General features: G+C 40.3%; 1 protein-coding gene across 2 annotated transcripts; it reads right to left on the bottom strand.

Moving 5' to 3' along the window:
- Nucleotides 1-2672: 2672 nt before the first annotated feature.
- On the bottom strand, nucleotides 2673-54029 carry cdin1 (CDAN1 interacting nuclease 1). 2 transcript variants are annotated; one of them, XM_026308926.1, is made up of 11 exons: nucleotides 53617-54029; nucleotides 44107-44152; nucleotides 43069-43133; nucleotides 42207-42267; nucleotides 39093-39165; nucleotides 31983-32062; nucleotides 31594-31643; nucleotides 29989-30056; nucleotides 28405-28470; nucleotides 28066-28171; nucleotides 2673-3517 (listed from the first exon to the last, which is right to left on the bottom strand). In XM_026308926.1, the coding sequence occupies exons 1-11, from the start codon at nucleotides 53715-53717 to the stop codon at nucleotides 3361-3363; spliced, it is 873 nt and encodes a 290-aa protein (XP_026164711.1). In that variant the 5' UTR covers nucleotides 53718-54029; the 3' UTR covers nucleotides 2673-3360. The 2 variants fall into 2 exon arrangements, with proteins under 2 accessions (XP_026164711.1, XP_026164720.1); XM_026308935.1 differs by lacking the exon at nucleotides 44107-44152.
- Nucleotides 54030-63263: the final 9234 nt, after the last annotated feature.

Raw genomic sequence — 63263 nt, 5'->3', positions numbered from 1 at the left:
CCCTAAAAATAAAAAACGAAATCTCTTCGTATCTACTGTGGCTCGGTGCAGAGAGGCTGCTTTTTTCCCCCAGTGCTGTTATTCAAGCCCTCTAAAATCCTTTTTTAATTTCAAACTGGCTGCTCTGACTCTTCCAGGGGAACTTTTATTTATTTCCACCCTGTGATGTCTTGCTGGCTGAGGGAGGCTGAGAGAATCTCTACTAAAAGCACTACGCTGCCTGGGGCAGAAACAGGCCAGAGCTCTCTCCACATAAATAACACAGGAGCGTGGAGGAAGTCTGTTTGGTGGTCTGCTGGAGGGATAGAACCTACCCTTCAGTCTCTCTCCGCTTCTGTCCTCCTTTCTCATTCTCTGAGTCTCAGTGGTCTATCTAGCAGCTTGGCTGAAGACACATAAAACAGCTGGATCTGGAAGAGATTGGGCCAAGATGTACATCTGAGTGGATAGTGGACTTCCAATAGCCTGCGGGCTCAGGCCAGACAGACTGGATGCTGTGAATTGCATCAAACTAATCTGACACATGGGGAATCATTGATTTAAGAATTGTAACATTATTACAATACAGTATAAAATGTTAACTAAATCATTTAGCATGTTGCTTCTTAGCAATATGGAAACAGGAAAACATGATGAAAAACATGCTTCCAGATTTTTCTCCTTCACAATAAATTTATTATTAATAATCCACATATATTACTACTAAGTTAAGAATTACTTCAATGAGAAATGCTGTATGTTGAGTCTTGTTCTTCTTGGATGCCTCCTGGGAATCAAATTTCTCCAGAACCCTGGTGTTCCTGGCCCCAGGAAGTGACCTCTCCAAACTGGCCTTATTTGGAGAGCACTCGAGTGCCCCATTGTTGTGGCAAGAACAATGAATCTAAAATGAGATGGGAGACAAGGGCAGGCAAAGCACAAAATAAAGATGTCTGGCTCATAAAAATCATCAGATGGAAGTTTTTTTTTTCTATATTTGCACTCACATCATGGAAATATTGTCAGCTGACTGCGATGTCAGCCCTTGACTTTGAAGTAAGTAAAAAAAAAAAACAACAAAAAACCTGTATTTAGTTTGCATTGTATGCAGAACCTAATTTATAGGAGCTGACCCTGGCTCCTCTTTTGTGCGACAGCCATCTTGGAAAACAATGGCAGGAAGGCTTGAAACTTGAGAGGAACTGAATCTGCTGTTTTCCATTTTTTTCTGCTCTTATTGAACAGAGAATTTTCCCTCCCTGAGTAAAATAGCTCTGTTTTTGTGTCCAACAGGAGCCATAAACTGATGTTTAAGCATTCCATGGCCAGGCAATAGGGCTGAGTTTAACTAGACACTTGGGGACAGTTGTTTTGTACCACATGGAGTGTGGGTGGGGGGGTGACAGAGGAAGCCATGGCCGCCTGGTGACCTCACAGTGACCCACTAGCCTACACATGGAGGGATCAAGGCCTGGATGGGAGCTGGCTGAAGGTTAGAGGTTTAAGGGTAACAAATCAAGCAACACTTTAGTGGTATTTAACCCCCACATACCATATCTCTCTAACAGCGTGAGCAGTGCATGGCTGTGCAGGACAAACCTTCGAAAGAGTTATTTTTAATCTATATGAAGGAGTTATCTTCAGTAATAGCAGATGATCAGGTCAGGTTTCAGGATGATTAGTGTTAATTTCTATCTTAGTCTATGTTTCAATTGATGTCTGCTTTTATTAAGTGCTTCTTATTATAAAAATACATGCACAGTGATGGTGGCAGGTTCTTCACCCTTTCACTTTCTTTCCTCTTATCATTTTGTCTGCTACAAAGAAGAGGACAGGACAGGGACCCCCCTATAGGCAGTGCATATCTGCCTCTAAAAGCATCACTCAACTTTATGTTCACTTCTGGTTCCCCTAGCCCGACTGTGTTTCTTCCGTTAGTATCTGCTCATAAAAGCCACTTGGGTTGTAAAGATGCACAAGACAACTGCTGGATAGTCACATACCTTTTTACATGGAAGTCAGCTGTTTCTGCATATCAGTAGGTGGTCACATAGTTTATGTTAAAGAAATCTATGACAAGAATGTAACTTAATAAAATGCTTTTTAAATGATAAAACATGGGCTAGAGTGCAGAAAAGACTTTTTTTTTTCTTTTTACTCTGTGTACTTTACAGTGAACTCATACAGGTTATACAGACCTTATTAATTTGCATTTAATTTGACTGTGATTGTAGCTCTCAGATGACTTAATCCGTTGTGTGCGAAATACTGTAACTTCAGGCTATTTGGCTTGCTAGTTGACAAATCTTAGTTCATATAGCTTAGGATAAATATTCAGTAGATATTGTAGGCTTATAAAAACTGTGAACTCTGATCAGTGCCAAAATGATTAGTCACTCAGTTCACAGAAAATGAACTGGCAAGAATTTCGATAAATTAATCTCTTTGATTAGAATCTTTTTATAAGTGAGGCTTTATTTCATTTATTTGTATTATATCATCGGAAACTGTATATCATGGAGTTTTGCATGAAAACAGGCCTAGAAGAACAACCAAAACACCTGGTATAAAATGTTTATACTTACTAAGTTATAGTTCAAGATCATTAACAGTTCTAGCAGATACAGCGTTGATGATAATTACATGATGAAATTTGGTTTTGGTGTGAACTCTTACTTGAACCTACAAAAAAAAAAAAAAAAACAAAGGAAAAAAAAAGCAGTCGTCAATAGATTTTGTAATGTGAAGTGAAAGGGTCACAATGAGGCCAGCTTTAATCAGAAATTATCCTGTTTACCCCCCTGGAGTGTGACTGTGAGGGCAATGAGTGACGCAGGTGAGAGACAGGCGTCCACCCAGCCCCCGGACCGCACCTCGCTTATCTGCCTATGGAACGGAGGAGGAAAGAGTGACAAAGGCCAGGGCTTTGGGTGTGATAAGGAAGGGCCTTATGTCCTGCTTTGGCCCTGGCTCTCACCCTGGCTGCGTATTGCAAGAGGCCATCCAGGGGCCAGGGGCTGCCCACCACCAATGGTGTTTTTGCACACAGGTATGAATCTGACCCTGTGCTGCCAGATATAAGGAGGGCTGGTGTGTATTTACATGTGGTATCTGTGGGGCAGTGAAAGAGAGGAAGAAAGGGAGAGACAGGCAGCAACAGAGGGTCAGGTGGAGTTCAAGGCAGATTTTTTTTTTTGCCGGTAGTGTCACACTGCAGGAAAGCAAAATTGCTTCCGGATCTAGGTCTCCACCTCGGCATAGTTCAGTGTTTCTACCCTTTCCACCTTCTCGTCTTCTTCCTCTTTCTTTCCTTCCATTCATCCTCCAATCACTTTTTTTGTTTTGTTGCTCCACTTCTTGTCATTTCTTAGCCTTTTGTCCTTATTCTGGGTCTTGTGGCAGTCGGCCCAGCTGGGCGGCATGGCACAGGGTGACAATGTCTGCAGGGAAGCAGTCCTTGAGCAGGATGCCTCTGTCTCTCTGGCAGTCTAGCTCTCCTATGAAACCGTACCAGTAGATCACAAGGCCTGGACCAAACCTGCAATGCAAAAAACGAAACAAGGCATCTTAAGTTAGCACATCACTTTTGTCACCTCAGAAAATTCTGAAGTAGCTCTCAATCAATGATACGGTTGCTTTTTAAATTCATCTTTGCAAAATGCTAAGGGCTGTTGAAGTTGGATTTGGAAAGCATAACAAAAAAGCAGGAGTGAGTTAGTAAGGAGATAGAAAGATAGGACACCAGTGAGATTGATCTATGATAGATAAGGTCCCTTAGGTACTTTCCTTTGATCACCATCCAGGAAACTTGCTGAATCAAACAAAAAGGCCGCCAGTGAGATTAAGATCTTTTTGACAGGGTGATACACACTCGATCACATTACAATGGCAGTGAAATAACAATAATCTGTGAAATAACAAAGCTCTACACCAAGGCCTCCGGATCCTGTCATCGGAAGCTTTTGGCACAGAGAAGAGAACACAGAGTTCAACACAAAGTCTGAGACTTTAAACAATCTGGTGGTTAATGTTAGCCAGTCCAACAGTGTCCAGGTGTTTCATTCACATTCACAAAGCCAAAGCTTCTCTGTCTTACTTGGCAAGCACTAGTTTCTAGGAGCTATAAATAATGTCTTCCCAAGCAACTCAAAAGTCGATTTCAGACAATTTAAATATAAGTTATTATTGTTTTTCTGCTTCTATCTTTTCTCCCCCTTTCTGCCGCTATTGTGCCATATAGACACTGCAGCTACTGTGCATGTGAAGGTCTGCTGAAAGGTGCAGAAACAATTAAAGTTCTTTACTGGGAATGTGCAATGTTATTTCACTATTCCTGCTCACAAAGGTAATAAATCATCTTTCAAGTTATTTATTATGCCCAAAGAGCCACCAGTGGCCCCTCTCTGCCTCATATAGATCACACCTCTTCTTTGAACATTAGCTGCCATGCATAAAGACATGTCACAGTTGAACTCTGAATGGAGAGCGCCTCAGCCGTCGTATGTAAGACCAGATTTGGGGAGCTAACAGTGGTCTGGTCTCAGACACTCAATCCTTAGACAGTTACTGTTGCGGGGCCTTGGAAGACCTAGACAGGAAGCAAGTGGGACTGTCATGGAGAGGGGCAGACATTCATCTTTAACATGCATAAAACCTTGAACCTGTGACCAGTTCATATTAAAACACTGACTTGAAAGCCCTTATAGTGTTATTTTAATAATACTTTAGTCTTTTGTGTGGTTATTAATTATGCAAATTTTATAAATACCTAAGTAGTCGACTTATACAAGGCATTTCTTTAACTGTCACTGCAAGAATCAGCTGTTGTGACATTACCAGTACATATGCACTGACTGTGTTGAGTGGGCCTTGAGGCAGTGCATGTTCTGCATACAGTACTTGTTTGAAGACAGACACATGCACGAAAAAATATGTGACTACACACGCACACACCCTTCCCTGTAAGAGGCCCTTGCAGAAGTACATGCTTCTGCACCCCATCCCTGTATTCTACATTTCACAGCGTGTGAGTTATGGTGCTGTATCTATGAGCAAACAGGCCAAAGCTAACAGCCCTGGAGAAAGCCCACTGATGCACACTGCAAGTTCACCACAATGTCACACACATAGCTCAGCTACTCAAGCCCCTAAACTCTCATTGTTTCCATGGTCCACTGCTGCACACAGACGCCAACTCTTAATATGGAAATGTTATGGAAACAAAACCTAAACATTTACATTAGATGCTCTTCTTTTATTCAGCCGCCGTCCTGTATGAATTTCCTGTGCTCTGAGCGGGGAGGTGAGGCTGAAAAGGGGAGAAAAGAGAGACCGGTTTTCTCAGAGTGGAGAGAGGCAACCTTCTGAAAAGGTTAAAACTGTACATCAACAGATAAGGCAGCGGTGTACGATACATCATGTCCCGGGTCTGTCAGGGGAGGCCGAGCACAAATTGAAACAAGCAAAATTATAAACACAGGGGAGCCATGTCACCAAGGCCTTTCCATACCGTAAAGAAAATAAATGGACTTTGAATCCTACTCAGAATTAATACAAGTCAATGCTACAGAGACCTTGAGGTAAAAATCTTAGGGAATAGAAACAATAACACGGAGGGGGAAGGGAACGGTCACAGGGCCGAGACCGAGTCTCATGGCTACAGTATGAGGAGCTTAAGAAAAAGTTCCAAGCCTCACCCAGACAGTGTAGAAACCAATTATAAATATACAATGTGCAGTGTGATTCCTCCTTTACTTTGTGTATTATAATGCTTCAGGAAATGAATGAAAATTCAGGTTGAATTTGTACACAAATTATGGTTTATTATGTGGGCTGGCTCAACTTAACCTGGCGTGTGCTTATTACACACACCACCTCATAAGCCAGAGTCAACCTATCTTCCAATAAACACCTAAGTATGCATGTTGGTGAAATTGTTTGTGAAATGTAGCTAATTTAAGCGAGGGGGCCTTTTGACGAGCCTGGGCGTGGATTGCGGCTGCCAGCTATGCTTTCGTTAGTGTTAATGAGCGGGTGGTGCTCGCACTCAAAGCAGGTGCCAAGCAGCTTACTACGGCAGCTTAATGAGAGCAAGGCACTCAGGAACAAAAACCCTTGAATGCAGAAGCAGGAGTGTTATTAGTGTCAGCGAGCCATGCAACCAAGTGTCACTCAGAGCTAAGAACAGAATGAAATCTCTGACACTTGAATGTCCAATCCGTAAATACAGACTGCACTAGTAAAAATTTGAACAGCGAAATCTGAAAGTACCAGAAATACAATGAAGTACAAACCATAACCTAAAATGTGCAAACTTGCTTTTTTGATGATAAGATAACTTCCCTTTTCCTTTTCTGAGAAGTCTAAGGTCCTTGCAGGTCAGACCCTGCAGCAACCTTAAGGTTAATTTCATCTGCCACATTTGGTGAGAAAAGGCTATACTAAAAAACTGTGGGGAGAGCATTTATGCCCAACCACATTACAACGACATGATGAATTATCAATAAAATCAAGACGAATTTACACTCAAGTTTAAAACACCCACACTTCATTTTACATACCACACAGGCCCATTTTAAACAAACGCCCCAGCAATGATTTAGACTGGGTAAGCCTCTATCTGAGGGTGAACTCTATGTCTCTGAGGTTTCCCCACAAAGAGCTCTTTGTTTTCAGCATCCATACATCAGGTCATAAGGTAGGGCCCTAAAGCACTGCCAAACATTAGCTTTAGTCGGTCTTTCCTCTGCTGCCTGAAATTCAGGTATGGAACCAGTTCAACTTCTTTTAAGACTGAAAACATTGAGAGTGACTGAGGTGAAAGGTATAGAGGAATAAAGTCTTTGTCTGAGAAAGAAGAAAGTGGACATAACAAAAGGCAGAGAAAATGTGTGTATTGTTGACAAAAGGCCTGTAGTTTAGAGGTCGGTCTCCACTCTCTAAAGTTGCCTATGAGTTTATTTACAGGGTCAGATAATGGATGTGTGATGTGCTTGCATGCGTGGCATCTAAAAAAGGGGTGGGAGTGGGGATTGTTGTAGTGACCCAGGGCTTGCTAAGTGATATTCCCCTGCAGCCGTTCACTGTATATCCAGCTTGTGTATTTTAATGGCCTTGCAGTAGTTGTTTGTAGCAAGTCAGCCAGCCTGATGATGAAGATGGCTCTCATACCACAAGCTTCTGTGCACTAAAATAGGATATTTAGAGGCTGACTCTGCCTGGTGGGCTGTCCTTGAGCACGGAGGTAAATAATCCTTGCTACAAACTATACATCCCACTGTCCATAAATAAGAGAAGCTGAATGGAAGTTAACCTCTAACAGACAAGTTATTAACATGACAGGAACTAAGAATAGAACACATTTTTTTTTTTTTTTTTCTTGCCACCTCCTCGTTTTTCTTTCTGGGCAAGTAAAAGTTCAAATCTGCTCAGATATTTAAAATTATGAGTCACTCAAACCCACATGAGCCTTGTAATTAAGGCGGTATAGGGAGCAATAAAAAAATAAAGCACCTTCCGCCAGGTGTAATTCTCCATGATGTTTTTATGTTTTCTGTCAACGAGGTATGGAAATGGAACATGACTCTGATGTGTTTCATCTTTGTCACTGTTGGAGGCAGAGAGAGTGTTTTATGTGTATGTTTGTGCAGTGCAGTGTTAGGATTAACAGAGAAGTGTGGAGGTGTAATACATAAGCATGAGGGGTGTGGGAGGTCAGATTGAGTCAGTGTGTTGTGAGCTGTATTTTTCACTAGCAGCTAATTTATGCTCACTGATGCAAGATATCAATATCACAACAGAGACCGGAGGATTCCAGTGCTGGTAACCATAGCAACCGCTGTAACTTCTGGTGCAGGACATGCCCTCAGCTCTCAACCCGATCCACCTATAGCTCAGGAACACCGTGATAAACCATGCCACCTCCAATACGTGCACAAGGAAGTGGAAGCCGTGCGGATATCAAAGATCCAAAATAACATGTTTATATTATTTTTAACAAAAGTCAGGGCTATGTGATACTGACTAAATCAAATACAATAAATAATTTTCTGTATTCCAGTGCATCTTTAACGTAACAATAGGTGGTATTTATAATTTTGGGGGGTGCTTTCAGAAGACACATTATGACAAGGAAAAAGATTAGTTTGGATTTGACAAAATATAAAATTATCACTGTGTCATTTTTAAAAAATGGTATATAAATGTGGTAGATAACTATTTTTTTTTTTTTTTTTTTTTTACATGCAATGACAAACGACACATAAACATACACAACTGTGATGCCTGTGAGCTTTGTGGTACACACTGCACAAGAAGCATTTGAAAATACCAATTGCTCTTAGTTATGCACTGAAGTTATTTTCAATTTCCCAAATAACAAAATGCACAAGTTAATTTATTTTTAACCTTTAACTTCTAACAGACTCATTCGACATCACTGTACTATGGGACTCTGCAGTCTTTATCTCCCACTAATGAATTATCACTCACTCTGACCTATCACCTCAACCACCTTCTCACATTAACCTAAATCTTATCATCTTACACACACACACTAAGAGATTCTGTATCAGTCATCTCACTGATAACTTTGCTAACACATTATGTGTGTGAATGACACACATAATGTGAATGAGCTAATGAGAATTAACCTTATTTTCATTTTTGTAGTACAATAGCAAAAAAAAAAAACAGGCACAAGCACTACTCCACAACAGCATTTGGTCCTGGTTAGGATCCGTTTGTACAATATCATGCTTCCCAAACATCCTGCAAACCAAAGGGAGGAGTCTTAATCAGTGTTTGGAACTTGTTAAGTCCCTTAACTGAGCATGTCGCCTACCACATTAGCAACACATATCTGAGGGACAAGTGTGCGTTGTGTGCTGGTCCCCTCTCAGATCTATGCCGTCATGGTCCAACGCGCTTTGACACACTCCGGTCTGCGTTGGATGTGAAGCGAAACCAAACAAGGTGTGGTCTGGCTTTGGATTTGTCTGTTTAGTGTTCAGAAGTTGGTCCAAACAGCACCGAGGACAAAGAATATGATAAAACAACCTACTGACGACAGCTCTATGATGACACCAGAACAATCCAGATTAAAGTTAGGTCGGCGTTATGGAACAACTTATACTTCAGACAGAAACGTTCTGTATATTTATCCATATATTTCTCACTCATTTACAAAGAGTAAATCTTTTACATTCAGCCTCTGTAACATGAATGCAATAATAAGAGCAATCTGTGTTACTGTCTGGCTGTGTAAGGGTTAACATTCAAATGGTCAGGGCTCACCTGATCTTTTCTCAGATATTGACTCCACACGGTCTATAATGTCGCTCTATATCATACAAATGGCTTGATGGGTTCAGTTATGACACATTGAGTGGGTATTCATTAACACTTGATGCTGATATTATTAAATTCTATTATGGCAATGGCTGCAAATTGTGTCTCCTGTGCAAGTACTGAAAATCATGAGCTGGCAATAACCGTGTCTGTGAGTCTGAATGTCTGTAAATACATTTTAAATGCACACGCTGAACAGACTGGGATGACCTTCATCAAATCCAATATGTGAAGTAAAAAATAACAGAAGCAAAAAATGTCTGAGGCTTTCACTGTTTTTAGAGGGGGCTTATTAGTCTCCAATGCCAAACAGTGGCCACAGTGCTAATTTGGAGATCTGTCCAGAGAGTCCCTCTAGTCTTTGATGAGCTTCCAAGTCTGTAAGTTCTGCTCGGAGACAGGAAGCTCCCCATGGTGGCAGGCAGGCAGGCTGGGGGCTGGGAGGCTGTGCAGACAGACAGGACCACAGCGTCAGGGGGATACATGTTCCTTTAACCTGTTATTGTGAACTCCCAGCAGCCCTGGCCGATAATTGCCACCTGTCTCTGGGGAAACACAGTCAAGGCAGACAGAAGGACGGCCATTTTGTGTCTGCCACTGCTCTTCGCCCTGTGCAGCCCTGGTCCTAATCCTGCCCTTAACCCTGGCAGCTAATGTGTTTTCAATTTAGGATGATCTCCCACTACAGGCACGGCCCTAATCAACAACAGTTTGTACTGTAACCCTATCTGCTCTCGCTAGGTCAGCGTCAGCCTGATCGGGCGCCTGCAAACCTGATGTGTCCAGCACAGGAACAGTGCTACATGTGTATATGTATGGATGATGTCATGTTTATATGTGAGGTCACAGGATGTGTGCCTGATACTTTACTGTTTGTCTTCCACATATGCTATTGAAATAAACATATAAACATCCCTATACATGCAATGCATGAGAAGGGAACACACACACACACAACCGTCAAGTTGCACATGATGTCACAAATCGCTTATTTACCTTAGTCAAAAAATAAACACAAACATATAATGATCAATGTATACTACGACAATGAATTCCAGTCTTCAATGAAAAAGTAAAAGATCATTTTCTTATGGCTATGTTTAATTTTATGAGACATTTTTACAAAGTGTCAAACCCATAATATCAGGTTCAGGAATAAGTCTAATATCTTAAATTCTGGTGTCACTTCAGAGTACTGAATAAAAATGTAACCATGAAAAAAGCAGGTGTTGTTATGTAGGGCCTCTTGGCCTCTGCATCCATGAGTAGAACCCTGCCCCAAAATTAGTGCATGACCTCTGATTTCTCCCTGGGAAAAAAAGAGGCCTGGCATTCATCCAAGTCAGCACCTTTGGAAGTGCAGTGGTGTTACCACTACTAAATCAACATGTCAGCGCCCGGCCCAGTGAACTTCTTCAGCCAGACTCCAATGCTCACAGCTACCCCACACACCTAATGAACTGGTGTGAATGTCTATCTGTCTGCTAAAAGGAAAACGGGAAAGGGAAAACTGAAGAGAAAGAGTAAAAAAAAAGGGAAAAAAAAAAAACAACTTTTTTTTTAGCTGTTGATTAGAACATCTGCAGTCCACCGGTATGACTGTCGTCATCGGACATAGGAACACTGTGGTTAGAGACAACTGCTGTGACAAACCAAAGGATGTTAGGTTCAGGTATCCTTGCCATCAACCTTGGCCTCTGAGTCCAAAATGGAACTGTCCCAGTTTGGGGGTGAGTTTGGAGATGGACACAGGCGAAGGCTCACAGAAATCCATGTGCTTACTTGGCAGTTTGTTTACATTCCTGAAGGTAATTTTAGCCCCTGGTGGAAGCAGAGCGGGGGGCCGACATGTCGTTGGGGCTTGTCAGTGGTCGATGGGCCAGCCAGTGTAGTGGCGGCACCTGGACATGTGGGTGGTGCATAAAAACACACATAAACACATAGTGACATAGACCTCCAGCAGACAAAGCCCTGGAACCTGTATTTGTGCTACTTATTTTTTTTGCCAATATAAACACTTTGCATTGTTTAAATACTATAAATGGCTACTTTGTGGGAAAACTGGACAACTGTACAGAGAAGAAGAGACCTGTTTGAAATTCACATAAAGGTGGGCGTAGTCTCACTAATAGGTCTACCACAGAGCACTGTTAGCTTTGGACAACACAGGATATCCCCCCGTGTTTTCACTGATGATCTGGGGTGCAAATCTAATTTCATTGTAGTTTTTAAAAATTTACAATGCAAACAAAACAATAATCCTAGCTCAAGAATTTCTGAGGGCTTCTGTGTGCGTGTTGGGATTTGTCTTTTTTATTACTCCCAGCCCAGGGTGTCCCTTCAAAGGGCAGGAAAGCAAAATATCCATGTGTGTTGTCAGTGTGAGTGTGTGAGTAAGAGTAAGAGAGAAGGACAGCAAGAGAGAGAGAGAGAGAGAGAGAGAGAGAGAGTGAGAGAGAGAGAGAGAGAGAGAGATACAGAGAAAGAGGGAGGTAGAGCGAGTCAGAGCTTATCGAAACTAATTAGGCGAGGGATCACGATGGAAGTTAAATACTGGGCTACATGTAATGAAAGAAGTAGAGTGGGGGACATCTAAGGGTCAAGCCCACACCAAACAGTGGTCCTCGGGCAATCTGGTATTGATTTTCACTCGTTTGGGGATGAAGGTGGATGGGGGTGGAGGGAGCCGTGGAGAGAGACAGAGAGACGAGAAGAGGCAGTAGGGCAGAGTCTAAGGGTCTCATGAGTTGTCAACTTGACAGTTCAACCCCTTTTGGAGGAGAACAAACAAACACAGGGATCTCCTGGGCTGACAGCGTTTATCTGTCATAGGGATGACACTGCAATCCCCACAAATTGCCCATAGTGGAGAGCAGAGGGGGGAAGAAAAGAAGCGGGGTTGGTTGAGGCTTGATCCTTAAGCCTAAGAAGATAGCTAGGAGTGTGTTCTGTTTGAGATGTGGCAAGCCTGATATATGAATGTCTGTACCTTGAAAATTTAGACAACATTTCCACTGACAGTTCAATATGACAACAACAGTATGTATGATGTTTTCTTATTCCTGGTTTTCTTATTCCTGTGGTAAGTGACAGAAGGAGTACATATGCAAAAGAGGATTAAACAAAAGTGGAGCCAGTAGTTACAGGCAGTCCGTCCCCAAGTGAAAAAAAGTTTGGGTGTCTCTGATAAAGCAGTATGGGTGAATGTCCACAACCACAGACACACAGATGTCAACGCTCCTCTCCTGTCACTCAATCTGTGAAGGCCGTCACCCCGAGCACCTTCCCTCTCATGTCCTTAAAGACTTGAAGACCCCTTTCACTTTTCCCCTCAGACTTCCTCATCGCTTTGTCACATTGCCAAAGGGGGACTCCATTAGCCTGGTAATGCACAGAACCCCAGACTCTCACTTATACTTAACACACACACGCACTCAGAGGGAGGCTGATTCGCACAGCTATGGCTGTCCACATCAAATTAGAGTGGCCCCTATTGTCCCTATTAAAGCCTGGGAATGCTCCATCATGGCGAATGCTACGGGGTCCCTCACTTGTCAGGAGTTGTCAGACAGATAGGGGGCCTGGATACACACAGCTGACAGGTAATCTTAATGTCTTCAATTAGCCCAATTAGGTCTGTCATAAACAATTCGATAAGTGCTCGACCAACACAAACAGAAAAACGCATGCACAAGCGCACATGGACGTACACACTCACACACCAAGGTCTGTGGGGTATTAATGAGAAGGGTAATGGGTCTATCAGCGGCGGGTGGACTTGTCTTTTGTTTCAAGGAGGGGTGTGTCCCCATTCCTTGCTCTCAGCTGTGCACTCCTGGCTGCTACCTGGTCAGTTCAAATTGTACCATCTCCTTTCATTAGCGCATCGTTGGCTGAGAATCTGAAAGGCCGTGACAAAATTCATTTGAGACGAGTGGGAGCAGATTGCCTGAAGCAGGTGCTATAAGGAAGATAAAACAAAAGCAGCACCTTTGTGTAGCTGGTTGTGTGTGTGTGTGTGTATGGACGTGTGTATTTTCTGTCTGTGTAAGTGTGAGAGGTTTTTCCTGGTCTTCACATTCTGTTCTATTCCTTGCTATGGTAAATGGGTAATGACACAAAAGTGCTTCTGGGAAAAAAAAAAAAAGAAAGAGAAAGAAAGAAAAGGAACCACAGAGGAATCAGCTCAGTGCACACTTGGAGCATTTACAAAGCTGTGGTGAAGTCTAAATATTGTTTCTAGCGTGACTAAATAGGCCAACACCTTTCTGTGCAGAAAATGTGTGATAGCAAACATTGTTTGATTTAGGATCTCCTTTATAATATCTTATCGCAGAGCAACGGTGACACCCACACTACATCCCCAGCTATTGTCCTCTAACCGTTTCTTTAAATTCATCTGCATGCATTATCAACTTCTTTTTCTCCAGGTACACAGCACACGTTTCAGGAACTGTGAAGCACAAGCTAATATTTAAAACAGAGATTCCACAGTTTGCAAACAGAAGAGCAAAGCAAAGTTAGCATCAATATTTGCACAAGAACTTTACATCAATGTTTCCTTGATCTCATGTACAGAGCTGTGAAATGCCCTAGATCAAGCATCAACGCTGACACATCCAATACAGCACTTACACAATAGTCTCTGGACATTCAGGCCAATGTTGCACAAAGGCAAAAAATAAATAAATAAATAAATAAAATAATACAATCAACATGGAAGAATCCAGTTAAAAGCAAAGCAATATGCTGAATGGTAAAACTCCAAGGCACATTTCAATTCAAGGAGTCAAACTGGGATAGGAAGACAAACTGCTGTCAGGAAGATTTGCAATGGACCTGTAACGCTACTTCTGATCTTTACCTCAAGTGATGCTGAAATGTCATCTGAGGGAAAAAAAAAAAAAAAAAAGGAAGAAAGAAAGAAAGAAAAGCCGTCACCGGGAAAGTTGTAATAGGAAATTGCTCTTGGCAACTATTTGTTCAAGCACCAGATTTTTTTCGTCTTTATGCCAACCAAGTGAACCCCCATTGGAAAACAGGGCAGGTCCCCTTAATGAGTAATCTATTTCAAAGCAGTCGTGTCTGGGCATGACAGTTTACTGAGAGGCTTGAAGAACTGGTAATTACCAGTGTTACGGGGCAATTAATGCATATTACACTGCGGCACTCATGGCGGTGACTGTCAGCTCCCCAATAAAAATGAGCACTCTTCAGCTAAAGGGTGACATTAATTGGGCCCTTAATGACTATGCAGAGGAACCAAGCCAAATAGGAACAAAACAGGGGACTCGCTCTGACTCCAGCAGAGGGCTGGAAATTGGACTAAAAATGAGATTAATTGCTGTTTAGAAAAAAAGAAGGAAAAAAATGTGGTGAGGGGATGGGGGAGAAAGAGGCTAGAATTATAGGGTGCAGAGAGCAAGGACTGCTCATACAGATGACAATTCAATTAATTATTTTTTACTGTATTTTCCATACCTTAAGGTGTACAGACAGACTTCAGACACATTTCAAGGGCTTTGTCTTCATATGTTGCTTATTGTACAAACACCTACACGTACGTTTCTCAAAGCACCCACACACAGCATCATAGTGCTAATGTCCACTGTAATGACTACATTGAAAATCTTCATGCAAGGAAAATGAAGCTTTCCCACACAACACAAAGGAGGAATATATATATATCTATATATATACATATATAGATATATATATGTATAGCTGCGATGAATGTGAAGGGAATAAAGTGGTTAGGTCTTTAAAAATTTGCAATATAGAATAATCATCTTAAGAAGCACATATTAGGAGTTTCTGGGTTACATACTTTCCTATGAAGCCTAAGGCCTTAAGTATTTCTTCTTAAACCAGTCCATAAAAACATTAAGCAATGCTTTCATTAAAAGTAAATCTGCCAAATTGCAGGCCTTTTACCCTCAGAAATGTTTGTTTAGAGGGAGATCAAGGATGCGGCGAAGCCATGAAGTAATTCTGATTAATGTTGCTAAAGCTAGGCACATACTGAACACCACCTGAATATGCAAGCCACAAATCATAAAAATATCAGCATGCAAAACATGCCGTCATTTGCATACATTTTTGATTTTGGATTTCCTTGCTATTTAAATATGCAGTTAGAAATAGTCCAGTGCTGCCTCTTGCGCTGTCACGCTGCACATTCACACTGTCATTGGTCCTGATAGAACTCTTCCGCTTCAAAGGGAGCTTTGCAATGGAGAAGAGAATGAGCAAATATTTGAATTGCAAAAACACATCATCTTCAGAGGGGAGGAAATTCAAGACAACTTTTTGGAGTTAAAGACACCCCCAACCCCCAGCAAGCTAACCCTCTGCACACAGCATAAAAAAGTCAACATATTCATAGTGTAAGCACTCTCCTCACTAATTTACCATATCCAAATTTGTCTAATGGGATATGACACCTTTTAGAGGGGATTGCAGGGAAAAAAAAAACTTTAATTTGAGGAGAGAACCATAAAATGTTTAAGCTGCCCCTGTATTTAGCTAAAATCCATCACACAAATCCAGGTTCTTAGACAACCTGACAAGGGTTTGATTATAGACCGAAGTGTAATTAGCTACTTAAGTTATCCTCTGGAAGGTTACAGTGAAAAGCACCACCTTCCTTGCTAGGTTTTTCAGCATAACTAAAAAGACCTTTAGATTCTACAGGAGTACTTTTCCCCTCAGGATTCAGCAGAGCCAGTTTACAGCCATTTACATGCATTCACTCCAGGAGAATCTCTGACAGCTTCCAACTTTTGCAGAACCTAGTGAATACAGGCAATAAATAATCTTCATGACAAATCAATAATATGACTCATAGCATATTTCAAAGTATGAACTCCACAATTTGATGCCAGGATAAATAGAACATTTAAGCCAAAAGTTTCAAGTCTAGCCACCAAGGCCATGAACAACATTAACAGCAATAAATACCCATCTTCAGCCATCTGAAAAAACACCCCTGCAAACTGGGAAAACACTCATCTTCTGTGTTTATGATTGTAAATTTATTTACCACAGGCTCAAAACTGCCTTGAATTTTAAATCGGGGAAAATCTGAACATCTCAAACACATAGTCAGAAAATGTCTAGGACACATGGAGAATTACTGTAAGTGGCAAAATAAACTTTGGAAATACAAGCAATCAGCTACTGGTGGAAAAACAATTCACAGCTTTATTTTTTTATATGCACATCAAAGCTTTAAATGTAAGACAAAAAGTCTGTGAATTCCATACATTAATCAGAGGGTCATTTTAATTGTAAATTATATCGCAGCGTCATTATTAAATGTGTTACTCCTCTTTGTCTCTTAACAGACAGAATTCCCCATAGCGTCTAAACACACCGTCCGCATCACACCCCCCACCAGTCCAACCCTCCTGGGCCTCTGCTCGTTGTGAGCCGCCCACCTACGTGTAGACACCTTGGAGACAGGCCTGAGCAGAAATCAAACCAGAATGATGGATAGCCTTACTGCACAATGACCTCTGTCACTGGGTTTTGCCCTAAATCAATGCTGGTGATAAGGGCCCTGTGCCAGCGCTCACCTTGGTATGTTCACCAGCAGACCTTATCTATGACAGGAGGAAGTATGAGTAATAACTAAAGACAAGTCACAACAAAACCACTAAATCTACCTTGTCAAACATAATTTACAATGTATATCCTTCTGCCCTCTACCTCTGCTGCTATTAAAAGAGTAATTATAAGAAGCAAAGAACTCTGGGACTGTGTGGCTGAAAGATATATCTGTTATAGGTTGGTGAGAGAGTTTTGCACAGATCTGATCCAAGTGGGTTTCACAATTTTTAAAAGACTGACAAACCCTACTCTTTATTTTCTTCACACACATGTTCAAAATAAATGAATAAAAAAAATGGCTTCTTTTTTTTTTTTTTTTAATTGCAGCACTCCTAGGTCTGTGTGGAGCTTTACTTTCAGTGATGCATAAAAGGAGAGGTTGGAGGTTGGAGTTGAGAGGAAGGCTGACAGGAAGTAAAAGCAAAGACTTTATGACGATTATAGCACTGAGTAGCACTCTAAGACCTTTCAGTAGTTTTTCACTTGACTGTGTGTGTGATAAAGCGCGTGTGTGACGTAGAGAGAGAGACACAGAGAGCGCAGCGAGAGAGCGAGCATGCTTCCAGGCAGTCACATCAAAATGGAGAGAGAGAACAAACATGACATCAAATGTTGCAATTAGCTGACCTCTTTCTCCTCATAGTTTGAAAAACCCTGCCTTTAAAACCCTGATTAAAATATGCTTGCTTTTTCATTCAAAATGACATTTGACAAGGTTAGTAATATTTCAACTAACTGCAAAAACATTCTTGTGGTTGTAATCCTTTTTTTCCATCGCTTTGCAGGCGCGCAGGTAACCCCGGAGTGAGTTTCCCATGAACTCAGCGCTTACAGTTTGAAAACAAAACGGCTGGGGGAGAAAAGGGAAAAAAAAAAAAAAAAAGGAGGAGTAGTTCAAAGTTTCACTCAAGAGTGTTTTGTTTCGCCCGGGCAGCTGAAGCTAAATGTTTTGGGATCATTATTCAGAGAATTTATTCCCTTTCTAATTCAAACCACAACGAATATTCAAACCAGAGCCAGTAGTCCTTTCTCTAACCGCAAGCTCCCTCCTTAGCATGGACTCATGGGGGCTGAGGACTGTCAGCAACTTTGGGATAAGAGTTCCACAAACTGTTAAACCCCCTCATCACCAAATTAGGAGAGTTGTAGTCTGTAGTCCCATGGTCTGGCCAGTGCAATCCAAAAACGTAAAGTAAGGTTGATTTATGGTGCATGACATTATATATTCATATAGTAACATTCATTGTAACATTGTTTTGGAATCAATGTTTAGCCCAAGTTTTGACTTTTTTTTTTTTTTTTCTTAAAAAGGGTTACAAAAAAGTTAGCAAACTAAAAAAATATGTAAATGGTGTCTGAGACAGTCTTTGTCAGTGGGCAGGCCTGACCAAACAAGTTGAAGATAAGCAAAGAATAATGGGAAGGGATCGGAAATAGCAAGACCAAAACTCTGTGCAAAGTTAACAGTTTTCACATCCATTCCAGTCACAGGAGAAGAGAATGTGAAGTGCTGGGCCGGACAGTAAGCCAGTCCAGCCTCAGCTGCAGCTGCGCACAAATTGAAGTGGCACTTTCTATCAGAGGCCTTTCGCCAGACAGCTCAATTCTGCCCTTTCACTTTTGTAACCTCCATGACACACACAGAGCCATTACAAAAAAATAAGAGTGGTCATTTAAAATACACAGCCGTCATTGAAGAGACAGATTCTGGGTTTAACATGGGGAAGATTCATGGTGCGAATGTGCCAGCTGATAGAGACATCGCTCAAAATGAGAAATAGATTTCGCCGACATCTCTGCTGCGGCTACTCAAAGGGGCGGCTCAAAGCCCCAAACTCTGCACACAGTTTATATTTCACTTGTTCAGAAATGTATGCCTCTGTTATCTCACATCAGTCCGAAGGAAAAGGATTGGGTATCGTCCGCTTCAGTTTCCCACCTATGATGAAACATTACATCGACAGCGGACGGGGTTGGAATTTGGATCATATCATTAACTTGTTAACTCCTTATGCCCTTGTCAGAAAGATTTGGTTTATGGTGCTCATTTAAAATATATAACAAAGATTAAAAAAAAAACATATTAGCATTATTATTGTTATTGAGTACACATTTATTCTAAGAAGCTTTATAGGGTTCAGGCCAAAAGCATTTTTCCTGATCATTTATAAACCTGACAGAACTTGTGGAGATAAATCTGTTGACCTGATAGATATTGTACATTAACCCCGAAATTTGTTGAACAAAATCAAAAGGTCAGCACATGGACACAGGCTCCTCATGTGTCTTTGATTACACACTCCCACTAAGGGATAGGCAGGCAGAGATGTTTAAGCTATCAGGCAATCATACCGCAGAGAGACGTGAAACTCAAACCAGAGACGGGAGAAGGAGAGGGCTGCCTAGGAACAAAGATGGAGAAAGAGGCTTCTGATGAATCTCTTTAACAAATGCCAGGCCAGTCAGTAAAGACTCAGATGTGCTTGTATCTTTTTCAGTGTTTCTGGCAACAACACAATGACGTGAATTAATACTGAAATATAAAACAAAGTTCTAAAAAACAAATACCTCTTCATCTGGTATTTAAAATTCAGTTACTTACGGTACATCAATCAAAATGACTGCCATGAGGTACAATCAGATATAGGTCTTACATACCGAAACAAACAATTCAAACCATACATCAACATTATTTTAGGAGATGAATGAGGCCATATGTAGAATGTAAAATTTAGAAATCCTTTCTAAACTAAAACAGCACTGCTGCTTTTGACATCATTTATTGTGGATTTGAAAGCTTTGCTGTAGGTATAAATCACCAGAAGCTTTTAATCAGGATCTTTCTGGGGTTAATAGATAAAGAGGTCAAACTGAGCCAAGCAAGCACAATTTTAGGCACATGTACAGTACTCTAAGTGTGCATCTATCTGTTATATGGGATTACGTTTCTGTAGTACCATATTTGGTCGCTTATCATTTATTTTGGAATTACACAAAGTAAAAATAAAATGAGACGCTGAAATAAATGGGAAGGGGAAAAAAAAACAAAAAAAAAAAACAAGGTTATGTGAGGGACAGTGGGCCTATAAAAAGAAGCCTACTGTCTAGGTTATCTATAAGGAACCACTTATCACAAGCAACCAGCTCCACACACAGACTGATGGGCCTCCACAGACCATGAGTACCAGCACATTATCTGGTACACACAGAGCTGCTCTTTAAACACAAAGGCAGAAATATGAAGCATTGTTTCCTAGGCTGTCATTTGGTAAAAATATTCTATGCTATTTATTTTTGGTCTGAAACAGAAAGAGTGTTTACTGTTTTTTTGTGCCCAGAAATACACAAGGCGTCGCTGACAAACATATAAATTACAGCTAAGATAAATTGTCCACCATAAACCATTTATTTGTAGCATTTAAAAGACAGCTGATGTAAACCCAAGGAGCTCTTTAAAGATTTGATTAAAACTACTATTATTATTAAAAATGGGCACAGGTAACCTACACCATACATAGAGAAGTACTTCAAATAAGACAATTCAACCTACAAAAAATTTCTTTTTAAATCTCCAATAAATTAAAATTCTCCCCAAAAAGCTGTTAAACACTTGCCATGTCATGAAATTGCACAACCAGAACTAAAATATGCATTCCTCTTCAATCTACGTGAACCATGGAGAAATAAATGCCCTCTTGCTGTATACCTTATATCTGTCCTTCAAACACAATGTCAGCACCATGTTGAATGATAGAAAAACAAACGACCAGATTGTTTCCATTCAGTTGGAAATTCGGGAAGTGAACATTTTTTTTTTTAGTGCTTTTCTTGGTCTCATTTATTTCCTGTGACAGACCACAGGACTCATGGTCCAGTGCTCTCCTTAGGCCCTGGGAGGACACTGGAGGATGATGACTCCTGGCCTGCTTCATCCTCTTCACCAGAGAAGTTAAGAGGCAGTTAAGCCCTTTAGTTGGACAGCATTAAGATGCTTTTAAGCAGCTGTAAAGGTGCATGAAATGAAATACTTCAAATCCTCAGGAACCCTAGGTCCTAGAAAGTATTAAACATTTGTACTGTAGCTTTCTGTCTGCTGAGCTTAAATATGTGTGTGTGCATATATGGGGAGAACATGCCTATAAAAGTCATCTTATACTGTTTGTAGCCTAACCTGTGACTTATTCAAAAAAATATTCTCTAGAATACAAAATCCACAACCTTTGTATAAAAAAAAATTCCATCAGTAATAAGTGAGCACACCGGCCTTTGAGCAAACATTATATATTGTGTGCAAAGTATTTCTAGACTATCTCTATGTTAAGAAAATAGAAAATATTATTGTAAGTTTAACATCACATTAAATGTAATGCAAAAATGTTACTTATCCAATTTCACCTTTTAGATTAAGTTCTACAAACAGCTTTTCTAAGCCTTGCTCACTACTCTCTGTCCTTTTCACACAACGCTACTGACTTCTGTCTGGAAGGTCACAGTAGAGGGAAAAAAGGGGGGGGGGGGGGGGGGGGGGGCGAGACTGAGAAACTGGAGGGGGGGGCTGCATCTCTGCAAGTCTGATGACATACATCGTGAAAGCTGACAAAAAAATGTACGTTCATCTTTAAAAAGTTCCATAGCAAAAGAGGAATTCATGCAGCAGACATGCTTTCACCTCATTTTACTTGAGGCTTTCTTCTCCATCTCACGGTGTCACAGGCAAGCAGAAAGACAGGAGGAGGGATATATATCGCTAGGGTGCCGCTTTCTGTCCCGCTCCTCGTTTATACACACAGCGGCCGTGTCAAAGCTACTCTTACACTCAATGGTAAATGACAAATTTGGATAATACACACATACAACCCTACAAAAATAAATAGGAGATATGGAGGCTTAACCAGAGCTAAATCCTGAGGCTGCTGGAGACCTGAGAGTGCGGATTACACCCCAGACACCTTAAACAATGCCCCCAAATGTGCATCCTTAAAAGCATGAAATCCTTGAAGCATCAGAGCCGCCTTGTCATTTGCCATTAATATTCCAAGTTGCTTGTGTTTCGGAGGCCAGCATTGCACTTCTGTGTGCTGATCTGCCCTAAAACATACACTTGCAAAGCCCTAAAGGAAACACTATTGTGGGGAGTTATTTTTCTAACTGGAATATTCTACTTGAGGATGTGATGAAAAAGGAAACAATAAAAAAGGCCACGTTCCTGCACTGCATGAAGTATCCATGACTATAAATAGGAGGAAGACTATGTCAGAGGCACTTACATATTACCAGGAAAACTTATAGTTGTCCTTCAAAAAAACAGAGGAAATTAAGCTCTCAATAGACTTTTCCAACATATAGCCTACTTAAAACCACACAACCTTAAAACACTGAAAAACAACCTCATTAACATCACAAGAAACTAAAACTGCAGAGAAGCAGCTGTTCATGTACTGATCCTATCACCCTTTACACACATACAATGAAATAGAGATTTTTTTTTTTTTTAAAAATCCCCTATCACAATGGATTTTTCTTTGTTGTGCACATCTCTGACAGGAAGATGAAGTAAAGTATGGCAGGGCACAGGTCTCGGAGGTGTCGCATTGTCACCCCAGAAGCACCAGTACCTGTCCTCAGGGACGGCCCTGTACTGTCCAGCCTCATTGGATCAGCAGCAGCCACGGCCTGTGGGCACCCTCTCTCAGGTGACATCCCCTATCTGCTCTGGCTCTATGATGGCCCTGCTGCTTCTTCACAGGCTTATATTACTCTTATGGTACCATTGCGTTCAATGGACCCACATGTCTAGTTATTTGCAATTGAAAAACACATATGTGCAAGTATTTCTTAATGACCATATGCCTTCATTTCTGTCACATACACACACACACACACAAACTGGCACACACACACACACACATACACTAGATCTAAGGATTGAGGCATAATCAGATTAATTCAATAACGGTTCTGTACAACAAATCGTATCATTACACTCTTCTAATTAAGAATTCCCAGCATTACTTCTTTGGAAAGTTCAACAAAAAAATGATGGACATATCCATTAAAATAGGATGGCAATGTACAATATCTTGAATCACAAAATTAATTTGATGTCACAAATGGGATTGACGGTTCTGATACTATAACAGAATCGCTTGCAATTTCAGCTGTAAAATCTACAGCCTACAATTCCAGATATAATTAGAAAAAGTTCACAAAGAACTCAAAATGTCTAATTGCAGCTGTGTCAACTAACATAAAACCTCACATAAATCAGATTTCTGTCTATTCATTAGCCAACATGTCAGACAGAAGATTAGCGATGCTGTAGGAATAATCTGGTGAGTCTTCAGAATTATGACTTCCTTATTAATTGTAGTTTTGCTTCCATTATGTGCATAAAAAAAGCGTTACAACAAAGGACAGGCACTCATCTCATTTGCGCAAAACAAATCTGAATAGGCCTCAATATGTGCTTTTGGAGCATGAGAATCTTTTGCTGATAATTATGAAAGGACATAAATTATCAACTTTATAACAGGCCGTGACATTCAAAATTGCTAAAACAAAAGAGCCAGATGTGGAGTAATCGATGTGTGTGCAGTCTCTATTCTCAACAAATTTCAAAGTGGTCAAGCCAGATGATGTATAATAGCAAACCAAAAAGTCTCAACCCCCATTTCATATGAGGAAGAAATGAGGCATACTGTCCCATTATATTGCTATTAATCATTTTATGTGAATGCCTGACAGCTTTTTATCAGATCTAACCTTTTCAAGTCTCCATTAAGAGTGCTAACATTTTCAACTCTGTCACATTTGCAGTTTACAAATCTCACAGCTAATTTACTTTAGGGGGGGGTCTGCTGGCATTCATTCCTATTGCCATTGTGTTGGGGAAGGTGGGATAGGGGGTGGAAAATGGGGAACGGTAAAAAGAATGGCCTCTGTATCTACTTATTTTACTCACATTTACCCTTTTAATTTGCTAAACTACAATGCAAAGGAGCTGTATTGTTGAAAAACTGTTTTGTAATCAACAGTATATTCTGATTTACTCTATTGATTCTCTGATGTTACACAGCTGCTACATGCAGGGCACTTAAGGGCCACAGAGCTCCTTCAATACAAATAACTTAATAATTGGCTTTCTGAGAACAGAGGTACTGTCAAACACTGGACAAGTGGTATACAGTTAGCAGGAATCCTTCTTCTCATTTTGGAGTTTTGCTTTATCAATGTGTTTTGCTGTGTGAGGTGGTTGGGTTAATATTTTCACAGATTTTTATAGTAATTGTCTTTAAGATGTGATACACAGTCTGCTAACTACAAGGACCGGTCATTACTCTGCAGATCCATCTATTTATTCATCCATCAAGTATTAAAACTTCTCTCGTCTTTTTTTCCTTAATTTTAGCCATAACAACAGAGTCCAAAACAACACCTAGTTGCCGACAAGAGTGACCACTACTGCAGCAGGCGGCAAATTTAATAAACAATGAAATATCTAAATCTATATTTCTGCAGAATTCTGGCACATCCATCATAATAATTCAAATACACACATAAGCAAGGCAGCATGGAATTGTCACAATCTGCATTTTTGATAAAGTGCTGAGTGTTAAACAAATTTAGACAAATACAGGGGCCAGAAGTTTTGCTGCTGCTAAAAGAGTTATGAGAGGAACTTTGCCAACCATAATTGATTTAAGTACACCCTAATCAAGAAGGGGCAGTTAAGGTGGTACCACACAGGGGTCCATATTTCATTACATGCTGTGTTTAACCTTAGCCACTTCTCCTAAAACACACAAGAGGCTCATTATGTGTTTAATATTCACCAGCAGGTGAATAATTTTTATGCAACTCTGATAGTTGTGCGAGATGGATAACTCAATTATCTGAACATCCGTCAGAGCAGAGGGCTCACTGGCTCTGGAACGCCACCAGCTAAGATTGATGGCTGGAAGACACCAATAGCTGCTGCTTCGCCATCTCATCCAGGCACTGGGCCTGAACACGCCGTTTGATTCTGTAGAAGACCGTTTTTCTCTCCGTTTTCTCTTTTTCTCTTTTTTCTTGGGAGCATTGTAGGTGAAGCGTCATTACCCCTCACTCCACTGAAGAGGGGTTCATTATGGGGTTAGTGTGTTGGCAAGACTATTGTTTGGATGATAAATGCAGTTGGTGAGGGCTTTGGAGAGAAAATTAGTTATGTTTTTTTTTTTTTTTTTTTCCTTCTACAAAAACATGTCTCCATAGCTCACTATGCAATGCTTGAGGGCAAAGCAAGAACAATTAACACAAGCAATGGGTGAAGCAGCTCAGTTAAAGCAAAGAGGGAATTCATGAAAAATAAGCAAATCACTGGAAATGTCAGTCAGGGGCACTGAAGTAATTACAAATACAGCTATGCAACTCCAAGGGCAGTCAAAAAGAAAACTCAAAGCTTTAGTGTCAACCACTGAAACCTGAGTTTGAGGAATAGACAAACATCCTAAACATCAGCCCTTCAGGGCCCATCTCATAAACTGAAACCAACTAATGGGAAGTGAAAGCAGGATGATGTCACCCCATCACTCTCTTGTCCCCTATTTCTCCACTGGTTTATGTTTTTGTGACAACAAAGCAGTGACCCCGAATTCCATGCCTTCAACTGCTTTCATTTTCATTCAACACACAAAAATAAGCCATGTGCACACATACTTGAACTTCGGATGATAATGCATAAGGCCTAACAATAAGAGAAAGATGAGGCACATTTGGAAATGTCAGCAGTAAATGTCAATTAAAAATTACAAGGGTGCTGGAAAAGGTAGGGTCTGAAGGGACTGACATTTTCTCTTTTTTGACACGACAATGTTTATCTGACCGGGCTGCTGGCTGACATGATGGGATCTACTTTGTCAGTTCCTTAATACACTCAGACAAGCTCGCCCCAGTGAATATCAATGAAAGACAACCCCTGGGCAGCAAATACATAAGACTCTGACTAACCTTAATCGGCCAATCAAGCCGTTAGTATTCTGTTTTGACCTAGTGTAAACTAATGCTGTGAGTATCAAAGACGAACACCAAAGTCAGATTAATGCCAGTTTCTTCAACCAAAAAAAGTTTTACAGTGAAATATTTATGGAGACATCTAATCTCCATGTGCTAATCAAATGAGCTCTCTTCACATGATTTTAAGTTTGGCTGACACAGCAATCATTCAAATACTTTCTCAGTACACATGGTTTGGGAATGGTTTGGAGCTTAAATAAAGCCTTTTTTTCCCCCCATTCACCAACTTTCTCATAGGTATTTAATGAGGCTTAACAAAGATGGTAACCATCAAAGATAGGCCTTTTAAAATTCACACCTCAGTGACTTTTACTTTCTGGTACCAGCAATAGCATAAAAAAAAGAAATAAGGAAAAATTCCAAATATAACTGTTACTCTAAAAAAAAAAAAAAAAAAAAAAAAAGAAATAAAACAGACCACTGATTATGACCTTGACCTCATCTCTCACATCCAGGGTCATCTTCCCTGAAAACCAGATGAATGTCCTGCTGGCACCTCCTGAGGGGTAACATAGGACCATAGTCCCTTTCTCCATTTCCGCGTATGTGTGTGTGAGTGTACATATGCGCACGCACGCATGCACGCACACACACACACACACACACACATATATATATACACGCATTAGTTTGTAACCTCTCCCCTTTACCTTCCATTCCCCTAGGTTTTGTGTTTTGTTTGCATATGCCACAGGAAACTCTTCCACATTGTATTCATTACTATCCTGATATTTTTGATTTTTGTTTAAATATGGTAAATTAGATTGTTGACCTGTTCTTTTTGTCTGACTCCCTTTTTTCTTAATGGGCCAGTTTGTGACAAGTGCAGGCTAAAACTGCAAGAGAACTGACGTAATGACCTATTTTGACTGGAAATACATTATCTAAAGGATCTGGTATAGATTACTCTTTTGCTAGCTTATCTCTGATAGGCAGACAACAGAAGGATTGTTTCAGGTTGTGAAACAATGCATGAAAAAAAAAAAAACAAATTCATTCATTGTAAATAGTTTCTCTTTCTGTGTTCATGATAGATCCAGATATCTGATCCTGAACTGGTCCTGTGCATGCAGCAGGAAAACCAAAACAAAGAAGCAGAGAAGGGGAAAGCCTGGCTGTGCCTGGGGTCTGGAACCTACTGGCACTCTAGCACTGTGTCACAACATGTCAGCTGGCCGTCACGGCTGAGGGGGGCCAGGGCCATAGCGAGGCGAATGGAGGCTGTATGGGCGACTTTTCAACTTGGTGACTGGATCCTTGTGCCAAGGGAGGCAGGATGTAAAGACCATGTGTGAATGAGCCTACTCTTGTGTGGGCCGCAGCAAAAAAAGTCACTCCAGCTTATTACTTCAGTTGGTAACTAAGCCGATATAATGCTGAGTATTGTGCTAAATGATCTGAATAATGGGCTGATGACACTGTATAAAAGGTGCTCACAGACACAAGACTTATTTTTGCTGGCATTTAAGAGGCAAACACTGACCTACTCAATTTCCTATATTACTAAACTACAAATTAGCATATGAATTACAATATAAAAAGGGGCATAACCTTATAACCTCCATTATAATAAAAAAAAAAAGTCAGTATGTTGTTGATCATATTTATTTCTAACATTGACACACACACCTCTGTTCCACCAGGGTCAGACCACAGGGGCCTGTTCCTGTCCAGAGGTTCTCATGACAACAGATGCAATAGATTAATCACCCACTTCCCAGCTTCCTTCCAAAACAATGCATGGTACTCTGGAAAACAATCAAGCTCACAGGCAGTGAACACTCCACTGTAAAGGGCTGCAGTGACAGGTGTGGATGTGGAAATAGTGTGATGTACAGATGTACAGTACCATATGGAAATCTGGGGTTAGTGTGGTCTACGCTAGGGAGGAAGTGGTTAGTGGTGTTAGACAGAGATATGAGCTGCCTTTATAATGCTGAGAAAACCTGTTTGTGCTCAAAAAAGAGAAGTAGGGAAAATAGTAGCTGCCATATTATACAATAAATGGAGATAAAGAAACTGAGATGGAAGACAAATAAAACAAACAGATGAGAATACAAAGATACGGCTTGCCTGTTCCAGTAGCTCCAGAACTGTTCATTGAGATAGGTTCGATGGCTGTGGTCATCTCCGAATGAAGCTTTGCTCTCAATCCAGTGTACAATGTGTCCCTCCACAGCTTTTCACAGAGAGAAACACACAGCAACACTCAGAGAACCAGTGAAAAGAAAGCAACACAAGCAAGATCCAGGAGGGACAAGTGACATTTTTCCCTGTCATTCACAGAAATCAAAGAAGCTCTGGCATTAAAATGACAATGTTTTGACAATTGCACAAGCCTTTTTGCGAAAAAGGCACCTAAGGTTAACAGTCAGTTATTTTAGATAAATACTGACGTTCGTAAATACTAACCAACAGGAACTTCCAAGATGATATCAGGTGTTTTGTCATAGCCCATAGCTCTCAGCTGGTTTTCATCTGCAGAAGATAAAGAGCAGATTTTTAACATCTGACGACATCTAACATCAGGAATATGTTTTATATAAGTCCTAATCAGTCTGATGTGTGTACTGTTTAACAGGTTAATGACAGAACTGCATTCTCCAAGGTGCAAGCAACATAATTACTGTGTTAGCAAAACAGACAAATAGCAGGAGAAGACAGCACACACAGTTAACAATTACATTTGCCACATATTCAATGTCATTGCACAAAAATCTGTAAAGCCCAGTTACAGAGCTGCTCTCCAGTTTGCAGTTTGGCAGCACTTTATAAAATATACAGCAAGAGGACAAGGTTGGCATTATACTCTGTATGCTTGACCCCTGCCTGCAAAGGCTGCAGCCATTGTCCTTGACTTCTGGTGCGCTTCGGCCGTTATCCCTACTACACCTGATTTCTCCATTAAATCTCAGGCTGACCAGGTCATTCAGTTCCAGGGGTCTGCCTCTTTGTCTCCAGCCAAGCTCAACTAATGAGGCATGGAAGGGAATTGAGAAGAGATGGAGGGTGTCGGGGTAAGTGGTGGTGTGGAGGTAGTATCAGCCAAGGATGGAGAAAGACAGTAGAGTGAGGTCAGTGAGGCTGCCAGGGCCCTGCAGAGGGACATCCTGGGTGGGGTAATGTGGTTGTAGAAGTGTGCGTGGTAGGATGGGGACCTCTATTCACTCTTAGTAGGCTGTTGACAACGTCATGTGGCTCTGATCGCCTCTTTACCTCACCTTTGATTAAAATTAATGGGCCATCTCTGCTGTTGGGTATCTTACCTCCAATCTATTTATTAGACAGGGCGAGAGTGCTCAGTGGCCCTCATGCCCCCTGAACTCTGACAGTTTTAGAACAGTGTATAGCCCTGAAAGGTCAGCACTCCAGGTGCAAATAAATGATATGGTTTTAATGAGAGAGGGAATGACTTTTATCCTTCATCACTCATCTGACCTAGGGGATGGTGATAAGATGGGGATGATGGGGGGGGGGGGGGGGGGGGTTGGGGTCATAATTTCATACCTGGACACTATGCCTTGATTTCATAATGTCGAAATAAGCCAGTGGCGTAAGGAAAATTTTTAAGGATTTTAAAACTACTTTTTCACAAATTGTAATATCTATTGCAGCTCAGGTTCTTAATGGCATTACCACAGTACTTATATTCATTTAAGAAGAATCAACTATATTTTATTGATTTTAGAAAAGAAAAATACTTAACAGCAACCTGAGACAAAACACTGCATTTACTGAAACCTTAACCTTATTGAGTACATGGACTAGATACATTCAAAACTTTTATTCTTTAAATATTCACTCTAGGCTGATGCATTAGTGTCCAAGGATATTTGATAACAGCTCTAGGTTCAAATTAATATAAGATAACATCAAGCAAATCAGTCATGTCCAGGTCTTCTTTTACTAAGCTTACAAAAAAAAAAAAAAAAAAAAAAAGCTACACTGTCATGACCAAAAGTGACTTTAAAAATGTGATCAGGTCAAGAGGCTTACCTAGAAAGGAAAGGCTCCTCTCCTTTAGTTTGTCACGGAGAAGTACCTCATGCTCTTGGCCAATAGCACTGAGAATACAGTCAAGGATTCCAACATTCAGTACAACAACAACAGTATTATGTGTCTGCCGAAAGACCAAGATATCCAGATATGAAGAGATATACACTGTAGCAACAACATGCACAGACATTACGTGATGTAAGCTCAACTGTGTGTGGTTAAAGTTAAGGATCTACTTTTCCCCACTACTACCTTACTATGTAAAGTGAAACCCACTTCTCTCTTTTACGACATATAGCACAATCTGAGATTTCAGGTCAACCTTCATCCGCTTTCACAACAAATCTCCAAAGTGCATTACCTAAATGAAGGAGACAAAACAAATGCCAATTTGGCAAAAAGCATTGAGTGCCTGTAGTAGCTGCTCCACTCTTTCCTCTAAAATCTTTGAAGAAAAATGCTTTTAAAATAAATGTCACTTTATATCATGATGCATGGTGGCTGATGCCACAGAAAGGCTGGTTCTATCACATGCATAACATGTTCACTCCAAGAGACAAAAGTTGTTAGTGTACAGTGCCAGCCACAACAAACACTAATCACTGAAAATGGGTTCTAATTATTACATGTATTTCCTGATTAACACACACTTATGTATTAAAAGTTATCCCTTTCATGTGTGGTGGGAGTTCTTTGAAGGCACATAAGTAGTAGGGCGGTTATCATGAACTCTTTTTGGAAGAGTAACTGACTAAGTTGACACCGATGAGAGCACTGACAAAGAAAGGTAAAAGGGGGATGTGGTAGGAAGGCAAGGCGGGATAGGGTTGACTGGCTATGAACAGAGCAACCCAGCCTCACCACACACGAAAGCCTAGGCAGACACAATAACATACAGACGTACACATGTACACTCATTCAAATAAGTCTCCACCCCCAGGAAATAGTTGGTCTGCTACCCAGCTGTTTGCCCCTGAATAGCCTACACTCCAATTCTGAGCTTTATAGCCAAGGCCCTTACTAGACAAGCAGGGGGTATTTGCATTTAGGCAAAGAAAGGGAAAGGAAACACTAGAGCATAATTGACTTGCAAAGAAATAAAATAAAACCACTGTGAAATCGAAATTAACAGTTTGAATTGGACCTAGAAGGCTTTGTGGTGCTGAATAGTATGTAAATTATCAGAACCAAATACGGTCCAATTAAAAAGGGTTTTAAAAATTTGCAATTTGCAAGAATAGATATTTTTTTACTTGACATAATATAACCAATTATCTCGGTTTCTTACAAAAACAAACAAACAAAAGAACACATCAGCCACCAGGCTGATGAATGCATTTTTTTTCTTTTTTTTTTTTGTATCATTGAACATTGGGTCTGATCCGTTGCGTGCACATGGAGATGCATTTAGATCAGCTTATCCTCTCCTCCTTCTCTTCCCTCCATCGCCTTCCAGCCCCTGTATCGCTGATAGTGGGATGGCAGGCGGGATGAAACACTTCCCCTGTGAAGCAGAACTTTTATGTCAGGTGAAGCCAGACACATCTCATCCCCTTCAATAGCTCCTCGTCAATTTCAGGCTTAAAATTTTATGGGATAGGATACTGTTTGATGCAGTCTACCAGCGGTCCATAACAGCAGTCATTTATTGTGCACTGAAAAGAGGGGGAAGAAATATTATGGTGTGTGAAAAGGGTGGGTGGAAGGGAGGTGAGGGAAGGAAGCCCATACAGTGCTGGAAAAGGAGAAAACACAGGAGATGCTGGCATCACTTCTGGCTGTCACGTGACCTCATGAGCAAACACGAGTGGTTGATGCTTTCTGTCAGCCAAGTGCTACATTTAAAAACTCAGACCATAAACTATAGATCTGCTTCATGGATAAGTGTTATGAAAATTATATGAATTTCAATTGAAGAAATGAACACATACAATATATGACATGACAAATTATTTAAATGACTTCCTCGAATATTTCAGTTTAAATGTACTTACTTGGTAAATGTTATTGGCCAAAATTTGGTCTGGAATTAATGATGGCTCCTTAAGCATGCTGTTTAGAACCGTTTTAGAGGCTGAGAACAAGAAAGGTGAGAAAGTGGGAGAAACAAAAACAAAGATCACATAAGATGTAATATGCAAATGATCAAATCAAATATTGTTGAATGTCTTCTTAGAAGTTGAGAAAAAAAAAAATCAATTTGCTGCAAAGGCAAACACCAAAAATATAGAGACAGAAGACAGGCTTGACATCCGGTACTGTAATTTAACATGCCACTGTCAGTGTAGTATTTCCCTACTAGTCCATCTACAGTAGATGGCTGCTTGGTGTACAGATTTTCTATAGATAAATGTCTCAGTCCAGAGCACATGAGCCCCATGTAGTTTATCTATGTTATGAACGCAGACTATTCTGCATCTCTCATCCCCATTCTTGCTCTACTAACATTATAAATCAGAAAGGAAAGCCTGCTGGATTGATTCCCTAGTACTGCAACAGCAAAAAAAAAAAAAAAAAAAAAAAAAATCCTTAAATCATTTCTTAAAAAGATTTGGATTAAATGGATTGTATCATTGTGTGACGAAATGGTTGAGGCACGCCATTTTAGTGATATATATACACATGGTCTTGACAGACTTGCAGCATAACAGACAATACAAGGAATGTTTCTATTCACATTTCAGGCATGAATGGTGCCTGTACCAATATTGCACAGAGATTCCCAAGCTAATCTAGAAAATGCTGCACAGTATATAACTGTTAAACACAAGACAGCTTATCTGAAGATTTATAAAAATGGGTAAAAGGGGAGTTCAAATAAAATAAACAAAAAGGGATCCATTGAAAAAGACTTAGGTCTCCATTTACAAATGCTGACTGGATCATTAGGTGTTTGTTAAATGAATTTCATTAATAGAAAGGCATTTAGGAGAACAATTTAAAACCCTTAAGAGCTTTGTTTTTTACCCTGTCTTTCCTTTTGCATTTCTTTTATAGGCAATACTCCTTTAGAAAACTATCACAGAAAGGACAAACTGTGCTGTGATCCCTCATCTACCTCATGATGAAATAAAGAGGGAGGAGGGTGGAAAAAGAACAAAGCCCATTCAGCAATCCCTCCTCTCTTTATGTTTCTTCCTCTTTGTCTCCATCTTTCTCTGCCATTGCTTTTCTGCTACCTCCTCTCTTTTTCAGTCTCTCCCAGCCACGGTACTCCCCCAGCCCACCCCATAACCTCACACTACCTCTTAGAGCTGCAAGGCACAGGGCTGTGCTTTATTTCTTTGCTCATTTTTCTCAGAGATTGGTACCTTCACACGCAGATCCATACCATGCTCCTGTGCAGTGCGGGCGGCAGTGAAGAAAGAGGGTTATATTTTCCCCTTGAGTTAGGACACCTCATGACAAATGATAATGGATAATCAATAAAGTGGGAAATATGAGGCAGCAAACTTTATGAAGCCAGGAGACATATTACTCCCCAACAACACTGGTTTCCCTTAACAAAGTCACTACTCGACTGTGCCTAATAATCTGAAGGAAAATCAAAGGACCCGCAACCACATCAGCAATATTGGCAACTTATTCCACTTTAATGGCATTTTGATTGATTTTTTCCCTCTTCCTAATGGTCGTTTTATAGATTTGACGCTGCTTCTGCAAAACAGTAGTGTGTAATAAACCTCCCTGAAGGCAAACGGTAGCCATTAAAGCTCTTGTCTTACTAGGGTTCATAATTGGAGGTTGACCACCACCACATTTTGGTTTCTCACATAACACACAAATGCACACTTCCATGACTAGACTTCTTGTTCTCTCTCCTTGTCTCTCCAGCCCTTTGATATTTTTGGTAGATGGCCATAATTGACAGGATCCCTTCCTCCTCCGCCTCTTGAGCGATGGGGTTAAAAATAGCCATAAAGAGGTGACCTTGGCGCTGACATTGTGGAATTTCAGCCAAGCATCGACCTGATGAAAATGGAAGGCCAGGCCGCTAATAAATCAGGATGCTTTTAAAATGAGTTTACCCTAATGCTCATTTATCACGAGCTGTAATGCCATTTGCAGGCCCTGGATTCGCTGCTGTGCACAAACACAGCAGTAAATAACAACAGGGCCCTTGCATCTCTCGCATCATTGCAGCCTCCAACATCACCAACATCAGCATACATTTATTAAAGACGCCCCCGCCTTACACAGCAGCACTCTTCTGTGACACCCTGAGCTCCTCTCTGCCACACGTGCCACCCTCTTTAAATACACACACCACAGGCACACACAGACGCACACATAAAACACATGCAGGAGAATAAAAAGCATAATCTGAAGAACACCAGACACAGAGAACAAAGCCCTGCAGCACGACTTTGCACCCTGTAAACATTCCCGAAATTTACTGTAATTGTCCCATGTTCGTATAAATTCTGACTAAGGCACCATATCACACTGTCAACATCTGAACAAAAAGAAAAGAGAGGGGAAGAATAATAGATGTGAAACACTACGCCTCCATTGGGATTTGCTAAAGAAAACAACCGGTGTAAACAAATCACAAGCCTGTTTTCATATGCAACTCCAATACAAGATAAACTATATGAAGCACAGTAACAGCAACATAACCTTGGCTTGATTTCTCATTGCTTACTTGTGTCATTTGTAACTACTCTTCCTTTCTCCACTAGGGTGAAAAAGTCATTATCTCATACCCAAAAAAATGCTGAGAAACCTCATTAGATAGCAACATTTGTTGAGGGAGGACCGTAATAAACAGTAACGGATGACAATTGTTATTGCCCATGACACTGATGAGCTCCTCTGCAAGTTTGTTTATTAATTAAAAATCCCACTTTTTTTCCATGGGTGGGGGGACCTACCCATTTCCTCTATATGCCCCCCCACACATCCACGCTCCCCATGCACCAAGCCATTGAGCTGTGGAGGGGCACTCGTTCATCAAACTTCATGGAGCAAGGGAGAGACAGGTCCTGATAATGTGCGCCGCTAAAGCTGATTTTCCATGATGAATCTCGGAGCATATAAATTGGCTAATATCTGAAAACATTTACAGATACTAGAGGAATTGACTACTTGTGGGACATGATGGATGAGGCTCTTCGACGCTGGCCGACAGCTCTGCAAATCTCTGCGGCTGCCTAAAGCCCTCATTTGATTTTCCAATTTACTCCTTTTAAATTTATCCTCCCATACTGAAAAAAAAGAAGATGGGAAGAAGAGAGAGAGAGAAAGAGAGAGACAGAGAGAGAGAGAGAGAGAGAATGAGAGAAGGAAAAAAAAAATCAGTTTTTTAAAGCTATCTGCTGTGGTGTGTAGGTGCTAGTTGATGATATGAGGTGGTATCTCCTGTGCAGGAGGAGCCCAGTCCCTGAAGAGGTTACTGGGGCAGAACTGATCTGCTTCCACCTGATTCTCCCTGATAGCTGTGAGATGAGACTCTACACACTTGTGTGTGTGTGCATGTCTGTGTAAGTGTGTAGAAGTAGTAATAGTAGATCTGGGGAGGCTCTGCTATGGAGAGAGGCTTCCTAGGTCAGGCCATTAGACTGTGGCAGAGGCTGACTGGAGCTTCTCTGCTGAAAAGGAGTAATTAGTATACTTGTCAAGTGAAGTGCCACGCTGCTGCTTACCTCCCTTGCACCCACCCCCTTGCATGCATACACACACATGCACTGAGACACTCATGGTACCATTGCTTCCTTATCCCTTCTCTTTATGAAGTGCCCTTGCTCTCATTATTTGAGAAAAAAAAAAAGAAAAAAAAAAGGCATATACAGATCAGCTCCACCACAGCAGAGAGGTGACGGCGAGACAAGAGAGAAGCACTTGAAGACAAGAGAGAAGGAATCATAACAGTCGCAGTGGATACAAAGTTGAGATTTTACTGGAAAGAACGTAATGCAATATCAGTTATCAACACATCTGATCTGTAGCTATTATGAATTCTGTCAAGGAACCAAAGGATCACAGTCGACACTAACATTCTCACAGTGTTAACATCAAACACAGGACATTTATAACCTTGCGTACAAGGCTTCTGTAAAGGAATGTGACAATAAATCTTAAAGGCTGTCGAATCACATAGTTACAAAACATGGAGCAGCAATCTAATCTGGAGCTGGGCCTTGGGAAAATGGAAAAGGTCAAATAGCTAGCAAAATTGCCTCCTCAAAAAAGTATGTTTAAATCTAGAGACACATCAACTCCTGTCAAAAGGAGGAGAATCGAGAGAAAGATGAAGAGATAGCAGGAAAGGGAAAAGAAAGAGCAGGAGCTCCCCCAATGTGCCTGCTAGTGACTCCAATGTGCCTGCTAGTGACTTCTAAGAAGTAGTTTCTACTGACAGAGCACTACAGCGATAATATGGCTGTCAACAATGTAATTTTATCATTTGCAGAACTTATCAGGGGGAGACTGATGTGTGTACAGATGATAAATAAGCCAGTTTCTGCCCAATGCCAGACATCAACCCTGTCAACTTAAATGCTTTCATTTCTTACAGTACAGTTATATAGTTAAAATGACAATGAATATACCAAAAATCACTGCATCAACAAAACAGTAAAAAAACAAATACTCTTATAAAAAGGCTTAATCTATAATGAAAATAAATTTCTTCGGTGCTCTGCTTTTTTGCCTTCGGTTTCATTATCAATTTATTATTTATAATATATTATTTTCAAACAATGCTTTCCATGTGCTTATAAGCTAAAGTCTGACATTCATGTCCCCTACTTAGGACACAAATGTTGTTGTGCCTTGTTTATGTCAGTTGTTCTTGTTTTATGTCAGTCCATAAAAACAAATAACCCTGAAAGGAATTCAGGCATATACATTAAAGCTGTCTCAACTGGTCCAGACTGTTGTATATTCCCTAAAAATCATATATAGTGCAGCTTCCAGTGAGCTGCAAATAGTGGATATTAGCAGTGTAAAAGTGCACATGTGACCTTTTCTCCCCATACTGCCCAGTCTGTTTTCATGAGACAGGGAGCATTATGGATGTTGATATCATATTCAATACGTGATAAAACTGCTTTGAATGTATTGATTTATTTACAAAAGCCACCAGATAGTCTTTCATCCTGGTTGACTGATGCTCTCTCCAATACTTCTACTGCAAGCGGAGGGGGAAGCAGCTTGTTGGTGGTGGTGTCACATTGAGGTGTGGTGGTGGTGTGTGTAGCTGGTGGGAAGGAAGGAGAGAAGGGGAAGGAGGGGAGGAGAGTAAAGGAGGCAACAACAAGCGAGTGAAACAAAACAAGGAAGGGACAGAAAACAATTTAAAACTCTGTATTGATCCAGCACTAGTGATTGTACATATATTCCACAGTCCCAAAGGCCCCATTCCTGTGTCTCTTAAATGCAAAGGGAAAGAGAAGGGGAATAAAAAAACGGTGGTGCTAGGCAAAGCCAAGCCACTCACCCAGTTGGGGGTAATGTCCCTTATATAGAAGTCTATTGATCTTTGCAGTGCGCCTGCCTGCCCTCCCTCTGGAGTCCTACAAAAACACTCAAATACACACACATGCACACTGAAGCTCAGTCTGGGGCTGCTGGAGGGGGCATGACTGATATCCCTGCCAATAGTACTGAACCAACCTGTTAGCTAATTGCCAGCAAAGACAATTATCCTTGCATTGTTTCATAATGGAAACACATTACTAAGTCTAATATACACACAGGGAGATTGGACGATTTGACTGTACAGCCCAAGCGGACAGCAATTCATTTGTAAAGGCCAAGCAGGTCATGAGGAGACTGCGAGGAAGCTCTGTCAAAACACCCTAACAGCCGCCGACTATTCCAACAATGGAAAGGTACAGTATAAGGACGTCATCATTCCACAGTGTGTCATATTTATCTGGCAGGTAAAATATTTTGCAAAATAAAATAGTAGATATTCAGCATTTGTGCTTAGTTAGGCAGATTTTGATATAAGATTATCCTGTAAGAGATCTAATCTTTATGAAGTAATTTTCTATAAAAAGAACCATCATGTTTTGCGGTAGCCCGCAAACACTGAAATGCATGCATTCATTAAACAATGATCATTCAGGAAGTTTCGTCCGCTACAAATCTATTCTGCCCACTAATAAAGCATGTTTTCACTGTATGGAAATGGAGGGATACAGTGTGCTATTATCTGAGACAGAGTGCTTCTCCTGGATGAATGCCTTGTTCTACAGGCTGCTCAGACTAGTATTTTGACAGGCAGTGGATAACGGCGGGTCCAAAGCAATCACATCTTTGACTTTGACAAATGGCTGTGCTGTGGCGAAGTTGAAAATAACACACATCCACTTTAATCTCCTTCTTGATTAAATTGGAAGCACGTCTTTTTGACATCATGCGAGTCATTCTCAAAGCAGTGAATACTGCACACACATACACGCACACACACACACACGCACACACAAACACCTCAGGATAGGTCCATTCAAATAATATGGGAATATTTGTGTGTGTGACAGTGGGAATCCCAAAATAACTAATAAACTAATAAATAAATAAATAAGAAAGGGAATTCTGTGGGAGATGATTTAAGAAATTTCTAGTCATGTACATAGAATGCACAGAATTTCTGGACAATCTCGTTCATATGTTTAACAAAAATATTTGCTGGAATTTTGTTCTTTTATGGTGTGTCCATCAGTGCTACCCAGTATAATTTGCTTTTTCTGACACACTTTTCCTAAGCGGACCACAGTGTGGTATGGAGGAACAGAAGGGGCTGAGAGAGGAAGAAGGTAGGGGGTAGATAGATGTGTTGGGGGATGAAGATGGGTAAGGAAGGAAATCAGGGGCGTTATAAATAACACTGATGAGGTGAGCTAGCATTGATCCACACTGCAGTTGGGAGGTGGGTGGTCTTCCCAGTGCTTAATTGCCAGTCATGTGCCCTCGGATGCAGCTACTACTAAATGCAGTCTGTCTCTCATTAGGCTTGGACAGGCTGAAAATACAGCAGCGAGAGGTGGAATTGGGACTCAAACAGAAAGAGATTCAAAAGACAAAGTGCTACAATTAAGACTGATGGGGGGGAATGATAGAAAGGAGAGAGTGGGAAATGGAAACATGTTACTCACGCATTCCACCCTCAATGTCCTGGAGGAACCTGTCCAGGATGATACGAGCCATCAGTGCAGGAGACAGATCCACCTTTACATAGAGTGAACAACAAAAAAAGAAAATTAGCTTTAATGAAAAACAAGCTATGACGTCAATGGGGAGTTTAGAAAGCTTCAAAATACAGTTTTTCCAGAATTGTTATTCCTCTCTGGAGAATTGCTTCATTTACAAACCTTCTGACTAAACCCCACATATCAAGTTGGAAGGGTGGATATAATTCCTAAGAATTACAGCATTGAAATTACCCAGCCAGCATACCATCAGATGATGTAACAGAGATAATGGCTGTAAATGATATTATTCCCTTTATCATTGCATTCTTAAACCCTGACCCAACTTTCGACAGTCCCACTCCAAATTGGTCTTTGAAAGCCTTGCTCTGCAATAACCTTTTCACCGTGAACAAAAGATCCCCTATTTTACAGCCAAGCTACCTGACTGACTTGCCTTCACCTCTGTCAAACGGGCAGCCACAGTCTCTCATCTCAAATGAAAAAGCAGCACACACTATACCCAGGCTAGAGACAATGTAGAGCTTTAATCATAGAACAATCACCAAGGCAAAACGGCGGGAACCAACAGGACACACCACAGGGAATGTGGGAATACAGCCCTTAATAGGAAGAGTAGAACCTATGGCTGCAGCGTTTGAACACAAACACACCTTGAGAGGTGTGCGGCGTTTCTGGTTTGAGTGTAGGGAGAAATGTTGACAGGTAAGGAATCACTAATGACTGATACTCAGGGCGTCTATCCATTGTTTCATAAAACTATTTCCAGTGCCTTCCCCATCATTAAAAACAATATTATTAATAACACATAATTTAAAAAAAAAAAAAAACAGCTATTCTCTAGGCCTTCACAATGTCACAATGTGATGATTTAAATCAACATAAAATGTATAGATGCATGTATGAGCCTTGATAAAAAAAAGAAAAAACAGGAGTATGCAGCCAAATTATTTTCTCAACCACAGCGTGTGACTTCGGCGTAAACAATCTATATGCTGCAAATAAGAAGTCCTATTAAGTCATTCACTACAGGACTTCGCAACCTCTTCAACATGGAGGGAATTAAAACATTGCTTGAAGACTATGCCATTGCTACCAAGCTCATTATGAAACACAACATACTTGTAGCCAAAGATCATTTTTTTTCTCCTGTTAGCATAATTGGGGACCAAAAGTGAATTTGCCTTCAGCCAGTAGTGGAAATGATGTGTTTCATCTTTTCTCTGATGCTTGGTGATGCTGGGAGCATAGAGGCTTCTGTCTAAAAATGTCTTTTTACCAGCAGTAGTATTTGTTAATATCTCCATAATATTGCACTAAGAAGGCATCTTGTAAAAAAGGCCAAACATGTCTGTAATAATTAAGGGAAGTGCACAGAGTTTATGTCTTCATTAAACTCTGATAGTATTTCAGACTTAGCATTTGTACCCCGCAGCTAGTTTTCCTTTTACTTCTTAAACTTCCTCATTTTCTCTGCCTTTCTTCTCTCCCCTCCTTTCCTCTTTGTTCTTATTGGTCTACCCTCTGTTCACACCTTTGGATAACGAGAGAGAATCAGATTCCTGGTAACCTGCATCAGGGCTGACACATGAAAAATGGCAACATTACCAGCGCTGGCCCAGGCTGAATAAGGATCACCTGATTAGTTCAGGTACTTGCATCTCCCTAATTTTCATATTAATCATGAGTCCATCTCTAGTCTCAAGTCAGGGAACTTCATGACTTTAAAATGTGACTAAGATTCACAGAGCCTTGAAATCCTACTGAAATAATTATTATTCAGTAAAACTCTGGTTTTATTAGCCCCCAGAGCTAAGGGGTGAAACATACACTACAGCATAACTGCACCTGTTCTAAAGCCAGAATGTTTAAGTAACCTTTAGAGAAAGTTCCATATAAAGCATGGAAAAAATACAGTTGTCGAGTTAAGAACATTCATGAACTTCATCTGGGGACAAAAAAAAAAACGGAATCCATGAATATTTCTCATCAATGTTAATCATTTCCCTCTGTTAGAGATATATTGTCTCATAAAGGGATGAAACTACATCAATTAGCAGTCTGGGAGACCACGAGTGCTTGGTTTAAATGTTAAGTAGCATATTAAATTGACAGTTAAATGGTTCATAGACAGTTATCTCTGAGTTGAATTTAATCCTTTGGAGAAAAAAAAAAAAGATGTGTCAATTAAATGGAGAATGAATAATGGCAGTTAGCTTTGACGTGCCACTGATGCATGTGAACTACTCTTATTTTAGATGAGGAAACACTCAAATCTCATCACCCAAGTAAAGCACCAATAAAAATTTAAATGTGCATTTTAATGTTTTAAAAGGTTACATAGACCATTTTAGGAACCAAAATATGAGGAAACTACAAGAGTAACAATGTATTCAAATGACAAATAAATGCAAGTATTTGGCTTTGTAAACCACACACAAGTGTATTATACTGTAAAACTGTTTAATAATCAAAAACATACCATATTAATTCAATTTTAATTTGGCTGCTTTTGGTACATTTTGCTCGCCAAATAGGGATATAGGAACTCTTGACTGATTCCATGGTGCTGTTATGGAAAAAAAAATACTGAGAAGACAAATTATGTATGAAACAGTAGTGACCCTTGAGTACATATATTTTATTCCACACATTTTCACTAATGTGAAATGCAGAAAATTTGTCATGTGACTAATTTAAGTGCTTGTCAGGCTATTTTATAGGAAGCATTCAAAGATCCACTATTTGAGTTAGATGCAACTACACACACACACACACACACACACACACAGAACCCCAATTTGGAAAATTACATAATAAACAAAAAAAAAAAAAAAAAACATACTCACATCTGCTTAATTGATGTGAGAGCTAATTACATTAAATAATTGATAATGGAGCTGACCATTTTACCAATTTTGATAATGACTAACAGGCAAGGGAGAAAATTAAAAAGTGCAGCCAACTTAGTAATCATCAAGTACCAAGTAAGCATCATCTTAGAAAATTTCTTCAAATAGTAAAAGAGAGAGGAGAAAAAAATTTTTTTTATCCCATTACCTCATTGGCCAACACCAGGAGGACAGGAGCAGTTGGATGTGCCTTGGCTTCACTCAGATACCTTCATTATAACAAAGAACAGCAGTGAAAAAAATGGCCCACAAAGGCAGACAGAAGGGTAGAGGGGACTAGACCAGGCCAGCCAAGACATGCTAATGTCCCTGATGACTTTGCCCTAGGTGGCATATGGCAGGCTTGGTGCGGTTAAAACAGCACTGCTTGAAGGGCTTCAAATTTCCTTGAAGCCAGACAAGCATATGATAGTTAGTTAACCCCTGCCGCCCAAAAAGCCTTTTTTCCCTCGCCAACTAAAGTGCAGTTCCCCTCAGATCTTACCCAGATCATCTCTGAGGTTTGTTGTTGTAAATGGATTAGAAGTGCATTATCCAGTCTTGTTTTCCTCAGAACAATGACCTAATAAGTTAGATAAAGGCTAATTGCAATATGCAAAGAGGCTTTCCCACCACAGCCTGTTTCTTTTTTTTTTTAATTTATTCATATTCATTGAATTACACATAATCATCCCATCATAAGCCTGTGTAAGGCAAATGTCCAATGCGTGGTTATTTATTTATTTTCTGCTTTCAGTCTGAAATGGACAACAGAGCCTTAGCTAAGCAGGTGCAAGTGAGGGTCTGGAATGAATCCTGAAGGTGATGATTTGTTTGGAGAAGATTATATTTGTCATGGTGGCCCACCTGCTCTCGAGTGACTTTGTGAAATCCGTTTCACAGAAAGACAATAGAGAAGGTAACGAAAACACACATAAGTGGAAAACAGATAATAAACAGTGATAAAGATGAGAGGAAGTAAACAGAGAGTGCCAGACAGAAGAGAAAAGAGCAGCAAAGGCTTATAGTACCTTTGGTAGTAGCTTTCAATGACATCTGGTGCATGGTGTCTTGACATTGTTCTTTTAGTTCGTTTCTGTTAAGAAAAAGAACATGTAAATAATAAGAAGAAGAATAATAGCAGCAGCAGCAACAACAGATTATTTCAATTCTATTTATTTGTGCTGCATTTTTCCAGCACACCAGAATAAAACACATCCTTGTTCCACCTCGGCTCTTCTTTCATGCTCTATTGTATGTGAACAAGTGTAAGAGATCTTGGGTCACAGTAATTTATTTTCAATAAGTTTGCTGGGGGTCAAAGTGTGTCAAGCAACCTTGTTCAAACCCCCTCATCTCTCTCTCCCCCTCTCACTCAAACCTTGTATTCATTTCGCCTTTTTCAATCAAACAATGACCCTATTCCATATTGCACACCCTGACATTTCCATGCATTTCTGCTGAGAAGGAGGTAGACAGGGGATAAAAGAGGAAGAGCATTGGTTAAAAAACAACTTATTTAAAAACTACTACACAAAAAAAAAAAAAAAAAAAATGTAATTCCACAGAGACAGGCAGTGTGACTGACACCTGTCAGGGGGATGATAAATGACTCCATTTTCTGCCTGTGCTGCCTTCTGCCACTGGCGGCAGTGGCCATTTATCATCATCCGCTGTCAGCCGTGGAAAGCAGCAGTGACAGTGCGAGTCAGCAAACATTTAGCACACGCAGCCACACTACACGGGGAAATTATTATTGTCAGAATAATAATGGTTTAGCATAATTTATTACAGGTCCACCAAATAAGCAGGGGCTAGATGTTATTAGACAGATGGATGGGAAGGCTTGGCAGACATCCACTGAGGCTCAGGCAGGCAAAGGCCCTCAACGTGAACGTGAGGAGGAGGAGGTGTGGGTGGAGGTGGGGGGGGGGAATAAACGGGGGTATGGTGGGGGGGCATTCTCCAAACCAATCAGAGAGCTGGCAGTTCAATTACAAAGAAATAAAGGGACATTCATCATTCAATTAGGCACCTGTCAGGGCTCACAAAGGAAGAAAACTTCTAACCTGGTACTCCAGGGAGAAGATGCTCAGAAGAGTGGACTGCGAGTGACTGGAACAAATAAAAGAAGGACAAAGTTAATTACCAGAGTGCATTGCACAGAGACAAAGGGAGAGGGGGAGCTTCAAAGCTGGGGCCAGCTGCCCTGTAATCTAAAAGAACATGAAAACAAGTGTGGCAAAGTTGTTCCAGATGAACACCTCTGACAAAGGATTCCTGCCACGATGGCGTGGGGGTGTGAGAATGGGGAAGGATGTGTGTGGTATGAGAAATGAGAAAAATATAGCCTGTTTTTTCTTTTTTTTTTTTTTTTTTACACTTTGACTAATTCACATGTACCATCTTCTTCCATCCCCTTTCTCACCAGTAAGAATGCTGAAAACTATATTGTTCTTAATTAACAAACAGTTTCTGTCTCCATAAAACAACACTCATAAAACTGTAGAGAATATACAGCATTCCTGCAAATGAATGATAGGTTTCAAGTCTCATCACTGAGGGAAACATGGCATTTAATGACAATTACACTCCTTGGTTCTTATGTCTCTTCACAGTGGGGGGGATTGTGAGTGTCTGTATTTGTTTGTGTTAGTGCTGTGGCAATACATGGATAGAAGAAAGTTTTCCTGCTTCACTGTCAGAGATGGCATATGGGCTGTTCTTGAGCCCTCCCACTGCAACTGATGGGCTTTGAAAATGGAAACTTTCACTCCAGGAAGCTGGGACTCCCAGGAGTCGGTCAATTCCACGGGTTGCCATAAGCTACATTCATCTCCAGCTCCAGTCAATGTCAAACACCTGGCAGAGAGGCAAACCTGGAAAACAGGCAGCTCCGACAAGGACTCACAGCCCCTTCAATATCCCTCCCCAACCCCCACAGCATCCTTTGAGTTGAAGATGCTAAAAGTGGTGACAGATATTAGTCTAATTGGATAGTATATACCTCTGCCATGCATAGCAGCAAAAAAAATATACAAATGCAGTAGAGGCATCCGCACACATACAAGCTACTCTGTGATGGCCTCCAGTGGCTCTGTCTCAATCTACTGCTCTCAGTACATTTGATTGTTAAATTTAATGGACTTTTTGTTACAAGTCACCCGAGAATGGTATGTAAATACTCACGAGAAGCTGGAGCTTCCAATCTGCAGTCCACATAGGCCATCAACATCAATCATTAGAAACCATGAAATAACCATGTGATGTGTAAACAAAGCCAAAGGAATCTCAAACATCGATTTCTGTCTGGAGTCTCAGCCTGTGACGATATCTTAATAAAAGCATTGCAACCACTTGAATAGTTTAGCAGTTAATAATGACTTCTCCCACCAAAGACGTCATCTTGGGTTCGGCAAATGCCAAATTTTAATGCTATAGAGAATAGCTGAATAGAGAACAACTAATTCTCAACTATTCTCTGGGGTTCTGAAACCACACTGGGTCTTGCCAAACACAAAGTTATAGTCACAACAGAGAAGGACCAAATGTTTGAAGCAGAGGAGAAAAAGGGGAAAACACTGCCACCTCAGCATTAATTTACAACAATGTTTGGGGATGAAGGGGCCACTGCAATTAAGTGGGCCATTAAATGGTCAACTGTCAACATGTGGACACTTAAGGGAGGGGGGAAAAAAATTCCTCCACACTTCAACCTTGCACCTGAGCATTTCAACAACATTAGAGCCTTATTGTTGGCATGGGACCATCATGATCCCCCTGTTGGAACAGGCATCTGTTAGGTTTTAAATGGATTACTCTCTATAATGAGCATGATTACTGCCTAATTGCAAAATCTATACCCTGTTAACTTTAAAGGAACACAAACTGCTCTTAATATCTAGAAAAACATATCTGTTTCAAGAACAGTAAGAACTTTGGCAACTTTTGTTTTTCTTTCTTGCCTCAATCAGTTTTTGCAAACATCAGAACTGGACAAATGTGGGCAAACCACAGAAAATAACTAAATCACCAAAGCAAAGTTCAAAAACTGTGAGATTTGAATAAAAAAAAAAAAAAAAAAGGCAGTGCAAAGAGATGACAGCAGATGCTTGGATCCGAACCAAGAGTTGTCTGCGTTTTATAGAGTCTGTCAAGTTTTACGCTGGGTTCATATTGTATAATGCTCTTTTTTCCATTTAACGGACATTAACAGTAAGTTATTGCGAGCCTTACATTAATGTATATCCAACCTGTGCTCTCCTGGGCACAGTATGGTCACTTCATGCTAAAATGTGGAGCAAAGTGTAGCCATACAATGGGGATCTGATCCGCCTGCTGAACAGTAGCATTACATTTTCATCCCACTCCTTTACTCACAGCATCAGCACATGAGAAATTCAATTCTACATAAATGACTATAAAAATAAACTGATGCAAAAACTATACTAAACCCAGATTCATGAAAAAGAAAAGTTATTATATTTTGCTCAAAAATAACTTTACTTCTCAGTGTAAAACCAAAAACTATCCCTTAGCTGTGAAGTTGTGACAATGGGAACCCCATGTTTCTCTGTACATAAACAAAGCTTAATCCTTCTTTCATGCACTGGTGAAAGGTCAAGGTACCTGTCTGAGATCATCAGTTATATGGTTATGTTTCATGAATTAGAGTGAGGCTTTATTTATTACAGCAAACACAGAACACATTTGAAAACCTGATTTCAAAAAAAGAATTGTTTTTGACACTGCAGTGCATCCTTACATTGACCTTTATGTGGGAAGAAAGCAATAAAAATCAATCCCTCTTGGATATAATTTAGAACATGTGAAAAACAGAAGGTTGGGAGACAGAAGAGTGGTTAGGGAATCATTCACTCTCAACCTAATTACCCTTCCTTACAACATAAGACAGAGCATTAATATGCACTGGCACCCAAAATAGTAAAGTAGCAGATTAAATTAAAAACAATTAGGGACTTTCACTTTGTCACTTTGCTGGTATGCCTGTCTGGTCAGTGCTTTAGGCTCTATTAAACTAGGCTATCCACTGGTTATGAATCTGACAAATTCAAGTTTGAGTGCTGAATTGCCTTATCTCTTCGTGCATTCAGACTGTATCAGTGTCTAAGGCATAAAAAACAAAACAAAACAAAAAAACAACATTGCAGCAAAAAAGCCTGAAAATTCCCATCAACCTAATCAATAGCAGACAGGGGGAATTCATGCAATCAATTATATCCAGAATCTTCCTATTTACAAATAATTAATTATAAACAATAGCTGTAATTTAGGTAATGAAAGCCACCTGGCTAATGGCATTGGTATCATATGCTGCGACAGTACTTACCATTTGGTGGATCTGCATGCAGAGAGTGTTGCATGGTGTGACTCTTCAGGGCATGGAACTGGCTAATTGAGGCATAGCACATATTTTTACTAATGGCAATAAAGCTATTGTGAGAACGGAGTGACATGGATGAAATGATTCACTCTTACAAAGTGTAAGAAAACACAACTTATTGTTCTCAACTCATTTTATTGTTATATACACCTGTGTTACAATAAGAATTAGCCAATACCTTCCTTGCATAGGTAGGATTTATATCTAATCCAAGCACAGGGGCTGACAATAATATACTAATCATTTCATTTTCAATAGATCAATGTTTTATAACGTGAAACACAGCTCAATATGGGTTAAAGACTCTGGATATGCAAATGTTGCTAATTACACATGCTGATACGCAAAATGCTAACATCTGTTTCTCAGCTAAACCTACCGTCATCAGCAGCAAAACAAATGTGTAGAACAAAAATCTTTACGCGTTAATGTATAAAATGTGATGTATTTTGACAAGAGATAGAAACAAACACAAATCACAGTATGTCACGTAGCTTCAAACAAATACTTGCACAATGAGCACACGTGTTTACAGTTCAAATTAGTTTTACATTGTTTCCTGCAAACCCATAAATCCAGCATTCTATTCCAACCAATACAACATGGATGTATTTGATGTAGTAGTAATATATCATTATCATTACTAATTTATCATAATCATGATAAATCAACACTTCCACTATATTCCCAAGCTCTTTTTTTTTTTCCAAGCTTGACATTCCACTACATGTACATCCCCACCCCCCCCCCCCACACACACACACTCTGTCTCTCTCCAGAAGACCATAGAAATCCTCCAAGCCTGCGGGGGAACTGTGGATAGAAATGACTTTAGCAGAAGCACAACAGGGCATCTCACTGCCTACTATTGTCCTAATAGATGAAAAATATGACCCCCTACCCAGTCCCCTTGACTTTATTACAATCTTTAAAATTTCTGTCTGCTGAGCTGCCCTTAGATTTCAGGAATGTTATATAAAGGTGGCAAAAAGTAGGAAAGATCCCACAGTCACCACCCTAATTGTGATTCGTCCTGAAAGCCTGGGATCTTCATAAGTCTGTCTGTGACAAAACGCGTTATAAGTATTATGGTGTGTTGCCATTGTTGTAGTGTAATTAGTGTCATTGCTGTTTCTGCAAACTCTCATGGAAAATTGAAAATGAGATCCATGTTATCCGTCAAGTGGCGAGCATCCACTGGTCTGGCAAAGAAACACATTACACTGACCAATTGCCTACTCCCTGAAGCATGGCTGGGAAACTTGTACCATTCTGGGCAATTTGTTTCATTCTTCTTTTGCAATTGATCCCAGTATGGAAACAGAACCTGGGGCAAGAGACTCTACCATAGCTGGCCAGCTGAACTGTGATACTGTATGCTGTAGGTTCTTGTGTGTGTGTGTGTGTGTATGACTTTGGGGATTGAGGAGTGACACTGATGCCTCACCATGTACAGCACACAATATGTTCATGTTTTTCACAAGAGCTCTTATTCCTGTGTTGATAATTTGCCTCTACTAATATCAGCATCTTATTCTACTCTACAATCCAATAACAAGAGTTTTTAACCTTCAAGCTTGTGTCCCTTATAAATACTATAAACCACACCTTGAACAATGAGCTGCTTACTTCAGTGTTTTTTGGCCCAATGAGCTGAAAAGGCTTTACAATCTATAGTGCTTGGACAACGTCCCTACTATATGAAAAGGAAGTAGTCATTCCTGTGCTTCCTAATCAAGTAATTGATTGCATCTATTATTCATGAACTCCTTAGCCTGACATGAAGTTGTAAACTCAGCACAGCTTCCCCTCATTCTACTTCTCCCATTCCTGCTTAGACTTCATTCGTCCCTTCACCCTTCCAGTGTTCATCTGGCCACATAAAGCTGTGGAATTAGTTTGCCAGCCTCTCAGCCTTCAGTGGTTGTACCCCTAAGCCCAAGCTGCCAGTTTGTGTTTTGTTCAATATGGGCAGCCAGAAGTGTGGGGCTGTGTGCTGGAGGCCATTGGGGTTACCCCACAGGCTCTGCACTACATCAGTCTCTGGGTAATGTTATTGCCACTTCCAGGCTACAAAATAGCTGTGGAGTTCTACCTTCACATGAGCTGCAACAGTGCAACTCAATTCAATTCCACAGAGACAACAGTGGAAATCACAGTTAAATCTAGAAATAACCCAACTGGCATATTTAGCTGTGGGACGTGTTAAACTTTTAAAAACCATAATCCAGGTGAGCTTTAGTAGAAGGTTCTTGAACTGAAAATAAGTGTGAATATTAAGGTGAAAAAAATGGGCCTCAGTAACAGTGGTTAGATAACTTGAAGAAGGGTGATTATAATTTGATAAAAGCTAACCTAACTTAAGAAAAGTATTTGACTAACTAACTTTACCAAGATTCCAAACATCAGATAATAAGTGACTGTGGCATCTTAGTCACAACCGTAATAGTACGACTCCTAAAAAGTAAAGAGGTTCTTAGACATGAACAAATAACTGCAAATGCAATGTTAAAACCTAAAAACTATACTGAACTATTCTCTATACTGTCACAGTGTAAAAACAGACATAAATGAGTAATAGAACAAATTTTTAAAAATCTTGTGTCACGTTCCTAGGCTATAAGGTCAAACTAAATGACTTAACAGAGCCTACCAATTTAATGCATTGTATCTGTTAACAAATCCTTAGGCTTAACCAGCATGGTAAAAAAGAACAGAACAACTACTACAGCCACAATAAATAATCAATGAGAAGTGAGTATATCCCTCTGCTCCATCCTAAGCTGAGATATTACCATCAAAAACAAAGTGTTTGTAGCCAAGAAATCACCATATCAATGGCACATGCCACAACAACCCTGCCCCACGCTTTCCTTCCAAAGATCATGCTAGATAAACCCCAAATAACAGAGAAATTAACAAATGCTTGACATTTGCTCAACATCCATTATTCTGACACTTCTTCAGAATTTCAAAAGGCTGAACGCATGCTTAATCAACATTCATATTCCCAGAGCGAGCCCCAGCACCATATTGCAGCCCGCCTCAGTGCTGATGAAAACAGCACATTAGGGCCCAATTCAAAAAACATTCATGGACTCTTCACTGGGGAGCTGTGCATATGTGTGTGAGTAAAAGACAGTGAGAGGCACCGATTGTGTTTAGAGGGGAGGGATGTTTCACACTTTACTTTTTAAGCATTTGCCAAAACATCAACATCTGCCTATTTCTGCACATGCTCCTACTTTCATGACTGTGAAAGCCATATGAGGACTGAGCTGAATGGCTTCTTAAAGAGGGGGGCTAATCATTACATCCAAATTCATTCATAATATAGCACAGAAGGACACAGAGGACTCACATTCCCTCCCTCTTTTCTCGCTCTCCTTACAGACTCTCTCTGGGGACAAAGGGTGGAAGGACTGGAGTCCCCTCTAGGCCCAGGGGAAGCCAGGCAAGGCCTCAGAGAGCAGCCCATCATTTCCAATTCTAATATGTGGCAAGAGAAGGACCTGATGGGACTTATGTCACATTTTTTCCTACACTGGCCTGCGATAAGCCCCCCCCCCCCCTTTCTGCCTAGCCACAGTCCAGATACTAGACAGGACACCACGGCTGGCTAAGAGGAGGGCAAGGAAGAGAGGGCAAGAATGGGGGTTGATATTTGCATGTCCCTCCATTGTGAGTGGGGGTAAAAAGTGACAGCACCGTGTCCAATTCTTTTCCCCCCAGAGCAGCTCGGGCCCGGCAAGAGAGGCCAAGCTGACAGATGACTCCCAACATCTGTGTTATGCAGCCGTTACAGATGAGGGACTCCACATCACAATCTCTCTCTTTCTATCTGTCTATAGGACCCTCCCTCTCTCCTCCCACAACCCATACTCACACTACAACAGAAAGACTGACAGACGTTCTGTGGAAATTACCTTGAAATGGTCTATAATAATCATTTTGTTTAAATTTCAGACCTTCCTCCCATGGTGTCCCCAATCTAAAGCAATGATTATGAAATGGATAATAATGAATATATCTTCTGACATCAATGTATAAAGTATCACAGTATCAAAAATCACGTGAAATAATCAAACTGGTATTCAGTATAACGAGGTAATGCATAAATGTGTTCAATTCAACACCACAATGTCTTTATTGCAATAACTCCTTTTGTCAGAATTTGGCCAAAACTTTTGTTTTCATGAAATGATCACACTGCAACATCAAATAATACTAGTATGATTCCACTTAAAGGCAATAATGGACAATACTAACTTAAAAGTGAAAAATGGCCCAGCCCTAATTGCAAATAACTACTATCAGCATGCACTTCTAGATATTACCTGGGCAATATTTCCATATACAGAATCAACAAAACTGTGAAAAAATGTGTAAACTGCATCTGAATCATCATGTAACAAATAATAGAAATGCCTTCCACCACAACATCGCACATGCAATCGAAAGAAGAGCCTTTGCCATGAATCTGCTGTTCACTCAACATTACTTGCATCATTTGGAAACCACCCAGTGCAAAGTGAAAGGATGTTACACCCAGATTTGTTTTTCTATCTCACTATTGTAATCCAGCCAGTCTGTTGCCCACCTATTTGGTCCAGAGCTGTCCACAACAAACCACCCCCCACTCCCCCCAACCGCACCCCCCACCCCCACTACCGCGCCAGGCCAAGCCTGGCCAATATTTACGCAGTGGCAGGGCTCCCACACGGTCCAAAGGGACAGGAGGGGTGTGGGGCGGGGGTGGCTGACTGCCGTGCCTGAGCGCATGCTAAGAGATGATGGATGGCCTAGTCGATATGTTATGTCTTAAGAGCCTGATTTCCTGCCAGTCCAATCACTAACCTTCCAGAGCCCAGCTCAGCTGATTGGACAACCAGAATAATTTCGCAGGCTGTGAAAACACTGCTGCCGTGCCTGTCTGTCAGGCCCAGTGACGAGACTCAGGGATTTTAAAGAGCAAGGGCCTCCCCAAGATTGTTCATGGTGAACGAAATAATAACAATAACCAGCAAGACTAAACAAAAGAGCTAGCACTGTTGGGGGGGGGGGATCAGGATCATGGAGAATTATTGGCATGAAAATTCTCCAATATTTTTCTTTAATTATTACACCCACCAGTATCACATTGAAAAAAGGCATTTGGAATGTTTGTTAAAGACATTTTAGATTAAAAACCAGATGGAGAAAGGAAACACAAACAAATGAGAAGGACCTCCTAGCGTTGGTGCCTATACATACAGGATATTGGTTGCAGTTCATACAGATGACATATTCTGTAAAATGCTGACAGTGAGAACAAAGACAAGCTCAAGCTGTGCTGCATCCCCTTTGGGGACGTGCTACCTTCTTCTAGATTGGCGATTAGGACACAATGAAAGTCGGAACATCCAAATACATCCGACTTTGTAAGTGACCTCAATGGGATCATCCCTAGTGTCCTGGTGGCCTTGGGGGATTACACATGTTACGTTCAATAAAGTGAGGGCCCTCAGTGTCAAGGAGAAAGGCAAACACAGCCATTAACCCCTCTCTTCGATTTCTAGATGTCCAGGCAGTGCATGGCAAAACACCAGCTAATGCTGTGGAGAAGGCCCATACTGAAACCTGTGTGGAATTAATCAGTGATCATAAGTGAATTAAATGGGATTATAAATATTTAATAAAATAAGATAAAGCAGGACAGAAGAATAAATAATTTAGCTATGGGAGTTAAAAGATATATAGATAATAATGTCATGGCTGAATCTAACTTGCGTTCATGCGTCTAAATTATTTTCTGATTATCTATCAGTCATTCCTAATATGCAAAGTGTAATAAAAGATTACTCTAAATTGCCCATAGGCGTGAGTGTGAGTGTGTGTGGTTGTTTGTCTTTGTGTGTCTCTATGTGGCCCTGTGATGGACTGGTGACCTGTCCAGGGTGTACCCCTGACTTTCACCCAAAGAGAGCTGGGGTAGGCTCCAGCAGATCCCTGTGACCCCTGTGGTTAAGGAATAGGTGGGAATAGAAAATGGATTATAAAAGATTCTCATGCACAGCAGTTTAACGTTTCCACTGTGTTGAGGCACGAAGCTCGTTTTTGTAGATGGGTTTTGTGTATTCGCTGTTAATAGCGTGGAAACTGCAGTGAGTTTATAAGTGAGCTTCCAGTGACTTACTTTGGAAATCTGTCCTTCAGCATCTTCATACATTGCCGAGTGGGTCTCAGATGTTCAGTCCATCTCACAATCTCTTTATACTCAGCTCGGGACAGTCTCATCGTCTTTTGATTAGCAGCTGTATCGATCTACATAAACTGGTAAGCGTCTGATTAGCGGACGACGCTGTAGCAATCCGATCTGCAGGTAAACTACTGACATCTGTCAAAAACAGCTGTTACCTGCGCGGCTAATCAATCTTAGCTTCAGGTTGCAGCTAACGCGACACACTGAAAGCTTTTAAATGACGCCTGCGTATATATTTAATGCAACGCGTTGCGAGGTACGACTATAAAGCAATAGCAATAACATGCACACGGGTTGTTTACCATTTATTCCTGCTGCATGCGGACTGTGCTAGCTTCCCGCTAGGAAGTTGAAGAGTCGACTGTAGTGTGAGCTGCGCGTTGATTGGTTGATCGAGCCACAGAGCTGAGTATACCAGCAGACGATTGGTTACTTGGCGGCTCGGCGTCCAGATAAGACCAACTGCCTGCAGCATCTCCGAAACATTTCTGCAGTGTCATTAACTATAAGTGATGCGTACAAACGCAGGTAGACACGAAGGTTCGCAGGTTCTTCTGTTGCATTTTGAACGGGACGGCAAATCCTGAAATATATGAGCTGTGCGGTCAGGGAGGAGGTTTGAGAGAGTAGAGTGACAGAGGAGCACAGCGAGGAGGAGAGGGGAGGCAGCGCCTTGTTGTCTGATTTGGGTAATAAAGAAGAACCAGACACGTAACTTTGTCACTGGTTCTTTGGTTCTGACAGCAGAGGCGGCTCCGATATGGTTCGTGTGAAGATGCAGCCCCCCTCCCCTTAAATCCTGGTTATTTTGTTTTGGCCATAATGTTTATACTGTGTGTAGCTCATAGTCGCACACAGTGTTGGCACATGACGGGAAATAAAAACAAATTGAATATTTAATGTTAAAATATCAGTAAAACAATATGCTTCCCTAATGCTTTTTTTTTTTTTTACTATTTTAAATGCACTGAAAACTCTAAAGGGGCCCAGTCAACACCAAGTGTCTTTTTTGATGTCCAACATTTCACATGTACATTTTTACTTCCCATATTTAAATTTAGCCCAGTTATACAGTTATACTACTACAGCAGAAAGCATCACTGATATACTGTATTCTTTCAGCTTTGCAGTGGAGAGAATATTGGCTTAAGCTGTCCTTAATTTTTTCCTACTACCTGCAGGATTTTTTGTGGGCCATCCCCAGACAGCCACTGGCCTCCAGAATCAACAGCATTCACCTCATCAGTGGCAGGATGAGGTAAATGATACCAAGGATGATGATAATGTACTGTAAAGCACCGTAGAAGAAAAGATTTGTAAAACATTTAAGAATGATAAGGAATTTAAATTATAAATCTTTGCTGTGTCTCTTAAAACTCTAAAATGCTGCACGTCGATAGATTTCTAATAGTTAGCAAATATTAGTTACCAACTGATGTTTTAGGGAAAATTTATGATTAATTCTTAATCTAGAGTGTTGATTTTTAGACAAGACTGAGAATCTTTAAGACCTAATTTGTCAAATACTTCCCTTGAGATCACTATAATTTTACAATGGCATTATTGTGTAATTAGTCTCTGGACAGTGCTAAATCTCAGCCTACCCTAATAGATTTTCTTTTTACTTTCTCTCTTTACATACAGATCCTGGGAATTCTCAGAATCTTTTTGTGGTGAGTTTGATATTTTTCTGGATTTTACAGAACACATCTTTCATCCCTTGTTTTATTTATCAAATTAAAAGCAGAGGTGGAATTGTTCCATGCAGGGTATTTTGCCTTAAATTGTCAGAAAATTGGCTAAATTAGCATCTTAAATCAAATTGCCATCATTGTCTACAAGCCCATATTACGATATTAAGTAATTCCATGGTAGATCAAACATTCTTTTGACAATAGCACTGCTGGTCTCCTCTATTGTTGATGAACAATGCATTTGTGAGCAGAAGGACTCTATCTGACCCGTGGTGCATCAGAAAATAGAGCTCATTGTTGTTGGGCAGTGTAGTATGATGTCTGAGATGAGCTGAGGTCTTGGGCTGCGTGTTCACTAGCACAGTCCCTGGGTCTGAAAGGGCTCGGCACTCTGTGGTGGCTACAAAAGGGAACTGTGTAGTGGGATTGGTATGGCTAGATAAGATCAGGGCCTCTGAGGAAGTCTGGTCTGATTGCTACAAAGGGCTGAGGTCAGGGGCAAAAGGAGCAGTTTACTCATCTAGGTATCACAGGATCAAGGGGTTTGGTGGGGAGCCGTGTGTGTAATAGGTATAAAAGGATCAGTGTAATGTGATGGTATAAAAAGATAAAAATCAGAGAAGGGGTTGGAAGGCTGTGTACTGTAATGATTCCAAAAGCTAGGGCATCAGAGATTTTGTTGTGTTGGTGTCTCCTCTTCTGTGTATGTACTCCTATGTGCGTGCTCACACTGTTACACTGAATCAGCTTGTGTATGTGTGCATCTTTGATGGCTATAAAAGCCACAGTGGGCTGTGATGAGAGCTGAAGGAGAGAGTGAGGCGATGGAGGGGATACAGGGAAAGGATGCAGGGGAAAGACGAGTGCTTTGGAGCTGTGTGTAAACAGGGCAGTGGTACACACCGTGCTGTTAACCAGCTGTGAAGCCTGCTCACAGTGGGAGATGAATTTACAAAGGATGTCTCCCTCTGATATCCAGGAGACTCTGCACTGATCTCTGCTCCACTGATCTCGGCACACTATTGTAGCGCTAAGCACTGTGCCACTAATGGTACTTATATACCTTAATGCCTGGAAAACATTTACATTTTGCTTGCAGCAGAGGGAAAGTGTGTGGTTGTGGAGAGGAGACTGCATGTGTGTGTGTGTATGCGTGTGTGAAAGACAAATAGTTTTTAAATTAAAGTATTTTTAGTCTAGGAATGTAAGAGTTGTGAAGTTGTGTAATTTCCTTTACTCATCACACAGTTTAAGGAAATTGCAAGCCTGACCATGTCTTGCATATTAGTTCCTCCTTACCATATTAAGTGATTTTACTCACTATACAAAGAGGGCATTTTGTTTCACTAGCTCGTCAGCATTACTGTCATAATATTTCTTTCTTTTTTCCATTTGTGAAGTCAGTGACTTCACTCCTCTGCACCACAGAATTGCTATCCAGTCATCAGGGAGTCTGGGATCTCAGCTCTAAAGATCACAGTTTAAACATGAGGCAAGCCATAACCAGGAAATGCCTGTAGTATTAGCGAGGTATCGGATTCATGTGTTCGCCTCTGAACAGCATGACTGCCCCTGAAAATCTCACATCCATATTTTACATCACAGGAGACAAGACACATGTGTTTCACCCTAGCTTTCAAAGCTGTTTCTTCCATTTATTTTATTATCCTTTAATGAATTTAATTAGACAACATGTAATTAAATGCAATTGTGCGCACCCCCATAATAAAAAAAAAAAAAGCACACATGCACATGTAAACAAACACGCACACATTTGGCTGTAAATTGCTCAAAACAACATGTGAGATGTCAACAAATTTACAGGATTAATAGGGGATTGATAATATTTTGGGATTGTATTTCATTCTAAATGGCTGCGCACAGAAACAAAGGCTGCAGCCCAGGCTCATTAATCTTAGTCAATGGGTTACCCGAGTGCAATTTGCATGACCGAGGTGGCTGCACATGCTGCTGTTCGGCCTAGGTTGCTGGATCTGCCTCGATTTGACTAGATTGTTAAAGCTGCGTCAATCAAGGATAACCCAATAATAATATGACAGAGGAAGATGGGAAAAAAACATTTTCTCCTCATTACCCAACACTCCTTGACTTCTTCCTCTTCCTCTGTTTTCCCAGCTTCTTATTGTAGTTAGCATTAATTACACTGCCCTGATGAAAAAAGGAACCATCTGATATATTTATTAGTAAAGGATAAATTGATAATTCTTTAAACAACGTGTTTTTTTAAATTCTTGACTATTTAAAATATTTTTTAGTATATGACTGCACCTCGAAGGTATGTTAATGCCATTGTAATTTAATATTTAGTTGGAATGAAACATCAAATAGAAATCAAGCCTTTTGTTCTTTTAAAAATTTTGGGAAAAATAATCGCTTTTATGGAGAAAGAAGACTTTTGTGATTTGTCTGTATCTTTGTCCGTCACAGTTTGGAACCTCACTAAGCCATTTTAACTGCAGATAATTGGGTTGAGACGTGATGCAGTGAAGTTCAAAATGAAGCACAATTTCACAAAGCTGTAATCTCACCACTGGCTCCATACACTGAATTCTAATTATCTCATCATGAACTTTAAAAAAAGAGGCAATGTTTTAATGGCTTTTTAACTCCATAAGAGGTGTGTGTGTGAGAGAGAGAGCTCAATACTTGTGTACATGCGTGTGACGTTGTTGTGTATCACACATACACACATAGACATTCACCATCACCACACACAGACATGTGAATGTGGCTTGTGTCTGGTCTGGCCTCTCTACCTAGCTCTGCTGCCGTGGCTCATGCTGTGTTGTCCCCCCCCTCCATCCTCTAATATCCTGGAGGCATTTTTCTCATTATCAAATATTGTTTGATGTCTTTGTTTCTTGATGATTAACCATGGTCACCAAACACTGGTCTGGATTGTTTAAAATTTAATTCTGGGGCTCTGAAGTACCTGCAGAGGGGCTGACTGGTGGGGACACCCGTGTTTTATGTATGCTATTTTTCACACTGAAATGCAAGAGGACACACATTGAAAAACACAATAAATCCTGGAGGAGAATCATTAGTGGAATACTAGTGGTTTTTATGACCATTGTTATTCAACGCTATATTGAGATGCAGTAAATTATTCTGTTTGTTATGGGTTTATGGATTCAGTCCCCTTTTCAGAATAATTATGTTGTTCCTCATTCTGCATAAATAAAACTACTCTATATATACTTATGTGTGTATTAAACATAAATATAAATGCTACATGCAATATATACATGGTAAATATTTATTTCTCTGGCAATTTTTTGTTTTTCAAAATTCTTTTGATTTGTGCTTATTTGTTCATATTATTCGTGTTTGGACTCCACTGACCATTTTTATATTTGTGTAGTAATTTGAACATCATAAAGACAAACATCTTGCCTTAGGAATCCAAGATTTATGACTGAATCGACATTGTAAGCAAACAAATAGGGAAACAACATTCTCCCCTAATGTCAGCATGTCAAAACTATATTGAATACTTGAAATATCTGTGTATCTAAAGCTGAATAGCAGCCATTGTATCGGTCTAATGATATTATCCTCTGAAATTTGGAGTGAAAGAAAAATGGCAGAAATGAGCAGTACCATTGTCTGCCCCATTTTATTTAAACAAATTGCAAGAACAGGAAGACACAGACTGAGGGAAAGAACGAGCAAAGGAAAGGGAGAGAGACAAAAAAAAGAGAGAGAGAGAGTGCTCTGTAAATGAAAGGTTATGCGTCGTCCCATGTGTTTGTATTGTCAATAACTGGAGAAGGCTGTCAAGAAAGTGGGGAGATAAAGGTCAATAACTCAGGCAAATGTGTTTGTATTTGTACACTACTGCTGATAGCATAGCAAACGTCAGGTTCTGTGTCTGACACCCCACAACAATAACACAAATAGTGGGGCTAGCACTAGAATAGTCATTATTATTGCTGGTGCTGGAAATGAGAGGGAACCTCAGCACATGGCAGTGACAGCCGGCGCAGTGTCACTCAAACGTCACTTCATAATGAAACACGCCTAAGATCAGGAAAGGCGATGACAAAATGTAAACACATAGAGATTATTCTGCCGGATGATTTTGATATTTGCCTTATTTTCTTGTCTCTAAATAAATATGATCATTACCGTGTTGTTTTGGAAGCCCTTGAGACAAATGTAAATATTGGAATAATTAGGGCCGTTAGTGGTGTTTTCACTCAGTTTTGCTCGTCAGGTGTACAATTCTGTAAGAATAGACTTAAAGACATGCTATTTTTCTTGGGACAAAAGACCAAGTAAAGAAAATTTGTAGGACTTACTTTTTTGCCACATAAGGTTAAGCTGTAATCTAAAAGCTTAATATATTTTTCATGATTCCTATATGTGTTCAAGTGTTATTTTATTTTAGAACCATTTAGTGTATTTCTCAGTGGCCTTGAGTGTAATAAATGTGCAATTAACAGACTTAACTAATTCATGAGGAGCATTGTGAAACTAACGAAGGGCATAACTACTGTACAGACGCTGCTGTCATTGGTGAATATTGTTATTGTTCTGCTTTTAATTGCTAGGGGAGGAGGCGGCAGAGGTGGATGAGGAGGAGGCAGCATGTTTTGAATATACATCCTTGGTTACCATAGCAAAAAAGAAACACTGGCTCCCTCTTGACAGTTATATCTAACGTCAGAGGTACGTGGAGGTGTTAACTTCTCCGGTTTCAACAGTTACCAAACAAATGACCCTTTTAAGCATACAACACAAAGAGAACAGATATAACTAGTAATGCTTCAAGTAACAGCGTGAAATCCTCTGGTCATTCATCTTGATCTGTGGTCAAAGAAAAGGTCCCTGTATTTTTGTGTCTCATTAACACTTAGGCTTCCCTTTTTATACAAGATATAATTTCTGCTATTTTAACTGTTGTCAGTGTGGAATCAGCACTATATTATGTGCTTCTTTCTTTAGAAAAGTGCAATAATTAAAGCTATAAATCATTTTAAGTAGATTAAATAACATAGTATATGCATAAAATGTGTGCCATTCATTCTCTGCTTTAAGTATATTTAGGTGTACACCTGAGAAGATTATAACACACAAGCTCACTAAATTTGCAAACATTGTTTTATTGTTGTGAGCAGCATAATGTACTAGAAGCAAAATGTACTTTTAGGAAGTATATAAAGTCCATAGAGGAAAGTGGATCCCTCTCCTTCTGTCACCTTCTCCCCAGTCAGTTTGTTTGTTGGCTGTGGAACCTCATAGTGGTTTACATTACATATGATTATGTAAATCTGGAGCTGTTCCTGTGCAGTATGGGCCAACGCATTGTCAAGATCTTTTCTAAAGCAGTCAAGTAGCTATTTCTGAATTCTTTTATTATCTGAGAGTGCAACAAAGAAAGTCTTTTGTTCACTGTTTGCCGCACACACACTCACTCACATGCATACACAAACGCGCACACACACACACACACACACACACACACACACACACGCTGCTGCGGTACATGACTTACTACTGTCCCCTAGTGGTGCTCTACTTGATAGTCTCTCTTAACTCTCCATTTCCATCAACTTTCCACACTTTTATTCACCTGACTTTCCCTGTCTTTGTCCCGCTCCCCCTCTGTGTGCCTTCTTTCTGCCTTATCATGCTCAAACATTTAAAGGGTTGATTTGTTGTACTGTATTACAGAGAGCTCCAATTATGCATTGCTGTGTCCACAGTGGCTTTGCCTTCAATGGAGGGCTCAAACAGTGTCAACAAAAACAGGAACCCTGATGTTTTGTGGCTATTGTGAGGCCAGAACTTATGTCAATAAGGTATTGTTTAGTCAGAGTGCCACACCGAAACTGCAGTGAGAATGTTATCAGACCTGTGGAAAAAGGGTGCGCGCATAATAGCGCTAAAATGTAAGTATGATTGTTTGGACAAGCCCAACACCAGTGCACACAGAGAAAAGCCTTGGAACCTTGTCACCTCTCTACAGTTTTTTAGCTGAGATACACAGCACCATTAAAAAAAGAACAACTTTTTTTTTTGCATCTGTAGCTTCTTTCATCCCATTCTTTAATTACTTCACCATTATTTTTTCCTCATGAATATTTTCAGCAAGGTCAAAAGTGGTTGTTGTGCTTGCCATCACTGAAGTGATCCTCCCTTCCCTGAGCTAATAGTATGCATTTTTATACTTTTCGTTTTGCTTTCCTGATTACTGTTATTCTAGCCCTAATTGGTGTGATAACCTGGAAGAGCACTAATAAACAATAGGGTAAAAAGGTCAGTCTCCACTGTCAGATGCACGGACACACACAGTCAAGTCACTCATGTCAATTGACCAATTATACAGGCTATAGAGGATGGCACCTCTGTCTCCAGTGCCCCATCCCTCCTGGGATAGCTCTCCAACGAGCAGGCTATCACTCAAACCCAAACCACATTCATTCATTAGCCTGTTAAGATGGGCATCAATTATTCATTAAGAAGGTGGCCAGTGGATTATTTCTGTCAGCACTGGGCTGGTTGTATCAAAGGTTGATTATGACTTGGATAATTTAATATGCAGTATTGTTGGTGTGGTCACTCATTATAAAATATAATAGAATTTTAAACAACACAATTTGAATTTAAAGAAAAACATATAAATTAGTTTACTCCAGTTTTAAAGTTTGTTCAGTTTTTTCACATTGACAATTACTATTTCAGTAATGTCTGTTTATACCAAAGAGCTCAGCAACATTAACACACTAACAGGGCATCCCTCTAATTTTCTCATTGCTCAGCATTCAGCCAACTTAAACATAACTTTTTGTATCATATGACATGGTGTCTTTTTGATTTATGAGGAAAATATGCTCACCAACTTTGCTTTATTCTTCCTGCCCCTCTCTAACAACCTTGTGCTCACTTTCATTTTTCCATGGCATCATCCCCAGAAATTCACACTCACACCACTCTGTAAATTTTTTTTATTAGAATGTTAAAAAGTCCTGCGGGGATCTTTAGAGAAACTCTGTGAGAGGGGAAATTGTAAAGTAGTCGTGCTAAACTGAAGGACTGACAAAGCCTTGGCTGAGACCGCTATATGGCCTAATCCACATCATTTTTATCCTATATGCATATTCCGACTCAGGCTTTGTTAAAGCTCACCTAGCAAAATATTAAAAATTTATTTCATTCTAAGCTGAGGAGTCTTTTTTTTAATTTCATCTGTCTTTTTTTAATTCTGCTATTTTTATTTCATTATGATTTATCACAGAAATGCCTGCACATTAACCTACTTTTTTTCTTTACTTTGACCCACAGGGCTCCCTTTGAAAACATGACAGTGTAAAGTGGCATTTAAGCAAACATTGAGGCAATGTTTTAGCAAATACAGATGAAGTGTTTGGGAGATTAGCATCCTGTTACAACACATAACACTGCACTTCAGTTTTATGTTTGCAGGGCTTTCGAGTGAAATATTTGACCTCTGACTTCAGAAAAGTTGTTGACTATAGAAAAGTAGCAGATAGCATTCAGCAGAGCAGATATGGCATGCAAATATACACAATTTTTTATCAATCAGCATTTTGCACTTTTTGATTTGTTTTACTTGGAGGACCACTGGAACATCAGTGCTTTTCATTTTTAGTAAAAGTGTGTGTGTATACCAATATAATACACAGTCACTTGTGTCACTGTGGTTTTATAATTACACTTTTTTATATCAAAATTTTATTGGCAATGGCTTTCATCATATAAAAAATGATGGTGGCTGTCCATGTATTTTCCTCTTATTTTTACAATGTGATGTTCTTCACAGGCTTGAAGTGTACATGTGTGCACATGACTGCACATACACAGCAGTAACAACTTTATGTACCAGTAGTCACAACATGA

Source organism: Mastacembelus armatus, chromosome 22, assembly GCF_900324485.2.
Source record: "Mastacembelus armatus chromosome 22, fMasArm1.2, whole genome shotgun sequence".
Classification (NCBI taxonomy): domain Eukaryota; kingdom Metazoa; phylum Chordata; class Actinopteri; order Synbranchiformes; family Mastacembelidae; genus Mastacembelus; species Mastacembelus armatus.
This window is presented reverse-complemented; position numbering and strand designations above follow the sequence as displayed.

Coding starts and splice junctions, on each gene's coding strand:
- cdin1 (XM_026308926.1), bottom strand. CDS start 53,717: ATGAGACTGTCCCGAGCTGAGTATAAAGAGATTGTGAGATGGACTGAA. Junction 43,134..44,106: donor TCTTCTCCCTGGAGTACCAG/GTTAGAAGTTTT, acceptor TTTTCTTAACAG/AAACGAACTAAAAGAACAAT. Junction 32,063..39,092: donor GGACATTGAGGGTGGAATGC/GTGAGTAACATG, acceptor TCTTGTTCTCAG/CCTCTAAAACGGTTCTAAAC.